Source organism: Lathyrus oleraceus, chromosome 1 (assembly GCF_024323335.1).
Source record: "Lathyrus oleraceus cultivar Zhongwan6 chromosome 1, CAAS_Psat_ZW6_1.0, whole genome shotgun sequence".
In the NCBI taxonomy this organism is placed as follows: Eukaryota; Viridiplantae; Streptophyta; class Magnoliopsida; order Fabales; family Fabaceae; genus Lathyrus; species Lathyrus oleraceus.
The window spans coordinates 210,029,200-210,101,288 of record NC_066579.1 but is presented as its reverse complement, the minus strand read 5'-3'; positions in this window follow the sequence as shown (position 1 = coordinate 210,101,288).

Genomic DNA, 72,089 nt, shown 5'->3' with positions numbered 1-72,089 from the left:
AATGCGGTAAATATACAAAGAAAGTAAAAATTTGTCTTAAAATGGTTATGTTATGATAGTTTTTTATGCATTTATATGAAATGTGGTAAATTTATAAAGTAGAAACCAATTTATCCGAGAATATAAGATTTCTATACATGTTTTACCCGCATTTATTAAGAATAAAGAAAAATTACAAAGAAGGTGGAACATTTGTCTTAAAATGGATGTGTTATAATTGTTTTTCATGCATTTATTATGAAATATTTAAAGTTTGTAAAGTAGGTACCATATTTATCCTAAAATATGGTATTTGTATACATGTCTTACCACCATTTATTAAGAAATGCGGTAAAATTACAAAGATGGTGCAACATTAGTCTTAAAATGGATGTGTTATAATTGTTTTCCATGCATTTATTATGAAATATGGTAAAGTTGTTAAGTAGGTACCATATTTATCCTAAAATATAGTATTTGTATACATGTTTTATCCACACTTATTAAGACATGCGATAAAATTACAAAGAAGGTGCAACATTTGTCTTAAAATGGATGTGTTATAATTGCTTTTCATGCATTCATATGAACTATGGTAAAGTTATAAAGTAGGTACCAAATTTATCCTAAAGTATGGTATTTGTATACATGTTTTACCCACATTTATTAAGAAATGCGGTAAAATTACAAAGAAAGTGCAACATTTGTCTTAAAATGGATGTATTATAATTGTTTTTCATGCATTTATTATGAATAATGGTAAAGTCGTAAAGTAGGTACCACATTTATCCTAAAATGGTATTTGCATTATGTGTTACCAGCATCTATTAAGAAATGTGGTAAAATTACAAAGATGGTGCAATATTTGTCTTAAAATGGAGGTGTTATAATTGTTTTTCATGCATTTTATTATGAAACGTGGTAAGTTGCAAAGTAGTACCACACATTTATCCTAAAATATTGTATTTATACATGTTTTACCCACATATATTAAGAAATGCGATAAATTACAAAGAAGGTGCAACATATGTCTCAAAATGGATGTGTTATAATTGATTTTCATGCATTATATGAAATATGGTAAAGTTACAAAGTAGATACCACATTTATCCTAAAATATGGTATTTGTATACATGTTTTTCATGCATTTACTAAGAAATACGGTAAAATTACAAATAAGGTTCAACGATCGTCTTAAAATGGATGTGTATTATTGTTTTTCATGCATTTATTACGAAATGTGGTAAAATTGTAAAGTAAGCACCACATTTATCCTAAAGTATGGTATTTGTATATGTTTTTTACCCGCATTTATTAAGAAATACGGTAAATTACAGCAAAATTCACCATTTGTCTTAAAATGGATGTGTTATAATTGTTTTTCATGCATTTATTACGAAATGTGGTAAGGTTGTAAAGTAGGTACCACATTTATCCTTAAATATGCTATTAGTATACATATTTTACCCGTATTTATTAAGAAATTACGTAAAATTATAAAGAAGGTGCAACATTTGTCTTAAAATGGAGGTGTTATAATTGTTTTTCATGCATTTTATTATGAAATATGGTAAAGTTGCAAAGTAGGTACCACATTTATCTAAAATATGGTATTTGTATACTTGTCTTACCCGCATTTATTAAGAAATGCGATAAAATTACAAAGAAGGTGAAACATATGTCTTAAAATGGATGTGTTATAATTGATTTTCATGCATTTTATTATGAAATGTGGTAAAGTTGCAAACTAGGTACCACATTTATCCTAAAATATGGTATTTGTATACATGTCTTAACCATATTTATAAGAAATGCGATAAATTTCAAAGAAGGTGTAACATATGTCTTAAAATGGATGTGTTATAATTGATTTGCATGCATTCATATGAAATATGGTAAAGTTACAAAGTAGATACCACATTTATCCTAAAATATGGTATTTGTATACATGTTTTTCCTGTATTTATTAAGAAATGCGGTAAAATTACAAATAAGGTGCACAGGTCGTCTTAAAATGGATGTGTTATAAATGTTTTTCATGCATTTGTTATGAAATGTGGTAAAATTGTAAAGTAGGTACGAGATTTATCCTAAAGTATGGTATTTGAATACATGTTTTACCCGCATTTTTATTAAGAAATGCAGTAAAATTACAATGAAAATTCACCATTTGTCTTAAGATGGACGTGTTATAATTGTTTTTCACGCATTTATTACGAAAAGTGGTAAGGTTGTAAGGTAGGTACCACATTTATCCTAAAATATGGTATTTGAATACGTGTTTTACCACCCTTTATTAAGAAATGCGGTAAATATACAAAGAAAGTGAAAAAATTTGTCTTAAAATGGTTATGTTATAATAGTTTTTAATGCATTTATATGAAATGTGGTAAATTTACAAAGTAGAAACCACATTTATCCGAGTATAAGATTTCTATACCTGTTTTACCCGCATTTTAAAGAAATATGGAAAAATTACAAAGAAGGTGGAACATTTGTCTTAAAATGGATGTGTTATAATTGTTTTCCATGCATTTATTATGAAATATGGTAAAGTTGTAAAGTAGGTACCATATTTATCCTAAAATATGGTATTTGTATACATGTCTTACCAGCATTTATTAAGAAATGCGGTAAAATTACAGAGAAGGTGCAACATTAGTCTTAAAATGGATGTGTTATAATTGATTTTCATGCATTTTATTATGAAATGTGGTAAAGTTGCAAAGTAGGTACCACATTTATCCTAAAATATGGTATTTGTATACATGTTTTACCCACATTTATTAAGAATGTGTTAAAATTACAAAGAAGTGCAACATATGTCTTAAAATGGATGTGTTATAATTGATTTTCGTGCATTCATATGAAATATGGTAAAGTTACAAAGTAGATACGACATTTATCCTAAAATATGGTATTTGTATACATGTTTTTCCTATATTTATTAAGAAATGCGATAAAATTACAAATAAGGTGCAACGATCATCTTAAATGGATGTGTTATAATAAAATTTCATTAATTTATTATGAATTTGGTAAATTGTAAAGTAGGTACCACATTTGTCCTAAAGTATGGTATTTGTATATATGTTTTACCCGCATTTCTTAAGAAATACGGTAAAGATACAATGAAAATTCACCATTTGTCTTAAATGGATGTGTTATAATTGTTTTTCATGCATTTATTACGAAATGTGGTAAGGTTGTAAAGTAGGTACCACATTTATCGTAAAATATGCTATTAGTATACATGTTTACCCGCATTTATTAAGAAATGCGGTAAAATTTCAAAGAAGGTGCAACATTTGTCTTAAAATGGAGGTGTTATAATTGTTGTTCATGCATTTTATTATGAAATATGGTAAAGTTGCAAAGTAGGTACCACATTTACCTAAAATATGGTATTTGTATACATGACTTACCCGCATTTATTAAGAAATGCGATAAATTACAAAGAAGGTGAAACATATGTCTTCAAATGGATGTGTTATAATTGATTTTCATGCATTTTATTATGAAATGTGGTAAAGTTGCAAAGTAGGTACCACATTTATCCTAAAATATGGTATTTGTATACATGTCTTACCCATATTTATTAAGAAATGCGATAAAATTTCAAAGAAGGTGCAACATATGTCTTAAAATGGATGTGTTATAATTGATTTTCATGCATTATTATGAAATGTGGTAAAATTGTAAAGTAGGTACCACATTTATCCTAAAGTATTTATTTGTATACATGTTTTACCCGCATTTTTATTAAGAATGCAGAAAATTACAATGAAAATTCACCATTTGTCTTAAGATGGATGTGTTATAATTGTTTTTTTTATGCATTTATTTCGAAATGTGGTAAGGTTATAAAGTAGGTACCACATTTATCCTAAAATATGGTATTTGAATACGTGTTTTTACCACCCTTTATTAAAAAATGCGGTAAATATACAAAGAAAGTAAAAATTTGTCTTAAAATGGTTATGTTATAATTTTTTATTGCATTTATATGAAATGTGGTAATTTACAAAGTAGAAACCAAATTTATCCGAGAATATAAGATTTCTATATACAGTTTTACCCGCATTTATTAAGAAATAAAGAAAAATTACAAAGAAGGTGGAACATTTGTCTTAAAATGGATGTGTTATAATTGTTTTTCATGCATTTATTATGAAATATGTTAAAGTTGTTAAGTAGGTACCACATTTATCCTAAAGTATGGTATTTGTATACATGTTTTACCCACATTTATTAAGAAATGCGGTAAAATTACAAAGAAAGTGCAACATTTGTCTTAAAATGGATGTATTATAATTGTTTTTCATGCATTTATTATGAATAATGGTAAAGTTGTAAAGTAGGTACCACATTTATCCTAAAATATGGTATTTGCATATATGTGTTACCAGCATCTATTAAGAAATGTGGTAAAATTACAAAGAAGGTGCAATATTTGTCTTAAAATGGAGGTGTTATAATTGTTTTTCATGCATTTTATTATGAAACGTGGTAAAGTTGCAAAGTAGTACCACATTTATCCTAAAATATTGTATTTGTATACATGTTTTACCCACATATTAAGAAATGCGATAATTACAAAGAAGGTGCAACATATGTCTCAAAATGGATGTGTTATAATTGATTTTCATGCATTTATATGAAATATGGTAAAGTTACAAAGTAGATACCACATTTATCCTAAAATATGGTATTTGTATACATGTTTTTCATGCATTTACTAAGAAATACGGTAAAATTACAAATAAGGTGCAACGATCGTCTTAAAATGGATGTGTATTTATTGTTTTTCATGCATTTATTACGAAATGTGGTAAAATTGTAAAGTAAGCACCACATTTATCCTAAAGTATGGTATTTGTATATATGTTTTACCCGCATTTCTTAAGAAATACGGTAAAGATACAATGAAAATTCACCATTTGTCTTAAAATGGATGTGTTATAATTGTTTTTCATGCATTTATTACGAAATGTGGTAAGGTTGTAAAGTAGGTACCACATTTATCCTTAAATATGCTATTAGTATTCATATTTTACCCCGTATTTATTAAGAAATTACGTAAAATTTAAAGAAGGTGCAACATTTGTCTTAAAATGGAGGTGTTATAATTGTTTTTCATGCATTTTATTATGAAATATGGTAAAGTTGCAAAGTAGGTACCACATTTATCTAAAATATGGTATTTGTATACTTGTCTTACCCGCATTTATTAAGAAATGCGATAAAATTACAAAGAAGGTGAACATATGTCTTAAAATGGATGTGTTATAATTGATTTTCATGCATTTTATTATGAAATGTGGTAAAGTTGCAAACTAGGTACCACATTTATCCTAAAATATGGTATTTGTATACATGTCTTAACCATATTTAATAAGAAATGCGATAAAATTTCAAAGAAGGTTAAACATATGTCTTAAAATGGATGTGTTATAATTGATTTGCATGCATTCATATGAAATATGGTAAAGTTACAAAGTAGATACCACATTTATCCTAAATATGGTATTTGTATACATGTTTTTCCTGTATTTATTAAGAAATGCGGTAAAATTACAAATAAGGTGCAACGGTCGTCTTAAAATGGATGTGTTATAAATGTTTTTCATGCATTTGTTATGAAATGTGGTAAAATTGTAAAGTAGGTACGAGATTTATCCTAAGTATGGTATTTGAATACATGTTTTTACCCCATTTTTATTAAGAAATGCAGTAAAATTACAATGAAAATTCACCATTTGTCTTAAGATGGACGTGTTATAATTGTTTTTCATGCATTTATTACGAAAGTGGTAAGGTTGTAAGGTAGGTACCACATTTATCCTAAAATATGGTATTTGAATACGTGTTTTACCACCCTTTATTAAGAAATGCGGTAATATACAAAGAAAGTGAAAATTTGTCTTAAATGGTTATGTTATAATAGTTTTAATGCATTTATATGAAATGTGGTAAATTTACAAAGTAGAAACCACATTTATCCGAGAAATAGATGTTTCTATACCTGTTTTATTTACCCGCATTTATTAAGAAATATGGAAAAATTACAAAGCGTGGAACATTTGTCTTAAAATGGATGTGTTATAATTGTTTTCCATGCATTTATTATGAAATATGGTAAAGTTGTAAAGTAGGTACCATATTTATCCTAAAATATGGTATTTGTATACATGTCTTACCAGCATTTATTAAGAAATGCGGTAAAATTACAGAGAAGGTGCAACATTAGTCTTAAAATGGATGTGTTATAATTGATTTTCATGCATTTTATTATGAAACGTGGTAAAGTTGCAAAGTAGGTACCACATTTATCCTAAAATATGGTATTTGTATACATGTTTTACCCACATTTTATAAGAAATGTGTTAAAATTACAAAGAAAGTGCAACATATGTCTGAAAATGGATGTGTTATAATTGATTTTCATGCATTCATATGAAATATGGTAAAGTTACAAAGTAGATACGACATTTATCCTAAAATATGGTATTTGTATACATGTTTTTCCTATATTTATTAAGAAATGCGATAATATTACAAATAAGGTGCAACGATCATCTTAAAATGGATGTGTTATAAAAAAAATTTCATGCATTTATTATGAAATTTGGTAAAATTGTAAAGTAGGTACCACATTTGTCCTATAGTATGGTATTTGTATATATGTTTTACCCGCATTTCTAGATAGTAAAGAAAAAGATACAATGAAAATTCACCATTTGTCTTAAAATGGATGTGTTTAAATTGTTTTTCATGCATTTATTACGAAATGTGGTAAGGTTGTAAAGTAGGTACCACATTTATCGTAAAATATGCTATTAGTATACATGTTTTACCCGCATTTATTAAGAAATGCGGTAAAATTTCAAAGAAGGTGCAACATTTGTCTTAAAATGGAGGTGTTATAATTGTTGTTCATGCATTTTATTATGAAATATGGTAAAGTTGCAAAGTAGGTACCACATTTACCTAAAATATGGTATTTGTATACATGACTTACCCGCATTTATTAAGAAATGCGGTAAAATTACAGAGAAGGTGCAACATTAGTCTTAAAATGGATGTGTTATAATTGAATTTCATGCATTTTATTATGAAATGTGGTAAAGTTGCAAAGTAGGTACCACATTTATCCTAAAATATGGTATTTGTATACATGTCTTACCCATATTTATTAAGAAATGCGATAAAATTTCAAAGAAGGTGCAACATATGTCTTAAAATGGATGTGTTATAATTGATTTTCATGCATTTTATTATGAAATGTGGTAAAGTTGCAAAGTAGGTACCACATTTATCCTAAAATATGGTATTTGTATACATGTCTTACCCATATTTGTTAAGAAATGCGATAAAATTTCAAAGAAGGTGCAACATATGTCTTAAAATGGATGTGTTATAATTGATTTTCATGCATTTATTATGAAATGTGGTAAAATTGTAAAGTAGGTACCACATTTATCCTAAAGTATGTTATTTGTATACATGTTTTACCCGCATTTTTATTAAGAAATGCAGTAAAATTACAATGAAAATTCACCATTTGTCTTAAGATGGATGTGTTATAATTGTTTTTTTTATGCATTTATTTCGAAATGTGGTAAGTTATAAAGTAGGTACCACATTTATCCTAAAATATGGTATTTGAATACGTGTTTTACCACCCTTTATTAAAAAATGCGGTAAATATACAAAGAAAGTAATAAATTTGTCTTAAAATGGTTATGTTATAATAGTTTTTATTGCATTTATATGAAATGTGGTAAATTTACAAAGTAAAACCAAATTTATCCGAGAATATAAGATTTCTATACATGTTTTACCCGCATTTATTAAGAAATAAAGAAAATTACAAAGAAGGTGGAACATTTGTCTTAAAATGGATGTGTTATAATTGTTTTTCATGCATTTATTATGAAATATGTTAAAGTTGTAAAGTAGGTACCATATTTATCCTAAAATATGGTATTTGTATACATGTCTTACCAGCATTTATTAAGAAATGCGGTAAAATTACAAAGAAGGTGCAACATTAGTCTTAAAATGGATGTGTTATAATTGTTTTCCATGCATTTATTATGAAATATGGTAAAGTTGTTAAGTAGGTACCATATTTATCCTAAAATATAGTATTTGTATACATGTTTTATCCACACTTACATGCGATAAAATTACAAAGAAGGTGCAACATTTGTCTTAAAATGGATGTGTTAAAATTGCTTTTCATGCATTCATATGAACTATGGTAAAGTTAAAAAGTAGATACCACATTTATCCTAAAATATGGTATTTGTATACATGTTTTTCCTATATTTATTAAGAAATGCGGTAAAATTACAAATAAGGTGCAACGATCGTTCTTAAATGGATGTGTTATACATGTTTTTCATGCATTTATTATGAAATGTGGTAAAATTATAAAGTAGGTACCACATTTATCCTAAAGTATGGTATTTGTATACATGTTTTACCCACATTTATTAAGAAATACGGTAAAATTACAAAGAAAGTGCAACATTTGTCTTAAAATGGATGTATTATAATTGTTTTTCATGCATTTATTATGAATAATGGTAAAGTTGTAAAGTAGGTACCATATTTATCCTAAAATATGGTATTTGCATATATGTGTTACCAGCATCTATTAAGAAATGTGGTAAAATTACAAAGAAGGTGCAATATTTGTCTTAAAATGGAGGTGTTATAATTGTTTTTCATGCATTTTATTATGAAACGTGGTAAAGTTGCAAAGTAGTACCACATTTATCCTAAAATATTGTATTTGTATACATGTTTTACCCACATATATTAAAAAATGCGATAAAATTACAAAGAAGGTGCAACATATGTCTCAAAATGGATGTGTTATAATTGATTTTCATGCATTTATATGAAATATGGTAAAGTTACAAAGTAGATACCACATTTATCCTAAAATATGGTATTTGTATACATGTTTTTCATGCATTTACTAAGAAATACGGTAAAATTACAAATAAGGTGCAACGATCGTCTTAAATGGATGTGTATTTATTGTTTTTCATGCATTTATTACGAAATGTGGTAAAATTGTAAAGTAAGCACCACATTTATCCTAAAGTATGGTATTTGTATATATGTTTTACCCGCATTTATTAAGAAATACGGTAAAATTACAGCAAAAATTCACCATTTGTCTTAAAATGGATGTGTTATAATTGTTTTTCATGCATTTATTACGAAATGTGGTAAGGTTGTAAAGTAGGTACCACATTTATGCTTAAATATGCTATTAGTATACATATTTTACCCGTATTTATTAAGAAATTACGTAAAATTATAAAGAAGGTGCAACATTTGTCTTAAAATGGAGGTGTTATAATTGTTTTTCATGCATTTTATTATGAAATATGGTAAAGTTGCAAAGTAGGTACCACATTTATCTAAAATATGGTATTTGTATACTTGTCTTACCCGCATTTATTAAGAAATGCGATAAAATTACAAAGAGGGTGAAACATATGTCTTAAAATGGATGTGTTATAATTGATTTTCATGCATTTTATTATGAAATGTGGTAAAGTTGCAAACTAGGTACCACATTTATCCTAAAATATGGTATTTGTATACATGTCTTAACCATATTTAATAAGAAATGCTATAAAATTTCAAAGAAGGTGTAACATATGTCTTAAAATGGATGTGTTATAATTGATTTGCATGCATTCATATGAAATATGGTAAAGTTACAAAGTAGATACCACATTTATCCTAAAATATGGTATTTGTATACATGTTTTTCCTGTATTTATTAAGAAATGCGGTAAAATTACAAATAAGGTGCAACGGTCGTCTTAAAATGGATGTGTTATAAATGTTTTTCATGCATTTGTTATGAAATGTGGTAAAATTGTAAAGTAGGTACGAGATTTATCCTAAAGTATGGTATTTGAATACATGTTTTACCCCCATTTTTATTAAGAAATGCAGTAAAATTACAATGAAAATTCACCATTTGTCTTAAGATGGACGTGTTATAATTGTTTTTCATGCATTTATTACGAAAAGTGGTAAGGTTGTAAGGTAGGTACCACATTTATCCTAAAATATGGTATTTGAATACGTGTTTTACCACCCTTTATTAAGAAATGCGGTAAATATACAAAGAAAGTGAAATTTTGTCTTAAATGGTTATGTTATAATAGTTTTTAATGCATTTATATGAAATGTGGTAAATTTACAAAGTAGAAACCACATTTATCCGAGAATATAAGATTTCTATACCTGTTTTACCCGCATTTATTAAGAAATATGGAAAAATTAGAAAGAAGGTGGAACATTTGTCTTAAAATGGATGTGTTATAATTGTTTTCCATGCATTTATTATGAAATATGGTAAAGTTGTAAAGTAGGTACCATATTTATCCTAAAATATGGTATTTGTATACATGTCTTACCAGCATTTATTAAGAAATTCGGTAAAATTACAGAGAAGGTGCAACATTAGTCTTAAAATGGATGTGTTATAATTGATTTTCATGCATTTTATTATGAAACGTGGTAAAGTTGCAAAGTAGGTACCACATTTATCCTAAAATATGGTATTTGTATACATGTTTTACCCACATTTTTTAAGAAATGTGTTAAAATTACAAAGAAAGTGCAACATATGTCTTAAAATGGATGTGTTATTATTGATTTTCATGCATTCATATGAAATATGGTAAAGTTACAAAGTAGATACCACATTTATCCTAAAATATGGTATTTGTATACATGTTTTTCCTATATTTATTAAGAAATGTGATAAAATTACAAATAAGGTGCAACGATCATCTTAAAATGGATGTGTTTTAAAAAAAATTTCATGCATTTATTATGAAATTTGGTAAAATTGTAAAGTAGGTACCACATTTGTCCTAAAGTATGGTATTTGTATATATGTTTTACCCGCATTTCTTAAGAAATACGGTAAAGATACAATGAAAATTCACCATTTGTCTTAAAATGGATGTGTTATAATTGTTTTTCATGCATTTATTACGAAATGTGTAAGGTTGTAAAGTAGGTACCACATTTATCGTAAAATATGCTATTAGTATACGTGTTTTACCCGCATTTATTAAGAAATGCGGTAAAATTTCAAAGAAGGTGCAACATTTGTCTTAAAATGGAGGTGTTATAATTGTTGTTCATGCATTTTATTATGAAATATGGTAAAGTTGCAAAGTAGGTACCACATTTACCTAAAATATGGTATTTGTATACATGACTTACCCGCATTTATTAAGAAATGCGATAAAATTACAAAGAAGGTGAAACATATGTCTTCAAATGGATGTGTTATAATTGATTTTCATGCATTTTATTATGAAATGTGGTAAAGTTGCAAAGTAGGTACCACATTTATCCTAAAATATGGTATTTGTATACATGTCTTACCCATATTTATTAAGAAATGCGATAAAATTTCAAAGAAGGTGCAACATATGTCTTAAAATGGATGTGTTATAATTGATTTTCATGCATTTTATTATGAAATGTGGTAAAGTTGCAAAGTAGGTACCACATTTATCCTAAAATATGGTATTTGTATACATGTCTTACCCATATTTATTAAGAAATGCGATAAAATTTCAAAGAAGGTGCAACATATGTCTTAAAATGGATGTGTTATAATTGATTTTCATGCATTTATTATGAAATGTGGTAAAATTGTAAAGTAGGTACCACATTTATCCTAAAGTATGTTATTTGTATACATGTTTTACCCGCATTTTTATTAAGAAATGCAGTAAAATTACAATGAAAATTCACCATTTGTCTTAAGATGGATGTGTTATAATTGTTTTTTTTATGCATTTATTTCGAAATGTGGTAAGGTTATAAAGTAGGTACCACATTTATCCTAAAATATGGTATTTGAATACGTGTTTTACCACCCTTTATTAAAAAATGCGGTAAATATACAAAGAAAGTAAAAATTTGTCTTAAAATGGTTATGTTATAATAGTTTTTATTGCATTTATATGAAATGTGGTAAATTTACAAAGTAGAAACCAAATTTATCCGAGAATATAAGATTTCTATACATGTTTTACCCGCATTTATTAAGAAATAAAGAAAAATTACAAAGAAGGTGGAACATTTGTCTTAAAATGGATGTGTTATAATTGTTTTTCATGCATTTATTATGAAATATGTTAAAGTTGTAAAGTAGGTACCATATTTATCCTAAAATATGGTATTTGTATACATGTCTTACCAACATTTATTAAGAAATGCGGTAAAATTACAAAGAAGGTGCAACATTAGTCTTAAAATGGATGTGTTATAATTGTTTTCCATGCATTTATTATGAAATATGGTAAAGTTGTTAAGTAGGTACCATATTTATCCTAAAATATAGTATTTGTATACATGTTTTATCCACACTTACATGCGATAAAATTACAAAGAAGGTGCAACATTTGTCTTAAAATGGATGTGTTAAAATTGCTTTTCATGCATTCATATGAACTATGGTAAAGTTAAAAAGTAGATACCACATTTATCCTAAAATATGGTATTTGTATACATGTTTTTCCTATATTTATTAAGAAATGCGGTAAAATTACAAATAAGGTGCAACGATCGTTCTTAATGGATGTGTTATACATGTTTTTCATGCATTTATTATGAAATGTGGTAAAATTATAAAGTAGGTACCACATTTATCCTAAAGTATGGTATTTGTATACATGTTTTACCCACATTTATTAAGAAATACGGTAAAATTACAAAGAAAGTGCAACATTTGTCTTAAAATGGATGTATTATAATTGTTTTTCATGCATTTATTATGAATAATGGTAAAGTTGTAAAGTAGGTACCACATTTATCCTAAAATATGGTATTTGCATATATGTGTTACCAGCATCTATTAAGAAATGTGGTAAAATTACAAAGAAGGTGCAATATTTGTCTTAAAATGGAGGTGTTATAATTGTTTTTCATGCATTTTATTATGAAACGTGGTAAAGTTGCAAAGTAGTACCACATTTATCCTAAAATATTGTATTTGTATACATGTTTTACCCACATATATTAAGAAATGCGATAAAATTACAAAGAAGGTGCAACATATGTCTCAAAATGGATGTGTTATAATTGATTTTCATGCATTTATATGAAATATGGTAAAGTTACAAAGTAGATACCACATTTATCCTAAAATATGGTATTTGTATACATGTTTTTCATGCATTTACTAAGAAATACGGTAAAATTACAAATAAGGTGCAACGATCGTCTTAAAATGGATGTGTATTTATTGTTTTTCATGCATTTATTACGAAATGTGGTAAAATTGTAAAGTAAGCACCACATTTATCCTAAAGTATGGTATTTGTATATATGTTTTACCCGCATTTATTAAGAAATACGGTAAAATTACAGCAAAAATTCACCATTTGTCTTAAAATGGATGTGTTATAATTGTTTTTCATGCATTTATTACGAAATGTGGTAAGGTTGTAAAGTAGGTACCACATTTATGCTTAAATATGCTATTAGTATACATATTTTACCCGTATTTATTAAGAAATTACGTAAAATTATAAAGAAGGTGCAACATTTGTCTTAAAATGGAGGTGTTATAATTGTTTTTCATGCATTTTATTATGAAATATGGTAAAGTTGCAAAGTAGGTACCACATTTATCTAAAATATGGTATTTGTATACTTGTCTTACCCGCATTTATTAAGAAATGCGATAAAATTACAAAGAGGGTGAAACATATGTCTTAAAATGGATGTGTTATAATTGATTTTCATGCATTTTATTATGAAATGTGGTAAAGTTGCAAACTAGGTACCACATTTATCCTAAAATATGGTATTTGTATACATGTCTTAACCATATTTAATAAGAAATGCTATAAAATTTCAAAAAAGGTGTAACATATGTCTTAAAATGGATGTGTTATAATTGATTTGCATGCATTCATATGAAATATGGTAAAGTTACAAAGTAGATACCACATTTATCCTAAAATATGGTATTTGTATACATGTTTTTCCTGTATTTATTAAGAAATGCGGTAAAATTACAAATAAGGTGCAACGGTCGTCTTAAAATGGATGTGTTATAAATGTTTTTCATGCATTTGTTATGAAATGTGGTAAAATTGTAAAGTAGGTACGAGATTTATCCTAAAGTATTGTATTTGAATACATGTTTTACCCCCATTTTTATTAAGAAATGCAGTAAAATTACAATGAAAATTCACCATTTGTCTTAAGATGGACGTGTTATAATTGTTTTTCATGCATTTATTACGAAAAGTGGTAAGGTTGTAAGGTAGGTACCACATTTATCCTAAAATATGGTATTTGAATACGTGTTTTACCACCCTTTATTAAGAAATGCGGTAAATATACAAAGAAAGTGAAAATTTTGTCTTAAAATGGTTATGTTATAATAGTTTTTAATGCATTTATATGAAATGTGGTAAATTTACAAAGTAGAAACCACATTTATCCGAGAATATAAGATTTCTATACCTGTTTTACCCGCATTTATTAAGAAATATGGAAAAATTAGAAAGAAGGTGGAACATTTGTCTTAAAATGGATGTGTTATAATTGTTTTCCATGCATTTATTATGAAATATGGTAAAGTTGTAAAGTAGGTACCATATTTATCCTAAAATATGGTATTTGTATACATGTCTTACCAGCATTTATTAAGAAATTCGGTAAAATTACAGAGAAGGTGCAACATTAGTCTTAAAATGGATGTGTTATAATTGATTTTCATGCATTTTATTATGAAACGTGGTAAAGTTGCAAAGTAGGTACCACATTTATCCTAAAATATGGTATTTGTATACATGTTTTACCCACATTTTTTAAGAAATGTGTTAAAATTACAAAGAAAGTGCAACATATGTCTTAAAATGGATGTGTTATTATTGATTTTCATGCATTCATATGAAATATGGTAAAGTTACAAAGTAGATACCACATTTATCCTAAAATATGGTATTTGTATACATGTTTTTCCTATATTTATTAAGAAATGTGATAAAATTACAAATAAGGTGCAACGATCATCTTAAAATGGATGTGTTTTAAAAAAAATTTCATGCATTTATTATGAAATTTGGTAAAATTGTAAAGTAGGTACCACATTTGTCCTAAAGTATGGTATTTGTATATATGTTTTACCCGCATTTCTTAAGAAATACGGTAAAGATACAATGAAAATTCACCATTTGTCTTAAAATGGATGTGTTATAATTGTTTTTCATGCATTTATTACGAAATGTGGTAAGGTTGTAAAGTAGGTACCACATTTATCGTAAAATATGCTATTAGTATACATGTTTTACCCGCATTTATTAAGAAATGCGGTAAAATTTCAAAGAAGGTGCAACATTTGTCTTAAAATGGAGGTGTTATAATTGTTGTTCATGCATTTTATTATGAAATATGGTAAAGTTGCAAAGTAGGTACCACATTTACCTAAAATATGGTATTTGTATACATGACTTACCCGCATTTATTAAGAAATGCGATAAAATTACAAAGAAGGTGAAACATATGTCTTCAAATGGATGTGTTATAATTGATTTTCATGCATTTTATTATGAAATGTGGTAAAGTTGCAAAGTAGGTACCACATTTATCCTAAAATATGGTATTTGTATACATGTCTTACCCATATTTATTAAGAAATGCGATAAAATTTCAAAGAAGGTGCAACATATGTCTTAAAATGGATGTGTTATAATTGATTTTCATGCATTTTATTATGAAATGTGGTAAAGTTGCAAAGTAGGTACCACATTTATCCTAAAATATGGTATTTGTATACATGTCTTACCCATATTTATTAAGAAATGCGATAAAATTTCAAAGAAGGTGCAACATATGTCTTAAAATGGATGTGTTATAATTGATTTTCATGCATTTATTATGAAATGTGGTAAAATTGTAAAGTAGGTACCACATTTATCCTAAAGTATGTTATTTGTATACATGTTTTACCCGCATTTTTATTAAGAAATGCAGTAAAATTACAATGAAAATTCACCATTTGTCTTAAGATGGATGTGTTATAATTGTTTTTTTTATGCATTTATTTCGAAATGTGGTAAGGTTATAAAGTAGGTACCACATTTATCCTAAAATATGGTATTTGAATACGTGTTTTACCACCCTTTATTAAAAAATGCGGTAAATATACAAAGAAAGTAAAAAATTTGTCTTAAAATGGTTATGTTATAATAGTTTTTATTGCATTTATATGAAATGTGGTAAATTTACAAAGTAGAAACCAAATTTATCCGAGAATATAAGATTTCTATACATGTTTTACCCGCATTTATTAAGAAATAAAGAAAAATTACAAAGAAGGTTGAACATTTGTCTTAAAATGGATGTGTTATAATTGTTTTTCATGCATTTATTATGAAATATGTTAAAGTTGTAAAGTAGGTACCATATTTATCCTAAAATATGGTATTTGTATACATGTCTTACCAGCATTTATTAAGAAATGCGGTAAAATTACAAAGAAGGTGCAACATTAGTCTTAAAATGGATGTGTTATAATTGTTTTCCATGCATTTATTATGAAATATGGTAAAGTTGTTAAGTAGGTACCATATTTATCCTAAAATATAGTATTTGTATACATGTTTTATCCACACTTATTAAGACATGCGATAAAATTACAAAGAAGGTGCAACATTTGTCTTAAAATGGATGTGTTAAAATTGCTTTTCATGCATTCATATGAACTATGGTAAAGTTACAAAGTAGATACCACATTTATCCTAAAATATGGTATTTGTATACATGTTTTTCCTATATTTATTAAGAAATGCGGTAAAATTACAAATAAGGTGCAACGATCGTTCTTAAATGGATGTGTTATACATGTTTTCATGCATTTATTATGAAATGTGGTAAAATTGTAAAGTAGGTACCACATTTATCCTAAAGTATGGTATTTGTATACATGTTTTACCCACATTTATTAAGAAATGCGGTAAAATTACAAAGAAAGTGCAACATTTGTCTTAAAATGGATGTATTATAATTGTTTTTCATGCATTTATTATGAATAATGGTAAAGTTGTAAAGTAGGTACCACATTTATCCAAAAATATGGTATTTGCATATATGTGTTACCAGCATCTATTAAGAAATGTGTTAAAATTAAAAAGAAGGTGCAATATTTGTCTTAAAATCGAGGTGTTATAATCGTTTTTCATGCATTTTATTATGAAACGTGGTAAAGTTGCAAAGTAGTACCACATTTATCCTAAAATATTGTATTTGTATACATGTTTTACCCACATATATTAAGAAATGCGATAAAATTACAAAGAAGGTGAAACATATGTCTCAAAATGGATGTGTTATAATTGATTTTCATGCATTTATATGAAATATGGTAAAGTTACAAAGTAGATACCACATTTATCCTAAAATATGGTATTTGTATACATGTTTTTCATGCATTTACTAAGAAATACGGTAAAATTACAAATAAGGTGCAACGATCGTCTTAAAATGGATGTGTAATTATTGTTTTTCATGCATTTATTACGAAATGTGGTAAAATTGTAAAGTAAGCACCACATTTATCCTAAAGTATGGTATTTGTATATATGTTTTACCCGCATTTATTAAGAAATACGGTAAAATTACAGCAAAAATTCACCATTTGTCTTAAAATGGATGTGTTATAATTGTTTTTCATGCATTTATTACGAAATGTGGTAAGGTTGTAAAGTAGGTACCACATTTATCCTTAAATATGCTATTAGTATACATATTTTACCCGTATTTATTAAGAAATTACGTAAAATTATAAAGAAGGTGCAACATTTGTCTTAAAATGGAGGTGTTATAATTGTTTTTCATGCATTTTATTATGAAATATGGTAAAGTTGCAAAGTAGGTACCACATTTATCTAAAATATGGTATTTGTATACTTGTCTTACCCGCATTTATTAAGAAATGCGATAAAATTACAAAGAAGGTGAAACATATGTCTTAAAATGGATGTGTTATAATTGATTTTCATGCATTTTATTATGAAATGTGGTAAAGTTGCAAACTAGGTACCACATTTATCCTAAAATATGGTATTTGTATACATGTCTTAACCATATTTAATAAGAAATGCGATAAAATTACAAAGAAGGTCTAACATATGTCTTAAAATGGATGTGTTATAATTGATTTGCATGCATTCATATGAAATATGGTAAAGTTACAAAGTAGATACCACATTTATCCTAAAATATGGTATTTGTATACATGTTTTTCCTGTATTTATTAAGAAATGCGGTAAAATTACAAATAAGGAGCAACGGTCGTCTTAAAATGGATGTGTTATAAATGTTATTCATGCATTTGTTATGAAATGTGGTAAAATTGTAAAGTAGGTACGAGATTTATCCTAAAGTATGGTATTTGAATACATGTTTTACCCGCATTTTTATTAAGAAATGCAGTAAAATTACAATGAAAATTCACCATTTGTCTTAAGATGGACGTGTTATAATTGTTTTTCATGCATTTATTACGAAAAGTGGTAAGGTTGTAAGGTAGGTACCACATTTATCCTAAAATATGGTATTTGAATACGTGTTTTACCACCCTTTATTAAGAAATGCGGTAAATATACAAAGAAAGTGAAAAATTTGTCTTAAAATGGTTATGTTATAATAGTTTTTAATGCATTTATATGAAATGTGGTAAATTTACAAAGTAGAAACCACATTTATTCGAGAATATAAGATTTCTATACCTGTTTTACCCGCATTTATTAAGAAATATGGAAAAATTACAAAGAAGGTGGAACATTTGTCTTAAAATGGATGTGTTATAATTGTTTTCCATGCATTTATTATGAAATTTGGTAAAGTTGTAAAGTAGGTACCATATTTATCCTAAAATATGGTATTTGTATACATGTCTTACCAGCATTTATTAAGAAATGCGGTAAAATTATAGAGAAGGTGCAACATTAGTCTTAAAATGGATGTGTTATAATTGATTTTCATGCATTTTATTATGAAACGTGGTAAAGTTGCAAAGTAGGTACCACATTTATCCTAAAATATGGTATTTGTATACATGTTTTACCCACATTTATTAAGAAATGTGTTAAAATTACAAAGAAAGTGCAACATATGTCTTAAAATGGATGTGTTATAATTGATTTTCATGCATTCATATGAAATATGGTAAAGTTACAAAGTAGATACCACATTTATCCTAAAATATGGTATTTGTATACATGTTTTTCCTATATTTATTAAGAAATGCGATAAAATTACAAATAAGGTGCAAAGATCATCTTAAAATGGATGTGTTATAAAAAAAAATTCATGCATTTATTATGAAATGTGGTAAAATTGTAAAGTAAGTACCACATTTGTCCTAAAGTATGGTATTTGTATATATGTTTTACCCGCATTTCTTAAGAAATACGGTAAAATTACAATGAAAATTCACCATTTGTCTTAAAATGGATGCGTTATAATTGTTTTTCATGCATTTATTACGAAATGTGGTAAGGTTGTAAAGTAGGTACCACATTTATCGTAAAATATGGTATTAGTATACATGTTTTACCCGCATTTATTAAGAAATGCGGTAAAATTACAAAGAAGGTGCAACATTTGTCTTAAAATGGAGGTGTTATAATTGTTGTTCATGCATTTTATTATGAAATATGGTAAAGTTGCAAAGTAGGTACCACATTTACCTAAAATATGGTATTTGTATACATGACTTACCCGCATTTATTAAGAAATGCGATAAAATTACAAAGAACGTGAAACATATGTCTTAAAATGGATGTGTTAAAATTGATTTTCATGCATTTTATTATGAAATGTGGTAAAGTTGCAAAGTAGGTACCACATTTATCCTAAAATATGGTATTTGTATACATGTCTTACCCATATTTATTAAGAAATGCGATAAAATTTTAAAGAAGGTGCAACATATGTCTTAAAATGGATGTGTTATAATTGATTTTCATGCATTTATATGAAATATGGTAAAGTTACAAAGTAGATACCACATTTATCCTAAAATATGGTATTTGTATACATGTTTTTCCTATATTTATTAAGAAATGCGGTAAAATTACAAATAAGGTGCAACAATCGTCTTAAAATGGATGTGTTATAAATGTTTTTCATGCATTTATTATGAAATGTGGTAAAATTGTAAAGTAGGTACCACATTTATCCTAAAGTATGTTATTTATATACATGTTTTACCCGCATTTTTATTAAGAAATGCAGTAAAATTACAATGAAAATTCACCATTTGTCTTAAGATGGATGTGTTATAATTGTTTTTCATGCATTTATTTCGAAATGTGGTAAGGTTATAAAGTAGGTACCACATTTATCCTAAAATATGGTATTTGAATACGTGTTTTACCACCCTTTATTAAGAAATGCGGTAAATATACAAAGAAAGTAAAAAATTTGTCTTAAAATGGGTATGTTATAATAGTTTTTATTGCATTTATATGAAATGTGGTAAATTTACAAAGTAGAAACCAAATTTATCCGTGAATATAAGATTTCTATACATGTTTTACCCGCATTTATTAAGAAATAAAGAAAAATTTCAAAGAAGGTGGAACATTTGTCTTAAAATGGATGTGTTATAATTGTTTTTCATGCATTTATTATGAAATATGTTAAAGTTATAAAGTAGGTACCATATTTATCCTAAAATATGGTATTTGTATACATGTCTTACCAGCATTTATTAAGAAATGCGGTAAAATTACAAAGAAGGTGCAACATTAGTCTTAAAATGGATGTGTTATAATTGTTTTCCATGCATTTATTGCGAAATATGGTAAAGTTGTTAAGTAGGTACCATATTTATCCTAAAATATAGTATTTGTATACATGTTTTATCCACACTTATTAAGACTTGCGATAAAATTACAAAGAAGGTGCAACATTTGTCTTAAAATGGATGTGTTAAAATTGCTTTTCATGCATTCATATGAACTATGGTAAAGTTACAAAGTAGATACCACATTTATCCTAAAATATGGTATTTGTATACATGTTTTTCCTATATTTATTAAGAAATGCGGTAAAATTACAAATAAGGTGCAACGATCGTTCTTAAATGGATGTGTTATACATGTTTTTCATGCATTTATTATGAAATGTGGTAAAATTATAAAGTAGGTACCACATTTAGCCTAAAGTATGGTATTTGTATACATGTTTTACCCACATTTATTAAGAAATGCGATAAAATTACAAAGAAAGTGCAACATTTGTCTTAAAATGGATGTATTATAATTGTTTTTCATGCATTTATTATGAATAATGGTAAAGTTGTAAAGTAGGTACCACATTTATCCTAAAATATGGTATTTGTATACATGTCTTAACCATATTTAATAAGAAATGCGATAAAATTTCAAAGAAGGTGTAACATATGTCTTAAAATGGATGTGTTATAATTGATTTGCATGCATTCATATGAAATATGGTAAAGTTACAAAGTAGATACCACATTTATTCTAAAATATGGTATTTGTATACATATTATTCCTGTATTTATTAAGAAATGCGGTAAAATTACAAATAAGGTGCAACGGTCGTCTTAAAATGGATGTGTTATAAATGTTTTTCATGCATTTTTTATGAAATGTGGTAAAATTGTAAAGTAGGTACGAGATTTATCCTAAAGTATGGTATTTTAATACATGATTTACCCGCATTTTTATTAAGAAATGCAGTAAAATTACAATGAAAATTCACCATTTGTCTTAAGATGGACGTGTTATAATTGTTTTTCATGCATTTATTACGAAAAGTGGTAAGGTTTTAAAGTAGGTACCACATTTATCCTAAAATACGGTATTTGAATACATGTTTTACCACCCTTTATTAAGAAATGCGGTAAATATACAAAGAAAGTGAAAAATTTGTCTTAAAATGGTTATGTTATAATAGTTTTTAATGCATTTATATGAAATGTGGTAAATTTACAAAGTAGAAACCACATTTATCCGAGAATATAAGATTTCTATACCTGTTTTACCCGCATTTATTAAGAAATATGGAAAAATTACAAAGAAGGTGGAACATTTGTCTTAAAATGGATGTGTTATAATTGTTTTCCATGCATTTATTATGAAATATGGTAAAGTTGTAAAGTAGGTACCATATTTATCCTAAAATATGGTATTTGTATACATGTCTTAGCAGCATTTATTAAGAAATGCGGTAAAATTACAGAGAAGGTGCAACATTAGTCTTAAAATGGATGTGTTATAATTGATTTTCATGCATTTTATTATGAAACGTGGTAAAGTTGCACAGTAGGTACCACATTTATCCTAAAATATGGTATTTGTATACATGTTTTACCCACATTTATTAAGAAATGTGTTAAAATTACAAAGAAAGTGCAACATATGTTTTAAAATGGATGTGTTATAATTGATTTTCATGCATTCATATGAAATATGGTAAAGTTACAAAGTAGATACCACATTTATCCTAAAATATGGTATTTGTATACATGTTTTTCCTATATTTATTAAGAAATGCGATAAAATTACAAATAAGGTGCAACGATCATCTTAAAATGGATGTGTTGTAAAAAAAATTTCATGCATTTATTATGAAATTTGGTAAAATTGTAAAGTAGGTACCACATTTGTCCTAAAGTATGGTATTTGTATATATGTTTTACCCGCATTTCTTAAGAAATACGGTAAAGATACAATGAAAATTCACCATTTGTCTTAAAATGGATGTGTTATAATTGTTTTTCATGCATTTATTACGAAATGTGGTAAGGTTGTAAAGTAGGTACCACATTTATCGTAAAATATGCTATTAGTATACATGTTTTACCTGCATTTATTAAGAAATGCGGTAAAATTTCAAAGAAGGTGCAACATTTGTCTTAAAATGGAGGTGTTATAATTGTTGTTCATGCATTTTATTATGAAATATGGTAAAGTTGCAAAGTAGGTACCACATTTACCTAAAATATGGTATTTGTATACATGACTTACCCGCATTTATTAAGAAATGCGATAAAATTACAAAGAAGGTGAAACATATGTCTTCAAATGGATGTGTTATAATTGATTTTCATGCATTTTATTATGAAATGTGGTAAAGTTGCAAAGTAGGTACCACATTTATCCTAAAATATGGTATTTGTATACATGTCTTACCCATATTTATTAAGAAATGCGATAAAATTTCAAAGAAGGTGCAACATATATCTTAAAATGGATGTGTTATAATTGATTTTCTTGCGTTTTATTATGAAATGTGGTAAAGTTGCAAAGTAGGTACCACATTTATCCTAAAATATGGTATTTGTATACATGTCTTACCCATATTTATTAAGAAATGCGATAAAATTTCAAAGAAGGTGCAACATTTGTCTTAAAATGGATGTGTTATAATTGATTTTCATGCATTTATTATGAAATGTGTTAAAATTGTAAAGTAGGTACCACATTTATCCTAAAGTATGTTATTTGTATACATGTTTTACCCGCATTTTTATTAAGAAATGCAGTAAAATTACAATGAAAATTCACCATTTGTTTTAAGATGGATGTGTTATAATTGTTTTTTTATGCATTTATTTCGAAATGTGGTAAGGTTATAAAGTAGGTACCACATTTATCCTAAAATATGGTATTTGAATACGTGTTTTACCACCCTTTATTAAGAAATGCGGTAAATATACAAAGAAAGTAAAAAATTTGTCTTAAAATGGTTATGTTATAATAGTTTTTATTGCATTTATATGAAATGTGGTAAATTTACAAAGTAGAAACCAAATTTATCCGAGAATATAAGATTTCTATACATGTTTTACCCGCATTTATTAAGAAATAAAGAAAAATTACAAAGAAGGTGGAACATTTGTCTTAAAATGGATGTGTTATAATTGTTTTTCATGCATTTATTATGAAATATGTTAAAGTTGTAAAGTAGGTACCATATTTATCCTAAAATATTATATTTGTACACATGTTTTACCCACATATATTAAGAAATGCGATAAAATTACAAAGAAGGTGCAACATATGTCTCAAAATGGATGTGTTATAATTGATTTTCATGCATTTATATGAAATACGGTAAAGTTACAAAGTAGATACCACATTTATCCTAAAATATGGTATTTGTATACATGTTTTTCATGCATTTACTAAGAAATACGCTAAAATTACAAATAAGGTGCAACGATCGTGTTAAAATGGATGTGTAATTATTGTTTTTCATGCATTTATTACGAAATGTGGTAAAATTGTAAAGTAAGCACCACATTTATCCTAAAGTATGGTATTTGTATATATGTTTTACCCGCATTTATTAAGAAATACGGTAAAATTACAACAAAAATTCACCATTTGTCTTAAAATGGATGTGTTATAATTGTTTTTCATGCATTTATTACGAAATGTGGTAAGGTTGTAAAGTAGGTACCACATTTATCCTTAAATATGCTATTAGTATACATATTTTACCCGTATTTATTAAGAAATGCGGTAAAATTACAAAGAAGGTGCAACATTTGTCTTAAAATGGAGGTGTTATAATTGTTTTTCATGCATTTTATTATGAAATATGGTAAAGTTGCAAAGTAGGTACCACATTTATCTAAAATATGGTATTTGTATACTTGTCTTACCCGCATTTATTAAGAAATGCGATAAAATTACAAAGAAGGTGAAACATATGTCTTAAAATGGATGTGTTATAATTGATTTTCATGCATTTTATTATGAAATGTGGTAAAGTTGCAAACTAGGTACCACATTTATCCTAAAATATGGTATTTGTATACATGTCTTAACCATATTTAATAAGAAATGCGATAAAATTTCAAAGAAGGTGTAACATATGTCTTAAAATGGATGTGTTATAATTGATTTGCATGCATTCATATGAAATATGGTAAAGTTACAAAGTAGATACCACATTTATCCTAAAATATGGTATTTGTATACATGTTTTTCCTGTATTTATTAAGAAATACGGTAAAATTACAAATAAGGTGCAACGGTCGTCTTAAAATGGATGTGTTATAAATGTTTTTCATGCATTTGTTATGAAATGTGGTAAAATTGTAAAGTAGGTACGAGATTTATCCTAAAGTATGGTATTTGAATACATGTTTTACCCGCATCTTTATTAAGAAATGCAGTAAAATTACAATGAAAATTCAGCATTTGTCTTAAGATGGACGTGTTATAATTGTTTTTGATGCATTTATTACGAAAAGTGGTAAGGTTGTAAGGTAGGTACCACATTTATCCTAAAATATGGTATTTGAATACGTGTTTTACCACCCTTTATTTAGAAATGCGGTAAATATACAAAGAAAGTGAAAAATTTGTCTTAAAATGGTTATGTTATAATAGTTTTTAATGCATTTATATGAAATGTGGTAAATTTACAAAGTAGAAACAACATTTATCCGAGAATATAAGATTTCTATACCTGTTTTACCCGCATTTATTAAGAAATATGGAAAAATTACAAAGAAGGTGGAACATTTGTCTTAAAATGGAGGTGTTATAATTGTTTTCCATGCATTTATTATGAAATATGGTAAAGTTGTAAAGTAGGTACCATATTTATCCTAAAATATGGTATTTGTATACATGTCTTACCAGCATTTATTAAGAAATGCGGTAAAATTACAAAGAAGGTGCAACATTAGTCTTAAAATGGATATGTTATAATTGATTTTCATGCATTTTATTATGAAACGTGGTAAAGTTGCAAAGTAGGTACCACATTTATCCTAAAATATGGTATTTGTATACATGTTTTACCCACATTTATTAAGAAATGTGTTAAAATTACAAAGAAAGTGCAACATATGTCTTAAAATGGATGTGTTATAATTGATTTTCATGCATTCATATGAAATATGGTAAAGTTACAAAGTAGATACCACATTTATCCTAAAATATGGTATTTGTATACATGTTTTTCCTATATTTATTAAGAAATGCGATAAAATTACAAATAAAGTGCAACGATCATCTTAAAATGGATGTGTTATAAAAAAAAATTCATGCATTTATTATGAAATGTGGTAAAATTGTAAAGTAGGTACCAGATTTGTCCTAAAGTATGGTATTTGTATACATGTTTTACCCGCATTTCTTAAGAAATACGGTAAAATTACAATGAAAATTCACTATTTGTCTTAAAATGGATGTGTTATAATTGTTTTTCATGCATTTATTACGAAATGTGGTAAGGTTGTAAAGTAGCACTACGCCAAAAACTGGAATAGACAGCGCCCCTTAGAGGGCGCTTTATTACAAAAGCGCACTCTAAAGTAAAGAGAAAAAATAAGGAGCATACTATTGGAATAGACAGCGCACTTTAGAGGGAGCTTTTGTAACAAAGCGCACTCTAAAGTGAAGCGAAAAAATAATGAGGAAATGGAGGGACACCAATAGAGGACGCTTTATTGAAAGCGCCCTCTAAGGGTAACCTTAGAGGGCGCTTCTAAAAAAGCGCTCTCTATGTCCATGTACATTTCCAGTTTATAAGGCGCTTTTGGAAAGCCTTAGAGAGCGCTTTTAGAAGCGCCCTCTTAGGCCCCCTTTAGAGGGCGCTTTTATAACTAAGCGCCCTCTAAAGTGAAGCCAAAAAAAAAATGGAGGGACAACAATAGAGGGCGCTTTTGTGAACGCGCCCTCTAAGGTTACCCTTAGAGGGCGCTTTTGAAAAAGCGCTCTCTAAGTCCATGTACATTTCCAGTTTAGAAGGCGCTTTTGGAAAGCCTTAGAGAGCGCTTTCAGAAGCGCCCTCTTAGGCCCCCTTTAGAGGGCGCTTTTTTTAAAAAAGCGCCCTCTAAGGTCCCCTTTAGTAAACATTAAAATTATAACATATACTGCATGTCTCTTTATTTTCCCTCTCTATAAGCTATTTCGTTTACGTAACTGGGTTTTCTCTCAACTGCGATTACTCTCTACTGCGATTACTCTCGTCCTCCGTTCGTTCTCCCTCCCTCACCGTCATCGTCGCCGTTCGTTCTCCCTCCCTCACCGTTCACGTTCACTGCGTTAACCTCTTCCACCGTCACTGTTCACTTTCTTCTCCATCGTTACCGTCACCTTTAAGGTATTTCTCTTCTCCATCGTTACCGTTCACTTTCTTCATGTGTTTGATTAGGGCATTTTCTAAACTTAGTTTTTCATTTTGTGCATTATGTTGATTAATGTTGTTTAGGGCAAACTGAGTTTTTTATTTCTGATTGAAAACTGATATATTTGAAGTGTGTTTGAGCTTGTGCTTGGAAGTTTGATGATTATGGATGCAAGTTTGTTCATGTTCCAAACACCATAAGTTTGCATTGGTCTTTTGCATGCAGTAGGTGTGTGTGAGTAAATGTGTATGCAGTAAGTTTGTGCATGCAGTAAATGTGTTCACGTATTGAATCATTGTCTTACTTGGGTCTTATTGAATCATTTCTATATTACAGATAAAATGGCTAACCAAGACGATACCCATGCCGCGAATGAATCACGTAATAATGTTGAAAAAGAAATCAAACGAGGATTGACTGTTATGAAGTCAATCATTCGTGCAAGAGACAAGGGTGTAAAATTTGAAGTACATTGGAGTGCTGAAGACCAACTAATTGAGCCTAACGGTTCAATGTTGGCAAGTTACATTGGTTTCCTTGTTCGCCAACATATTCCGATTACATGTGATAATTGGAGAAGTCCGGACTTGAAGGTTGGCAAGGAAAAAATATGGTCGGAGATACAGGTACTTACCATATATTGTTATATGTTTTTTTTGTTGACTATTTGTTAACCATATATTGTTATAATATTACTTTATAATAACACACTCCATTTGTATGTTTTTTAGAGATCCTTTCACATCGATGAAAGCCGGCAAAAATATTGTATTCAATTGGCCGGAAAAAGACTCCGAGGATTTCGATCCTTTTTGTGCAACAAATTTCTCAAGGATGAGGAAGGAAAATTTGTTGAAGGAGAACGGCCAATGAAGTATGCCGAGATTATTTCAGCCGATGAATGGGATAACTTTGTCGCCAAACGAAGAAACGAAAAATTCCATGTAATGTCTATTAATTATGGTATTATACAATTGTTAAGTTACTTGGTTCTAATATGCCTTAAACTTTTTTATCCAGGAAGTAAGCGACATAAATAGGAAAAGGGCATCAAAACCCGCGTATCCGTACAAAAAAGGGCGTACGGGTTATGCACGGTTACAACAAAGAATTGTGAGTATATTCAAATGCTATGAGCTTATACATTGTCACAATATGTTATAATTGATGATCTTATAATCTAATTCAATGTGTAGCTAGCCGAGGAGAAAAGTGACGCAACATCTCTTCCGGACCACGTATTATGGAAGGCTGCTCGGGTTGGGAAGGATGGGGCTGTCATTGAAGCGGTCCAAAATGTTTATGACGAATGTGTAAGTATATGTAACATTATTTCTTTAATTATATCGAAAATTTTGTTAGACATATAATTCATTTTTAATCTCCTCTAATAATATTTCAGGAGACTTTATCCCAAACCGTACCTTCAACCGAGGTCCAGGATTGCAGGAGCGTACTTAGTCGAGTACTAAATGTTCCTGAGTATTCCGGTCGTGTGAGGGGTAAGGGTTTTGGTGTGACTCCGTCGTCATTTTATAAAAAAACAAAAACAAAAAATCCTACCAACAAAGAGGTGATGTAGACCTTGGCGGAGTTAAGGGCACAAGTACTCCAACTGCAAAACGAGAATGCAAGGTATAGAGAGGAAAGGTGCGCTTCCGAGGCAAAAGATACTAGTGACCGAGCTAGTATCAATCATCAACCGAAATTTCCCGAGGTAATTATATATGTTATTATGAAATTAAAATAGCACTTTTTTACTTGACACATATACAAGTTAACAATAACATTTATTATTGGTTTAGGGCATTTCACCTTGTCAGCTGTATCTATCGTCACCAACTTATCGCATGGTTGGCAAGGGAAAAGTGCACAATACTTCGGGTGAATTACTTCACCATAATCCCCTCCCGGTGGGATTTATGAAAGTTTCGGTTGACCTCGTATTAGATACGGACGCCCGTCTACCATTACCCGACGTTGTTTCAGAGACAACGTTGATGCGAGATGCTGTCGGATCCTTTGTTGGTTGACCGTTAGATCTAATTTTCCCTGATGCCGAGGTATATATGTTCTAAATGATTATGAATATTTAGAATTCACATTTCAATTCAGCTACAATTATGATATTTAATCAATCCTTATTACATGGTAATGTTAGACTCCTACAAGACCCACCCCTAAAGCTGGTAAAGGGATTTCAAGACGCATCGAGTCGGTTGCATCTCAAAAAGAGGTACAAATATATATACCCATTGAATTATATACACAACGATTCTTTTGCATCACAAAAAGTAATGATTTATTTTATATGAATTTTTAGGTTCCCGGTCGAAAGTTGAAAAGCGATGGTAAGGATATTCCAACGAAGGATATTCCAACGAAGGATATTCCAACGAAGGATATTCCAACGAAGGATATTCCAACGACGGCCGGGACAAAATCTCAAATTATGATGCGTCTTGAGAAAATGGTGGAAGAGTCCGATATTATGGACGGGTCCATTCGTAGTATAGATTTTGATGAAGGTGTTTTCGGAAAAGCTCATTTCGAAATAATTGGAAAGGAGGACATGCAACAACTTTTTGAGCACGACGAATTGGGCATCGCTATCATTCATACATACATATGGTACTCCGATCAATCTATAATTTACTTAGTTGAACAATTTATTTACACATTTCAATGAGTAGTCTAATATTTATTATGTTTCTATTTAAGGTATATGTATGACAAATTGATGCGGGGAACTGAATTGTGTAACCGTTTCAATTTTATTGCTGCTTCCCGTGTCAACGCAACGTTAATATCGAAAAATCCAACATCCGTAAAGAATGATCTAGTCGATAGATTCATGGCGGCCGGCGATAATACTACACGCAGTTTGTATTTTTTACCGTTTAATTCTGGCAACGGGTTAGATTTTCTTTCTAATAATTTCATTCTAATCTATGTATATCTTTTACGTAGAAAATTTTCATTCATCTAAATTTTTGTTTTATTTTACAGTGGCCACTGGGTGTTGGTTGCTATGGATCTTTCGAGACTAATAGTGTATTATCTCGATTCGTTATCGGGTGATTGGAGTAAATATCCGGGTTTGAAGAAGACGGTTGACACGTAAGTGAAATTCCCCTAAATATTCGTGTGTATTTCTATATTTAATTATGTCTGTCAGATTGATCTCAATATACGTTTTTATTTTGTTAGGGCAATAATAAAATTTAGATCGAAAAAGAATTACCGCATTAGGAAGGACATTACCTGGGTCAGAGTTCAGGTATATATTAAGTATCTTATTTTTGCTTATAATAGTGTTTGTTTTTTTGCTTATAATAGTGTTTGTAAGAAATTAACTATATATATATTGTTTGTTTTTCTGTGTAGTGTCCTCAGCAAAATAACTCGGTCGATTGCGGATTTTTTGTATTGAGATTTATGAGAGATATCATTGCATTGAATCGTATAGACATCCCAAAAATGGTATGGAATAATAACTTAGGGTTTATTTTAATATTATCGGATAACTAATCTAATTTGTTACTAAATCATGAATATGTTTTATTCTCTTAATTGTAGTACTTTGAGGAATACAAATCTTACTCAAGAGCTCATTTGGATGAAATGAAGGATGAATTGTGTCAATTCATTGTTGATCAAAGAATCATATAGCTAGGTTGTATATTGTTGTACATATATGTATGGAATGTTGTTGTTGTATGCTGTTGTTGTATATATGTTGTATATTGTTGTTGTACTTTTACTAAATCATGAATATGTTGTTGTATATTGTTGATCAAAGAATCATATATTAATGTTGTATATATGGAGGATTAATGTTGTATATAAATGGATTCATGTTGTATATATCAATGGATTAATGGTGTATAACATTGGATTAAAGGATGAAATCAATATGAGTTTTACACTTTTGCAGCATGCGAACAGGTTACCAATTAAATATCCACTATTTTTCAAACAAATTTTTTTAAAATAACTAACACTTTAGAGGGCGCTTTCTGTAGGAAGCGCCCTCTAAACACTTTACATTGAGAACTTTAGAGGGCGCTTTGTCCAGAAAGCGCCCTCTAAACACTTTACATTGACAACTTTAGAGGGCGCTTTCTGCAGAAAGCGCCCTCTAAAGTGTTAGTTATTTTAAAAAAATAAGCGCCCTCTAAACACTTTACATTGACAACTTTAGAGGGCACTTTTTCCAGAAAGCGCCCTCTAAACACTTTACATTGACAACTTTAGAGGGCGCTTTTTCCAGAAAGCGCCCTCTAAGGTGTCCCTTTATGGACCACTCCAGAGGGCGCTTTTTTCATAAAGCGCACTATAATGTGGGCCTTTAGACAACGCTTTCTCCAGGAAAACAAAGCGCTGTCTTTACCTATGCCAGCGCCAGATTAGAGGGCGCTTAAAAGCGCTGTTATAAGCCAAAATAAGCGCCCTCTTTTCCCTTATTTGGCGTAGTGTAGGTACCACATTTATCGTAAAATATGGTATTAGTATACATGTTTTACCCGCATTTATCAAGAAATGCGGTAAAATTACAAAGAAGGTGCAACATTTGTCTTAAAATGGAGGTGTTATAATTGTTGTTCATGCATTTTATTATGAAATATGGTAAAGTTGCAAAGTAGGTACCACATTTACCTAAAATATGGTATTTGTATACATGACTTACCCGCATTTATTAAGAAATGCGATAAAATTACAAAGAAGGTGAAACATATGTCTTAAAATGGATGTGTTATAATTGATTTTCATGCATTTTATTATGAAATGTGGTAAAGTTGCAAAGTAGGTACCACATTTATCCTAAAATATGGTATTTGTATACATGTCTTACCCATATTTATTAAGAAATGCGATAAAATTTCAAAGAAGGTGCAACGTATGTCTTAAAATGGATGTGTTATAATTGATTTTCATGCATTTATATGAAATATGGTAAAGTTACAAAGTAGATACCACATTTATCCTAAAATATGGTATTTGTATACATGTTTTTCCTATATTTATTAAGAAATGCGGTAAAATTACAAATAAGGTGCAACAATCGTCTTAAAATGGATGTGTTATAAATGTTTTTCATGCATTTATTATGAAATGTGGTAAAATTGTAAAGTAGGTACCACATTTATCCTAAAGTATGTTATTTATATACATGTTTTACCCGCATTTTTATTAAGAAATGCAGTAAAATTACAGTGAAAATTCACCATTTGTCTTAAGATGGATGTGTTATAATTGTTTTTCATGCATTTATTTCGAAATGTGGTAAGGTTATAAAGTAGGTACCACATTTATCCTAAAATATGGTATTGGAATACGTGTTTTACCACCCTTTATTAAGAAATGCGGTAAATATACAAAGAAAGTAAAAAATTTGTCTTAAAATGGTTATGTTATAATAGTTTTTATTGCATTTATATGAAATGTGGTAAATTTACAATGTAGAAACCAAATTTATCCGAGAATATAAGATTTCTATACATGTTTTACCCGCATTTATTAAGAAATAAAGAAATATTACAAAGAAGGTGGAACATTTGTCTTAAAATGGATGTGTTATAATTGTTTTTCATGCATTTATTATGAAATATGTTAAAGTTGTAAAGTAGGTACCATATTTATCCTAAAATATGGTATTTGTATACATGTCTTACCAGCATTTATTAAGAAATGCGGTAAAATTACAAAGAAGGTGCAACATTAGTCTTAAAATGGATGTGTTATAATTGTTTTCCATGCATTTATTATGAAATATGGTAAAGTTGTTAAGTAGGTACCATATTTATCCTAAAATATAGTATTTGTATACATGTTTTATCCACACTTATTAAGACATGCGATAAAATTACAAAGAAGGTGCAACATTTGTCTTAAAATGGATGTGTTATAATTGCTTTTCATGCATTCATATGAACTATGGTAAAGTTACAAAGTAGATACCACATTTATCCTAAAATATGGTATTTGTATACATGTTTTTCCTATATTTATTAAGAAATGCGGTAAAATTACAAATAAGGTGCAACGATCGTTCTTAAATGGATGTGTTATACATGTTTTTCATGCATTTATTATGAAATGTTGTAAAATTATAAAGTAGGTACCACATTTATCCTAAAGTATGGTATTTGTATACATGTTTTACCCACATTTATTAAGAAATGCGGTAAAATTACAAAGAAAATGCAACATTTGTCTTAAAATGGATGTATTATAATTGTTTTTCATGCATTTATTATGAATAATGGTAAAGTTGTAAAGTAGGTACCACATTTATCCTAAAATATGGTATTTGCATATATGTGTTACCAGCATCTATTAAGAAATGTGGTAAAATTACAAAGAAGGTGCAATAATTGTCTTAAAATGGAGGTGTTATAATTGTTTTTCATGCATTTTATTATGAAACGTGGTAAAGTTGCAAAGTAGGTACCACATTTATCCTAAAATATTGTATTTGTATACATGTTTTACCCACATATATTAAGAAATGCGATAAAATTACAAAGAAGGTGCAACATATGTCTCAAAATGGATGTGTTATAATTGATTTTCATGCATTCATATGAAATATGGTAAAGTTACAAAGTAGATACCACATTTATCCTAAAATATGGTATTTGTATACATGTTTTTCATGCATTTACTAAGAAATACGGTAAAATTACAAATAAGGTGCAACGATCGTCTTAAAATGGATGTGTAATTATTGTTTTTCATGCATTTATTACGAAATGTGGTATTTGTATATATGTTTTACCCGCATTTGTTAAGAAATACGGTAAAATTACAACGAAAATTCACCATTTGTCTTAAAATGGATGTGTTATAATTGTTTTTCATGCATTTATTACGAAATGTGGTAAGGTTGTAAAGTAGGTACCACATTTATCCTTAAATATGCTATTAGTATACATATTTTACCCGTATTTATTAAGAAATGCGGTAAAATTACAAAGGAGGTGCAACATTTGTCTTAAAATGGAGGTGTTATAATTGTTTTTCATGCATTTTATTATGAAATATGGTAAAGTTGCAAAGTAGGTACCACATTTATCTAAAATATGTTATTTGTATACTTGTCTTACCCGCATTTATTAAGAAATGCGATAAAATTACAAAGAAGGTGAAACATATGTCTTAAAATGGATGTGTTATAATTGATTTTCATGCATTTTATTATGAAATGTGGTAAAGTTGCAAACTAGGTACCACATTTATCCTAAAATATGGTATTTGTATACATGTCTTAACCATATTTAATAAGAAATGCGATTAAATTTCAAAGAAGGTGTAACATATGTCTTAAAATGGATGTGTTATAATTGATTTTCATGCATTTATATGAAATATGGTAAAGTTACAAAGTAGATACCACATTTATCCTAAAATATGGTATTTGTATACATGTTTTTCCTTTATTTATTAAGAAATGCGGTAAAATTCCAAATAAGGTGCAACGGTCGTCTTAAAATGGATGTGTTATAAATGTTTTTCATGCATTTGTTATGAAATGTGGTAAAATTGTCAAGTAGGTACGAGATTTATCCTAAAGTATGGTATTTGAATACATGTTTTACCCGCATTTTTATTAAGAAATGCAGTAAAATTGCAACGAAAATTCACCATTTGTCTTAAGATGGACGTGTTATAATTTTTTTTCATGCATTTATTACGAAAAGTGGTAAGGTTGTAAAGTAGGTACCACATTTATCCTAAAATATGGTATTTGAATACGTGTTTTACCACCCTTTATTAAGAAATGCGGTAAATATACAAAGAAAGTGAAAATTTTGTCTTAAAATGGTTATGTTATAATAGTTTTTAATGCATTTATATGAAATGTGGTAAATTTACAAATTAGAAACCACATTTATCCGAGAATATAAGATTTCTATACCTGTTTTACCCGCATTTATTAAGAAATATGGAAAAATTACAAAGAAGGTGGAACATTTGTCTTAAAATGGATGTGTTATAATTGTTTTCCATGCATTTATTATGAAATATGGTAAAGTTGTAAAGTAGGTACCATATTTATCCTAAAATATGGTATTTGTATACATGTCTTACCAACATTTATTAAGAAATGCGGTAAAATTACAAAGAAGGTGCAACATTAGTCTTAAAATGGATGTGTTATAATTGATTTTCATGGATTTTATTATGAAATGTCGTAAAGTTGCAAAGTAGGTACCACATTTATCCTAAAATATGGTATTTGTATACATGTCTTACCCATATTTATTAAAAAATGCGATAAAATTTCAAAGAAGGTGCAACATATGTCTTAAAATGGTTGTGTTATAATTGTTTTTCATGCATTCATATGAAATATGGTAAAGTTATAAAGTAGGTACCACATTTATCCTAAAATATGGTATTTGTATACATGTTTTTCCTGCATTTATTAAGAAATACGGTAAAATTACAAATAAGGTGCAACGATCGTCTTAAAATGGATGTGTAATTACTGTTTTTCATGCATTTATTATGAAATGTGGTAAAATTGTAAAGTAAGTACCACATCTATCCTAAAGTATGGTATTTGTATATATGTTTTACCCACATTTATTAAGAAATACGGTAAAATTACAATGAAATTCACCATTTGTCTTAAAATGGATGTGTTATAATTGTTTTTCATGCATTTATTACGAAATGTGGTAAGGTTGTAAAGTATGTACCGCGTTGATCCTAAAATATGGTATTTGTATATACGTTTTACCCGCATGTATTAAGAAATGCGGTAAAATTACAAAGAAGGTGCAACATTTGTCTTAAAATGGATGTGTTATAATTGTTTTTCATGCATTTATTATGGAATGTGGTAATGTTGTAAAGTAGGTACCACATTTATCCTAAAATATAGTATTTGTATACAGGTTTTACCCGTAGTTATTAAGAAATGCGATAAAACTACAAAGAAGGTGCAACATTTGTCTTAAAATGGAGTTGTTTTAATTGTTTTTCATGCATTTTATTATGAAATGTGGTAAAGTTGCAAAGTAGGTACCACATTTATCCTAAAATATGGTATTTGTATATATGTCTTACCCACATTTATTAAGAAATGCGATAGAATCTCAAAGAAGGTGCAACATATGTCTTAAAATGGATGTGTTATAATCGATTTTCATGCATTCATATGAAATATGGTAAAGTTACAAAGTAGATACCACATTTATCCTAAAATATGGTATTTGTATACATGTTTTTCCTGCATTTATTAAGAAATACGGTAAAATTACAGATAAGGTGCAACGATCGTCTTAAAATGGATGTGTAATTATTGTTTTTCATGCATTTATTATGAAATGTGGTAAAATTGTAAAGTAAGTACCACATTTATCCTAAAGTATGGTATTTGTATATATGTTTTACCCGCATTTATTAAGAAATACGGTAAAATTACAATGAAAATTCACCGTTTGTCTTAAAATGGATGTGTTATAATTGTTTTTCTTGTATTTATTACGAAATGTGGTAAGGTTGTAAAGTAGGTACCACATTTATCCTAAAATATGCTATTAGTATACATGTTTTACCTGCATTTATTAAGAAATGCGGTAAAATTACAAAGAAGGTGCAACATTTGTCTTAAAATGGAGGTGTTATAATTGTTTTTCATGCATTTTATTATGAAATATGGTAAAGTTGCAAAGCAGGTACCACATTTATCTAAAATATGGTATTTGTATACATGTCTTACCCGCATTTATTAAGAAATGCGATAAAATTACAAAGAAGGTGAAACATATGTCTTAAAATGGATGTGTTATAATTGATTTTCATGCATTTTATTATGAAATATGGTAAAGTTGCAAAGTAGGTACCACATTTATCCTAAAATATGGTATTTGTATACATGTCTTACCCATATTTATTAAGAAATGCGATAAAATTTCAAAGAAGGTGCAACATTTGTCTTAAAATGAATGTGTTATAATTGATTTTCATGCATTCATATGAAATATGGTAAAGTTACAAAGTAGATAACACATTTATCCTAAAATATGGTATTTGTATACATGTTTTTCCTATATTTATTAAGAAATGCGGTAAAATTACAAATAAGGTGCAACGATCGTCTTAAAATGGATGTGTTATAAATTTTTTCATGCATTCATATGAAATGTGGTAAAATTGTAAAGTAGGTACCACATTTATCCTAAAGTATGGTATTTGTATACGTGTTTTACCCACATTTATTAAGAAATGCGGTAAAATTACAAAGAAAGTGCAACATTTGTCTTAAAATGGAGGTGTTATAATTGTTTTTCATGCATTTATTATGAATAATGGTAAAGTTGTAAAGTAGGTACCACGTTTATCCTAAAATATGGTATTTGCATATATGTGTTACCAGCATTTATTAAGAAATGTGGTAAAATTACTAAGAAGGTGCAACATTTGTCTTAAAATGGAGGTGTTATAATTGTTTTTCATGCATTTTATTATGAAACGTGGTAAAGTTGCAAAGTAGGTACCACATTTATCCTAAAATATGGTATTTGTATACATGTTTTACCCACATTTATTAAGAAATGTGTTAAAATTACAAAGAAAGTGCAACATATGTCTTAAAATGGATGTGTTATAATTGATTTTCATGCATTCATATGAAATATGGTAAAGTTACAAAGTAGATACCACATTTATCCTAAAATATGGTATTTGTATACATGTTTTTCCTATATTTATTAAGAAATGCGGTAAAATTACAAATAAGGTGCAACGATCGTCTTAAAATGGACGTGTTATAAAAAAAATTGCATGCATTTATTATGAAATGTGGTAAAATTGTAAAGTAGGTACCACATTTATCCTAAAGTATGGTATTTGTATACGTGTTTTACCCACGTTTATTAAGAAATGCGGTAAAATTACAAAGAAAGTGCAACATTTGTCTTAAAATGGATGTGTTATAATTGTTTTTCATGCATTTATTATGAATAATGGTAAAGTTGTAAAGTAGGTACCACGTTTATCCTAAAATATGGTATTTGCATATATGTGTTACCAGCATTTATTAAGAAATGTGGTAAAATTACTAAGAAGGTGCAACATTTGTCTTAAAATGGAGGTGTTATAATTGTTTTTCATGCATTTTATTATGAAACGTGGTAAAGTTGCAAAGTAGGTACCACATTTATCCTAAAATATGGTATTTGTATACATGTTTTACCCACATTTATTAAGAAATGTGTTAAAATTACAAAGAAAGTGCAACATATGTCTTAAAATGGATGTGTTATAATTGATTTTCATGCATTCATATGAAATATGGTAAAGTTACATGGTAGATACCACATTTATCCTAAAATATGGTATTTGTATACATGTTTTTCCTATATTTATTAAGAAATGCGATAAAATTACAAATAAGGTGCAACGATCATCTTAAAATGGATGTGTTATAAAAAAAAATTCATGCATTTATTATGAAATGTGGTAAAATTGTAAAGTAGGTACCACATTTGTCCTAAAGTATGGTATTTGTATATATGTTTTACCCGTATTTCTTAAGAAATACGGTAAAATTACAATGAAAATTCACCATTTGTCTTAAAATGGATGTGTTATAATTGTTTTTCATGCATTTATTACAAAATGTGGTAAGGTTGTAAAGTAGGTACCACATTTATCGTAAAATATGCTATTAGTATACATGTTTTACCCGCATTTATTAAGAAATGTGGTAAAATTACAAAGAAGGTGCAACATTTGTCTTAAAATGGAGGTGTTATAATTGTTGTTCATGCATTTTATTATGAAATATGGTAAAGTTGCAAAGTAGGTACCACATTTACCTAAAATATGGTATTTGTATACATGACTTACCCGCATTTATTAAGAAATGCGATAAAATTACAAAGAAGGTGAAACATATGTCTTAAAATGGATGTGTTATAATTGATTTTCATGCATTTTATTATGAAATGTGGTAAAGTTGCAAAGTAGGTACCACATTTATCCTAAAATATGGTATTTGTATACATGTCTTACCCATATTTATTAAGAAATGCGATAAAATTTCAAAGAAGGTGCAACATTTGTCTTAAAATGGATGTGTTATAATTGATTTTCATGCATTCATATGAAATATGGTAAAGTTACAAAGTAGATAACACATTTATCCTAAAATATGGTATTTGTATACATGTTTTTCCTATATTTATTAAGAAATGCGGTAAAATTACGAATAAGGTGCAACGATCGTCTTAAAATGGATGTGTTATAAATTTTTTCATGCATTCATATGAAATATGGTAAAGTTACAAAGTAGATACCACATTTATCCTAAAATATGGTATTTGTATACATGTTTTTCCTGTATTTATTAAGAAATGCGGTAAAATTACAAATAAGGTGCAACGGTCGTCTTAAAATGGATGTGTTATAATTGTTTTTAATGCATTTATTATGAATAATGGTAAAGTTGTAAAGTAGGTACCACGTTTATCCTAAAATATGGTATTTGCATATATGTGTTACCAGCATTTATTAAGAAATGTGGTAAAATTACTAAGAAGGTGCAACATTTGTCTTAAAATGGAGGTGTTATAATTGTTTTTCATGCATTTTATTATGAAACGTGGTAAAGTTGCAAAGTAGGTACCACATTTATCCTAAAATATGGTATTTGTATACATGTTTTACCCACATTTATTAAGAAATGTGTTAAAATTACAAAGAAAGTGCAACATATGTCTTAAAATGGATGTGTTATAATTGATTTTCATGCATTCATATGAAATATGGTAAAGTTACAAAGTAGATACCACATTTATCCTAAAATATGGTATTTGTATACATGTTTTTCCTATATTTATTAAGAAATGCGGTAAAATTACAAATAAGGTGCAACGATCGTCTTAAAATGGACGTGTTATAAAAAAATTTCATGCATTTATTATGAAATGTGGTAAAATTGTAAAGTAGGTACCACATTTATCCTAAAGTATGGTATTTGTATACGTGTTTTACCCACATTTATTAAGAAATGCGGTAAAATTACAAAGAAAGTGCAACATTTGTCTTAAAATGGATGTGTTATAATTGTTTTTCATGCATTTATTATGAATAATGGTAAAGTTGTAAAGTAGGTACCACGTTTATCCTAAAATATGGTATTTGCATATATGTGTTACCAGCATTTATTAAGAAATGTGGTAAAATTACTAAGAAGGTGCAACATTTGTCTTAAAATGGAGGTGTTATAATTGTTTTTCATGCATTTTATTATGAAACGTGGTAAAGTTGCAAAGTAGGTACCACATTTATCCTAAAATATGGTATTTGTATACATGTTTTACCCACATTTATTAAGAAATGTGTTAAAATTACAAAGAAAGTGCAACATATGTCTTAAAATGGATGTGTTATAATTGATTTTCATGCATTCATATGAAATATGGTAAAGTTACATGGTAGATACCACATTTATCCTAAAATATGGTATTTGTATACATGTTTTTCCTATATTTATTAAGAAATGCGATAAAATTACAAATAAGGTGCAACGATCATCTTAAAATGGATGTGTTATAAAAAAAAATTCATGCATTTATTATGAAATGTGGTAAAATTGTAAAGTAGGTACCACATTTGTCCTAAAGTATGGTATTTGTATATATGTTTTACCCGTATTTCTTAAGAAATACGGTAAAATTACAATGAAAATTCACCATTTGTCTTAAAATGGATGTGTTATAATTGTTTTTCATGCATTTATTACAAAATGTGGTAAGGTTGTAAAGTAGGTACCACATTTATCGTAAAATATGCTATTAGTATACATGTTTTACCCGCATTTATTAAGATATGTGGTAAAATTACAAAGAAGGTGCAACATTTGTCTTAAAATGGAGGTGTTATAATTGTTGTTCATGCATTTTATTATGAAATATGGTAAAGTTGCAAAGTAGGTACCACATTTACCTAAAATATGGTATTTGTATTCATGACTTACCCGCATTTATTAAGAAATGCGATAAAATTACAAAGAAGGTGAAACATATGTCTTAAAATGGATGTGTTATAATTGATTTTCATGCATTTTATTATGAAATGTGGTAAAGTTGCAAAGTAGGTACCACATTTATCCTAAAATATGGTATTTGTATACATGTCTTACCCATATTTATTACGAAATGCGATAAAATTTCAAAGAAGGTGCAACATATGTCTTAAAATGGATGTGTTATAATTGATTTTCATGCATTCATATGAAATATGGTAAAGTTACAAAGTAGATACCACATTTATCCTAAAATATGGTATTTGTATACATGTTTTTCCTATATTTATTAAGAAATGCGGTAAAATTATGAATAAGGTGCAACAATCGTCTTAAAATGGATGTGTTATAAATGTTTTTCATGCATTTATTATGAAATGTGGTAAAATTGTAAAGTAGGTACCACATTTATCCTAAAGTATGTTATTTGTATACATGTTTTACCCGCATTTTTATTAAGAAATGCAGTAAAATTACAATGAAAATTCACCATTTGTCTTAAGATGGATGTGTTATAATTGTTTTTCATGCATTTATTTCGAAATGTGGTAAGGTTATAAAGTAGGTACCACAGTTATCCTAAAATATGGTATTTGAATACGTGTTTTACCACCCTTTATTAAGAAATGCGGTAAATATACAAAGAAAGTAAAAAATTTGTCTTAAAATGGTTATGTTATAATAGTTTTTATTGCATTTATATGAAATGTGGTAAATTTACAATGTAGAAACCAAATTTATCCGAGAATATAAGATTTCTATACATGTTTTAGCCGCATTTATTAAGAAATAAAGAAAAATTACAAAGAAGGTGGAACATTTGTCTTAAAATGGATGTGTTATAATTGTTTTTCATGCATTTATTATGAAATATGGTAAAGTTGTAAAGTAGGTACCATATTTATCCTAAAATATGGTATTTGTATACATGTCTTACCAGCATTTATTAAGAAATGCGGTAAAATTACAAAGAAGGTGCAACATTAGTCTTAAAATGGATGTGTTATAATTGTTTTCCATGCATTTATTATGAAATATGGTAAAGTTGTTAAGTAGGTACCGAATTTATCCTAAAATATAGTATTTGTATACATGTTTTATCCACACTTATTAAGACATGCGATAAAATTACAAAGAAGGTGCAACATTTGTCTTAAAATGGAGGTGTTATAATTGTTTTTCATGCATTTTATTATGAAACGTGGTAAAGTTGCAAAGTAGATACCACATTTATCCTAAAATATGGTATTTGTATACATGTTTTACCCACATTTATTAAGAAATGTGTTAAAATTACAAAGAAAGTGCAACATATGTCTTAAAATGGATGTGTTATAATTGATTTTCATGCATTCATATGAAATATGGTAAAGTTACAAAGTAGATACCACATTTATCCTAAAATATGGTATTTGTATACATGTTTTTCCTATATTTATTAAGAAATGCGGTAAAATTACAAATAAGGTGCAACGATCGTCTTAAAATGGACGTGTTATAAAAAAATTTCATGCATTTATTATGAAATGTGGTAAAATTGTAAAGTAGGTACCACATTTATCCTAAAGTATGGTATTTGTATACGTGTTTTACCCACATTTATTAAGAAATGCGGTAAAATTACAAAGAAAGTGCAACATTTGTCTTAAAATGGATGTGTTATAATTGTTTTTCATGCATTTATTATGAATAATGGTAAAGTTGTAAAGTAGGTACCACGTTTATCCTAAAATATGGTATTTGCATATATGTGTTACCAGCATTTATTAAGAAATGTGGTAAAATTACTAAGAAGGTGCAACATTTGTCTTAAAATGGAGGTGTTATAATCGTTTTTCATGCATTTTATTATGAAACGTGGTAAAGTTGCAAAGTAGGTACCACATTTATCCTAAAATATGGTATTTGTATACATGTTTTACCCACATTTATTAAGAAATGTGTTAAAATTACAAAGAAAGTGCAACATATGTCTTAAAATGGATGTGTTATAATTGATTTTCATGCATTCATATGAAATATGGTAAAGTTACATGGTAGATACCACATTTATCCTAAAATATGGTATTTGATTACATGTTTTTCCTATATTTATTAAGAAATGCGATAAAATTACAAATAAGGTGCAACGATCATCTTAAAATGGATGTGTTATAAAAAAAAATTCATGCATTTATTATGAAATGTGGTAAAATTGTAAAGTAGGTACCACATTTGTCCTAAAGTATGGTATTTGTATATATGTTTTACCCGTATTTCTTAAGAAATACGGTAAAATTACAATGAAAATTCACCATTTGTCTTAAAATGGATGTGTTATAATTGTTTTTCATGCATTTATTACAAAATGTGGTAAGGTTGTAAAGTAGGTACCACATTTATCGTAAAATATGCTATTAGTATACATGTTTTACCCGCATTTATTAAGAAATGTGGTAAAATTACAAAGAAGGTGCAACATTTGTCTTAAAATGGAGGTGTTATAATTGTTTTTCATGCATTTTATTATGAAATATGGTAAAGTTGCAAAGTAGGTACCACATTTACCTAAAATATGGTATTTGTATACATGACTTACCCGCATTTATTAAGAAATGCGATAAAATTACAAAGAAGGTGAAACATATGTCTTAAAATGGATGTGTTATAATTGATTTTCATGCATTTTATTATGAAATGTGGTAAAGTTGCAAAGTAGGTACCACATTTATCCTAAAATATGGTATTTGTATACATGTCTTACCCATATTTATTACGAAATGCGATAAAATTTCAAAGAAGGTGCAACATATGTCTTAAAATGGATGTGTTATAATTGATTTTCATGCATTCATATGAAATATGGTAAAGTTACAAAGTAGATACCACATTTATCCTAAAATATGGTATTTGTATACATGTTTTTCCTATATTTATTAAGAAATGCGGTAAAATTATGAATAAGGTGCAACAATCGTCTTAAAATGGATGTGTTATAAATGTTTTTCATGCATTTATTATGAAATGTGGTAAAATTGTAAAGTAGGTACCACATTTATCCTAAAGTATGTTATTTGTATACATGTTTTACCCGCATTTTTATTAAGAAATGCAGTAAAATTACAATGAAAATTCACCATTTGTCTTAAGATGGATGTGTTATAATTGTTTTTCATGCATTTATTTCGAAATGTGGTAAGGTTATAAAGTAGGTACCACAGTTATCCTAAAATATGGTATTTGAATACGTGTTTTACCACCCTTTATTAAGAAATGCGGTAAATATACAAAGAAAGTAAAAAATTTGTCTTAAAATGGTTATGTTATAATAGTTTTTATTGCATTTATATGAAATGTGGTAAATTTACAATGTAGAAACCAAATTTATCCGAGAATATAAGATTTCTATACATGTTTTAGCCGCATTTATTAAGAAATAAAGAAAAATTACAAAGAAGGTGGAACATTTGTCTTAAAATGGATGTGTTATAATTGTTTTTCATGCATTTATTATGAAATATGGTAAAGTTGTAAAGTAGGTACCATATTTATCCTAAAATATGGTATTTGTATACATGTCTTACCAACATTTATTAAGAAATGCGGTAAAATTACAAAGAAGGTGCAACATTAGTCTTAAAATGGATGTGTTATAATTGTTTTCCATGCATTTATTATGAAATATGGTAAAGTTGTTAAGTAGGTACCAAATTTATCCTAAAATATAGTATTTGTATACATGTTTTATCCACACTTATTAAGACATGCGATAAAATTACAAAGAAGGTGCAACATTTGTCTTAAAATGGAGGTGTTATAATTGTTTTTCATGCATTTTATTATGAAACGTGGTAAAGTTGCAAAGTAGATACCACATTTATCCTAAAATATGGTATTTGTATACATGTTTTACCCACATTTATTAAGAAATGTGTTAAAATTACAAAGAAAGTGCAACATATGTCTTAAAATGGATGTGTTATAATTGATTTTCATGCATTCATATGAAATATGGTAAAGTTACAAAGTAGATACCACATTTATCCTAAAATATGGTATTTGTATACATGTTTTTCCTATATTTATTAAGAAATGCGGTAAAATTACAAATAAGGTGCAACGATCGTCTTAAAATGGACGTGTTATAAAAAAAATTTCATGCATTTATTATGAAATGTGGTAAAATTGTAAAGTAGGTACCACATTTATCCTAAAGTATGGTATTTGTATACGTGTTTTACCCACATTTATTAAGAAATGCGGTAAAATTACAAAGAAAGTGCAACATTTGTCTTAAAATGGATGTGTTATAATTGTTTTTCATGCATTTATTATGAATAATGGTAAAGTTGTAAAGTAGGTACCACGTTTATCCTAAAATATGGTATTTGCATATATGTGTTACCAGCATTTATTAAGAAATGTGGTAAAATTACTAAGAAGGTGCAACATTTGTCTTAAAATGGAGGTGTTATAATTGTTTTTCATGCATTTTATTATGAAACGTGGTAAAGTTGCAAAGTAGGTACCACATTTATCCTAAAATATGGTATTTGTATACATGTTTTACCCACATTTATTAAGAAATGTGTTAAAATTACAAAGAAAGTGCAACATATGTCTTAAAATGGATGTGTTATAATTGATTTTCATGCATTCATATGAAATATGGTAAAGTTACATGGTAGATACCACATTTATCCTAAAATATGGTATTTGTATACATGTTTTTCCTATATTTATTAAGAAATGCGATAAAATTACAAATAAGGTGCAACGATCATCTTAAAATGGATGTGTTATAAAAAAAAATTCATGCATTTATTATGAACTATGGTAAAATTGTAAAGTAGGTACCACATTTGTCCTAAAGTATGGTATTTGTATATATGTTTTACCCGTATTTCTTAAGAAATACGGTAAAATTACAATGAAAATTCACCATTTGTCTTAAAATGGATGTGTTATAATTGTTTTTCATGCATTTATTACAAAATGTGGTAAGGTTGTAAAGTAGGTACCACATTTATCGTAAAATATGCTATTAGTATACATGTTTTACCCGCATTTATTAAGAAATGTGGTAAAATTACAAAGAAGGTGCAACATTTGTCTTAAAATGGAGGTGTTATAATTGTTGTTCATGCATTTTATTATGAAATATGGTAAAGTTGCAAAGTAGGTACCACATTTACCTAAAATATGGTATTTGTATACATGACTTACCCGCATTTATTAAGAAATGCGATAAAATTACAAAGAAGGTGAAACATATGTCTTAAAATGGATGTGTTATAATTGATTTTCATGCATTTTATTATGAAATGTGGTAAAGTTGCAAAGTAGGTACCACATTTATCCTAAAATATGGTATTTGTATACATGTCTTACCCATATTTATTACGAAATGCGATAAAATTTCAAAGAAGGTGCAACATATGTCTTAAAATGGATGTGTTATAATTGATTTTCATGCATTCATATGAAATATGGTAAAGTTACAAAGTAGATACCACATTTATCCTAAAATATGGTATTTGTATACATGTTTTTCCTATATTTATTAAGAAATGCGGTAAAATTATGAATAAGGTGCAACAATCGTCTTAAAATGGATGTGTTATAAATGTTTTTCATGCATTTATTATGAAATGTGGTAAAATTGTAAAGTAGGTACCACATTTATCCTAAAGTATGTTATTTGTATACATGTTTTACCCGCATTTTTATTAAGAAATGCAGTAAAATTACAATGAAAATTCACCATTTGTCTTAAGATGGATGTGTTATAATTGTTTTTCATGCATTTATTTCGAAATGTGGTAAGGTTATAAAGTAGGTACCACAGTTATCCTAAAATATGGTATTTGAATACGTGTTTTACCACCCTTTATTAAGAAATGCGGTAAATATACAAAGAAAGTAAAAAATTTGTCTTAAAATGGTTATGTTATAATAGTTTTTATTGCATTTATATGAAATGTGGTAAATTTACAATATAGAAACCAAATTTATCCGAGAATATAAGATTTCTATACATGTTTTAGCCGCATTTATTAAGAAATAAAGAAAAATTACAAAGAAGGTGGAACATTTGTCTTAAAATGGATGTGTTATAATTGTTTTTCATGCATTTATTATGAAATATGGTAAAGTTGTAAAGTAGGTACCATATTTATCCTAAAATATGGTATTTGTATACATGTCTTACCAGCATTTATTAAGAAATGCGGTAAAATTACAAAGAAGGTGCAACATTAGTCTTAAAATGGATGTGTTATAATTGTTTTCCATGCATTTATTATGAAATATGGTAAAGTTGTTAAGTAGGTACCAAATTTATCCTAAAATATAGTATTTGTATACATGTTTTATCCACACTTATTAAGACATGCGATAAAATTACAAAGAAGGTGCAACATTTGTCTTAAAATGGATGTGTTATAATTGCTTTTCATGCATTCATATGAACTATGGTAAAGTTACAAAGTAGATACCACATTTATCCTAAAATATGGTATTTGTATACATGTTTTTCCTATATTTATTAAGAAATGCGGTAAAATTACAAATAAGGTGCAACGATCGTTCTTAAATGGATGTGTTATAATTGTTTTTCATGCATTTATTATGAAATGTGTTAAAATGGTAAAGTAGGTACCACATTTATCCTAAAGTATTGTATTTGTATATATGTTTTACCCACATTTATTAAGAAATTCGGTAAAATTACAAAGAAGGTGCAACATATGTTTTAAAATGGATGTGTTATAATTGATTTTATATGCTTTCATTATTTAATATGGTAAAGTTGTAAAGTAGGTACCACATTTATCCTAAAATATGGCATTTGTATATATGTTTTACCCGCATGTATTAAGAAATGCATTAAAATTACAAAGAAAATGCAACATTTGTCTTAAAATGGATATGTTATAATTGGTTTTCATGCATTTATATGAAATGTGGTAAGTTTACAAAGTAGAAACGACATTTATGATAAAATAAAATATTTGTATACATGTTTTGTAAAATTACAAAGAAGGTGAAACATTTGTCTTAAAATGGATGTGTTATACTTGTTTTTGATGCATTTATTATGAAATGTGGTAAAATTATAAAGTAGGTACCACATTTATCCTAAAGTATGGTATTTGTATACATGTTTTACCCTCATTTATTAAGAAATGCGGTAAAATTACAAAGAAAGTGCAACATTTGTCTTAAAATGGATGTGTTATAATTGTTTTTCATGCATTTATTATGAATAATGGTAAAGTTGTAAAGTAGGTACCACATTTATCCTAAAATATGGTATTTGAATACGTGTTTTACCACCCTTTATTAAGAAATGCGGTAAATATACAAAGAAAGTAAAAAATTTGTCTTAAAATGGTTATGTTATAATAGTTTTTATTGCATTTATATGAAATGTGGTAAATTTACAAAGTAGAAACCAAATTTATCCGAGAATATAAGATTTCTATACATGTTTTAGCCGCATTTATTCAGAAATAAAGAAAAATTACAAAGAAGGTGGAACATTTGTCTTAAAATGGATGTGTTATAATTGTTTTTCATGCATTTATTATGAAATATGGTAAAGTTGTAAAGTAGGTACCATATTTATCCTAAAATATGGTATTTGTATACATGTCTTACCAGCATTTATTAAGAAATGCGGTAAAATTACAAAGAAGGTGCAACATTAGTCTTAAAATGGATGTGTTATAATTGTTTTCCATGCATTTATTATGAAATATGGTAAAGTTGTTAAGTAGGTACCAAATTTATCCTAGAATATAGTATTTGTATACATGTTTTATCCACACTTATTAAGACATGCGATAAAATTACAAAGAAGGTGCAACATTTGTCTTAAAATGGATGTGTTATAATTGCTTTTCATGCATTCATATGAACTATGGTAAAGTTACAAAGTAGATACCACATTTATCCTAAAATATGGTATTTTGTATACATGTTTTTCCTATATTTATTAAGAAATGCGGTAAAATTACAAATAAGGTGCAACGATCGTTCTTAAATGGATGTGTTATACATGTTTTTCATGCATTTATTATGAAATGTGGTAAAATTATAAAGTAGGTACCACATTTATCCTAAAGTATGGTATTTGTATACATGTTTTACCCACATTTATTAAGAAATGCGGTAAAATTACAAAGAAAGTGCAACATTTGTCTTAAAATGGATGTGTTATAATTGTTTTTCATGCATTTATTATGAATAATGGTAAAGTTGTAAAGTAGGTACCACATTTATCCTAAAATATGGTATTTGCATATATGTGTTACCAGCATCTATTAAGAAATGTGGTAAAATTACAAAGAAGGTGCAATATTTGTTTTAAAATGGAGGTGTTATAATTGTTTTTCATGCATTTTATTATGAAACGTGGTAAAGTTGCAAAGTAGGTACCACATTTATCCTAAAATATTGTATTTGTATACATGTTTTACCCACATTTATTAAGAAATGCGATAAAATTACAAATAAGGTGCAACATATGTCTCAAAATGGATGTGTTATAATTGATTTTCATGCATTCATATGAAATATGGTAAAGTTACAAAGTAGATACGACATTTATCCTAAAATATGGTATTTGTATACATGTTTTTCATGCATTTACTAAGAAATACGGTAAAATTACAAATAAGGTGCAACGATCGTCTTAAAATGGATGTGTAATTATTGTTTTTCATGCATTTATTACGAAATATGGTAAAATTGTAAAGTAAGTACCACATTTATCCTAAAGTATGGTATTTGTATATATGTTTTACCCGCATTTATTAAGAAATACGGTAAAATTACAACGAAAATTCACCATTTGTTTTAAAATGGATGTGTTATAATTGTTTTTCATGCATTTATTACAAAATGTGGTAAGGTTGTAAAGTAGGTACCACATTTATCGTAAAATATGCTATTAGTATACATGTTTTACCCGCATTTATTAAGATATGTGGTAAAATTACAAAGTAGGTGCAACATTTGTCTTAAAATGGAGGTGTTATAATTGTTGTTCATGCATTTTATTATGAAATATGGTAAAGTTGCAAAGTAGGTACCACATTTACCTAAAATATGGTATTTGTATACATGACTTACCCGCATTTATTAAGAAATGCGATAAAATTACAAAGAAGGTGAAACATATGTCTTAAAATGGATGTGTTATAATTGATTTTCATGCATTTTATTATGAAATGTGGTAAGTTGCAAAGTAGGTACCACATTTATCCTAAAATATGGTATTTGTATACATGTCTTACCCATATTTATTAAGAAATGCGATAAAAATTCAAAGAAGGTGCAACATATGTCTTAAAATGGATGTGTTATAATTGATTTTCATGCATTTATATGAAATATGGTAAAGTTACAAAGTAGATACCACATTTATCCTAAAATATGGTATTTGTATACATGTTTTTCCTATATTTATTAAGAAATGCGGTAAAATTATGAATAAGGTGCAACAATCGTCTTAAAATGGATGTGTTATAAATGTTTTTCATGCATTTATTATGAAATGTGGTAAATTGTAAAGTAGGTACCACATTTATCCTAAAGTATGTTATTTGTATACATGTTTTACCGCATTTTTATTAAGAAATGCAGTAAAATTACAATGAAAATTCACCATTTGTCTTAAGATGGATGTGTTATAATTGTTTTTCATGCATTTATTTCGAAATGTGTTAAGGTTATAAAGTAGGTACCACAGTTATCCTAAAATATGGTATTTGAATACGTTTTACCACCCTTTATTAAGAAATGCGGTAATATACAAAGAAAGTAAAAAAGTTGTCTTAAAATGGTTATGTTATAATAGTTTTTATTGCATTTATATGAAATGTGGTAAATTTACAAAGTAGAAACAAAATTTATCCGAGAATATAAGATTTCTATACATGTTTTAGCCGCATTTATTAAGAAATATGGAAAAATTACAAAGAAGGTGGAACATTTGTCTTAAAATGGATGTGTTATAATTGTTTTCCATGCATTTATTATGAAATATGGTAATGTTGTAAAGTAGGTACCATATTTATCCTAAAATATGGTATTTGTATACATGTCTTACCAGCATTTATTAAGAAATGCGGTAAAATTACAAAGAAGGTGCAACATTAGTCTTAAAATGGATGTGTTATAATTGATTTTCATGCATTTTATTATGAAATGTGGTAAAGTTGCAAAGTAGGTACCACATTTATCCTAAAATATGGTATTTGTATACATGTCTTACCCATATTTATTAAGAAATGCGATAAAATTTCAAAGAAGGTGCAACATATGTCTTAAAATGGATGTGTTATAATTGTTTTCATGCATTCATATGAAATATGGTAAAGTTATAAAGTAGGTACCACATTTATCCTAAAATATGGTATTTGTATACATGTTTTTCCTGCATTTATTAAGAAATACGGTAAAATTACAGATAAGGTGCAACGATCGTCTTAAAATGGATGTGTAATTATTGTTTTTCATGCATTCATTATGAAATATGGTAAAATTGTAAAGTAAGTACCACATTTATCCTAAAGTATGGTATTTGTATATATGTTTTACCCGCATTTATTAAGAAATACGGTAAAATTACAATGAAAATTCACCATTTGTCTTAAAATGGATGTGTTATAATTGTTTTTCTTGCATTTATTACGAAATGCGGTAAGGTTGTAAAGTAGGTACCACATTTATCCTAAAATATGCTATTAGTATACATGTTTTACCTGCATTTATTAAGAAATGCGGTAAAATTACAAAGAAGGTGCAACATTTGTCATAAAATGGAGGTGTTATAATTGTTTTTCATGCATTTTATTATGAAATATGGTAAAGTTGCAAAGTAGGTACCACATTTATCTAAAATATGGTATTTGTATACATGTCTTACCACATTTATTAAGAAATGCGATAAAATTACAAAGAAGGTGAAACATATGTCTTAAAATGGATGTGTTATAATTGATTTTCATGCATTTTATTATGAAATATGGTAAAGTTGCAAAGTAGGTACCACATTTATCCTAAAATATGGTATTTGTATACATGTCTTACCCATATTTATTAAGAAATGCGATAAAATTTCAAAGAAGGTGCAACATATGTCTTAAAATGGATGTGTTATAATTAATTTTCATGCATTCATATGAAATATGGTAAAGTTACAAAGTAGATACCACATTTATCCTAAAATATGGTATTTGTATACATGTTTTTCCTATATTTATTAAGAAATGCGGTAAAATTACAAATAAGGTGCAACGATCGTCTTAAAATGGATGTGTTATAAATTTTTTCATGCATTTATTATGAAATATGGTAAAATTGTAAAGTAGGTACCACATTTATCCTAAAGTATGGTATTTGTATACATGTTTTACCCACATTTATTAAGAAATGCGGTAAAATTACAAAGAAAGTGCAACATTTGTCTTAAAATGGATGTATTATAATTGTTTTTCATGCATTTATTATGAATAACGGTAAAGTTGTAAAGTAGGTACCACGTTTATCCTAAAATATGGTATTTGCATATATGTGTTACCAGCATTTACTAAGAAATGTGGTAAAATTACTAAGAAGGTGCAACATTTGTCTTAAAATGGTGGTGTTATAATTGTTTTTCATGCATTTTATTATGAAACGTGGTAAAGTTGCAAAGTAGGTACCACATTTATCCTAAAATATGGTATTTATATACATGTTTTACCCATATTTATTAAGAAATGTGTTAAAATTACAAAGAAAGTGCAACATATGTCTTAAAATGGATGTGTTATAATTGATTTTCATGCATTCATATGAAATATGGTAAAGATACAAAGTAGATACCACATTTATCCTAAAATATGGTATTTGTATACATGTTTTTCCTATACTTATTAAGAAATGCGATAAAATTACAAATAAGGTGCAACGATCATCTTAAAATGGATGTGTTATAAAAAAAAATTCATGCATTTATTATGAAATGTGGTAAAATTGTAAAGTAGGTACCACATTTGTCCTAAAGTATGGTATTTGTATATATGGTTTACCCGCATTTCTTAAGAAATACGGTAAAATTACAATGAAAATTCACCATTTATCTTAAAATGGATGTGTTATAATTGTTTTTCATGCATTTATTACGAAATGTGGTAAGGTTGTAAAGTAGGTACCACATTTATCGTAAAATATGCTATTAGTATACATGTTTTACCCGCATTTATTAAGAAATGCGGTAAAATTACAAAGAAGGTGCAACATTTGTCTTAAATGGAGGTGTTATAATTGTTGTTCATGCATTTTATTATGAAATATGGTAAAGTTGCAAAGTAGGTACCACATTTACCTAAAATATGGTATTTGTATACATGACTTACCCGCATTTATTAAGAAATGCGATAAAATTACAAAGAAGGTGAAACATATATCTTTAAATGGATGTGTTATAATTGATTTTCTTACATTTTATTATGAAATGTGGTAAAGTTGCAAAGTAGGTACCACATTTATCCTAAAATATGGTATTTGTATACATGTCTTACCCATATTTATTAAGAAATGCGATAAAAATTCAAAGAAGGTGCAACATATGTCTTAAAATGGATGTGTTATAATTGATTTTCATGCATTCATATGAAATATGGTAAAGTTACAAAGTAGATACCACATTTATCCTAAAATATGGTATTTGTATACATGTCTTACCAATATTTATTAAGAAATGCGATAAAATTTCAAAGAAGGTGCAACATATGTCTTAAAATGGATGTGTTATAATTGATTTTCATGCATTTATATGAAATATGGTAAATTACAAAGTAGATACCACATTTATCATAAAATATGGTATTTGTATACATGTTTTTCCTATATTTATTAAGAAATGCGGTAAAATTATGAATAAGGTGCAACAATCGTCTTAAAATGGATGTGTTATAAATGTTTTTCATGCATTTATTATGAAATGTGGTAAAATTGTAAAGTAGGTACCACATTTATCCTAAAGTATGTTATTTGTATACATGTTTTACCCGCATTTTTATTAAGAAATGCAGTAAAATTACAAAGAAAATTCACCATTTGTCTTAAGATGGATGTGTTATAATTGTTTTTCATGCATTTATTTCGAAATGTGTTAAGGTTATAAAGTAGGTACCACAGTTATCCTAAAATATGGGATTTGAATACGTGTTTTACCACCCTTTATTAAGAAATGCGGTAAATATACAAAGAAAGTAAAAAAGTTGTCTTAAAATGGTTATGTTATAATAGTTTTTATTGCATTTATATGAAATGTGGTAAATTTACAAAGTAGAAACAAAATTTATCCGAGAATATAAGATTTCTATACATGTTTTAGCCGCATTTATTAAGAAATATGGAAAAATTACAAAGAAGGTGGAACATTTGTCTTAAAATGGATGTGTTATAATTGTTTTCCATGCATTTATTATGAAATATGGTAATGTTGTAAAGTAGGTACCATATTTATCCTAAAATATGGTATTTGTATACATGTCTTACCAGCATTTATTAAGAAATGCGGTAAAATTACAAAGAAGGTGCAACATTAGTCTTAAAATGGATGTGTTATAATTGATTTTCAAGCATTTTATTATGAAATGTGGTAAAGTTGCAAAGTAGGTACCACATTTATCCTAAAATATGGTATTTGTATACATGTCTTACCCATATTTATTAAGAAATGCGATAAAATTTCAAAGAAGGTGCAACATATGTCTTAAAATGGTTGTGTTATAATTGTTTTTCATGCATTCATATGAAATATGGTAAAGTTATAAAGTAGGTACCACATTTATCCTAAAATATGGTATTTGTATACATGTTTTTCCTGCATTTATTAAGAAATACGGTAAAATTACAAATAAGGTGCAACGATCGTCTTAAAATAGATGTGTAATTACTGTTTTTCATGCATTTATTATGAAATGTGGTAAAATTGTAAAGTAAGTACCACATTTATCCTAAAGTATGGTATTTGTATATATGTTTTACACACATTTATTAAAAAATACGGTAAAATTACAATTAAATTCACCATTTGTCTTAAAATGGATGTGTTATATTTGTTTTTCATGCATTTATTACGAAATGTGGTAAGGTTGTAAAGTACGTACCGTGTTGATCCTAAAATATGGTATTTGTATATATGTTTTACCCGCATGTATTAAGAAATGCGGTAAAATTACAAAGAAGGTGCAACATTTGTCTTAAAATGGATGTGTTATAATTGTTTTTCATGCATTTATTATGGAATGTGGTAATGTTGTAAAGTAGGTACCACATTTATCCTAAAATATAGTATTTGTTTACAGGTTTTACCCGTAGTTATTAAGAAATGCGATAAAACTACAAAGAAGGTGCAACATTTGTCTTAAAATGGAGGTGTTTTAATTGTTTTTTATGCATTTTATTATGAAATGTGGTAAAGTTGGAAAGTAGGTACCACATTTATCCTAAAATATGGTATTTGTATATATGTCTTACCCACATTTATTAAGAAATGCGATAGAATTTCAAAGAAGGTGCAACATATGTCTTAAAATGGATGTGTTATAATTGATTTTCATGCATTCATATGAAATATGGTAAAGTTACAAAGTAGATACCACATTTATCCTAAAATATGGTATTTGTATACATGTTTTTCCTGCATTTATTAAGAAATACGGTAAAATTACAGATAAGGTGCAACGATCGTCTTAAAATGGATGTGTAATTATTGTTTTTCATGCATTCATTATGAAATATGGTAAAATTGTAAAGTAAGTACCACATTTATCCTAAAGTATGGTATTTGTATATATGTTTTACCCGCATTTATTAAGAAATACGGTAAAATTACAATGAAAATTCACCATTTGTCTTAAAATGGATGTGTTATAATTGTTTTTCTTGCATTTATTACGAAATGCGGTAAGGTTGTAAAGTAGGTACCACATTTATCCTAAAATATGCTATTAGTATACATGTTTTACCTGCATTTATTAAGAAATGCGGTAAAATTACAAAGAAGGTGCAACATTTGTCATAAAATGGAGGTGTTATAATTGTTTTTCATGCATTTTATTATGAAATATGGTAAAGTTGCAAAGTAGGTACCACATTTATCTAAAATATGGTATTTGTATACATGTCTTACCCACATTTATTAAGAAATGCGATAAAATTACAAAGAAGGTGAAACATATGTCTTAAAATGGATGTGTTATAATTGATTTTCATGCATTTTATTATGAAATATGGTAAAGTTGCAAAGTAGGTACCACATTTATCCTAAAATATGGTATTTGTATACATGTCTTACCCATATTTATTAAGAAATGCGATAAAATTTCAAAGAAGGTGCAACATATGTCTTAAAATGGATGTGTTATAATTAATTTTCATGCATTCATATGAAATATGGTAAAGTTACAAAGTAGATACCACATTTATCCTAAAATATGGTATTTGTATACATGTTTTTCCTATATTTATTAAGAAATGCGGTAAAATTACAAATAAGGTGCAACGATCGTCTTAAAATGGATGTGTTATAAATTTTTTCATGCATTTATTATGAAATATGGTAAAATTGTAAAGTAGGTACCACATTTATCCTAAAGTATGGTATTTGTATACATGTTTTACCCACATTTATTAAGAAATGCGGTAAAATTACAAAGAAAGTGCAACATTTGTCTTAAAATGGATGTATTATAATTGTTTTTCATGCATTTATTATGAATAACGGTAAAGTTGTAAAGTAGGTACCACGTTTATCCTAAAATATGGTATTTGCATATATGTGTTACCAGCATTTACTAAGAAATGTGGTAAAATTACTAAGAAGGTGCAACATTTGTCTTAAAATGGTGGTGTTATAATTGTTTTTCATGCATTTTATTATGAAACGTGGTAAAGTTGCAAAGTAGGTACCACATTTATCCTAAAATATGGTATTTATATACATGTTTTACCCATATTTATTAAGAAATGTGTTAAAATTACAAAGAAAGTGCAACATATGTCTTAAAATGGATGTGTTATAATTGATTTTCATGCATTCATATGAAATATGGTAAAGATACAAAGTAGATACCACATTTATCCTAAAATATGGTATTTGTATACATGTTTTTCCTATACTTATTAAGAAATGCGATAAAATTACAAATAAGGTGCAACGATCATCTTAAAATGGATGTGTTATAAAAAAAAATTCATGCATTTATTATGAAATGTGGTAAAATTGTAAAGTAGGTACCACATTTGTCCTAAAGTATGGTATTTGTATATATGGTTTACCCGCATTTCTTAAGAAATACGGTAAAATTACAATGAAAATTCACCATTTATCTTAAAATGGATGTGTTATAATTGTTTTTCATGCATTTATTACGAAATGTGGTAAGGTTGTAAAGTAGGTACCACATTTATCGTAAAATATGCTATTAGTATACATGTTTTACTCGCATTTATTAAGAAATGCGGTAAAATTACAAAGAAGGTGCAACATTTGTCTTAAAATGGAGGTGTTATAATTGTTGTTCATGCATTTTATTATGAAATATGGTAAAGTTGCAAAGTAGGTACCACATTTACCTAAAATATGGTATTTGTATACATGACTTACCCGCATTTATTAAGAAATGCGATAAAATTACAAAGAAGGTGAAACATATATCTTTAAATGGATGTGTTATAATTGATTTTCTTACATTTTATTATGAAATGTGGTAAAGTTGCAAAGTAGGTACCACATTTATCCTAAAATATGGTATTTGTATACATGTCTTACCCATATTTATTAAGAAATGCGATAAAAATTCAAAGAAGGTGCAACATATGTCTTAAAATGGATGTGTTATAATTGATTTTCATGCATTCATATGAAATATGGTAAAGTTACAAAGTAGATACCACATTTATCCTAAAATATGGTATTTGTATACATGTCTTACCAATATTTATTAAGAAATGCGATAAAATTTCAAAGAAGGTGCAACATATGTCTTAAAATGGATGTGTTATAATTGATTTTCATGCATTCATATGAAATATGGTAAAGTTACAAAGTAGATACCACATTTATCCTAAAATATGGTATTTGTATACATGTCTTACCAACATTTATTAAGAAATGCGGTAAAATTACAAAGAAGGTGCAACATTAGTCTTAAAATGGATGTGTTATAATTGTTTTCCATGCATTTATTATGAAATATGGTAAAGTGTTTAAGTAGGTACCATATTTATCCTAAAATATAGTATTTGTATACATGTTTTATCCACACTTATTAAGACATGCGATAAAATTACAAAGAAGGTGCAACATATGTCTTAAAATGGATGTGTTATAATTGATTTTCATGCATTCATATGAAATATGGTAAAGTTACAAAGTAGATACCACATTTATCCTAAAATATGGTATTTGTATACATGTTTTTCCTATACTTATTAAGAAATGCGATAAAATTACAAATAAGGTGCAACGATCATCTTAAAATGGATGTGTTATAAAAAAAATTTCATGCATTTATTATGAAATGTGGTAAAATTGTAAAGTAGGTACCACATTTGTCCTAAAGTATGGTATTTGTATATATGTTTTACCCGCATTTCTTAAGAAATACGGTAAAATTACAATGAAAATTCACCATTTATCTTAAAATGGATGTGTTATAATTGTTTTTCATGCATTTATTACGAAATGTGGTAAGGTTGTAAAGTAGGTACCACATTTATCGTAAAATATGCTATTAGTATACATGTTTTACCCGCGTTTATTAAGTAATGCGGTAAAATTACAAAGAAGGTGCAACATTTGTCTTAAAATGGAGATTTTTTTTTTAAAATATCCAAAAATTTCAAAAAAATTTCAAAAATATACCATATTTCAAAATAATTACACAAATGGCCATTTTTGGCCATTTTTTACCCTTAGGCGCCACCCTAGTTGGCGCCTACCCTTAATGGGTAGGGCAAGTTGCCACTAGGAGTGGCGCCTATGCCCATTCCATTTTTTTTTTTTTTTTTATAAATGTTATTTTTTTTGTTTTTTTAATTTTTTTAATTTAAAAATTTATATTTTTTATTAGTTATATTAATTTATATTAACACATATATATAAATAAATTTTTTTACAAGATATATATATATATATATATATATATATATATATATATATATATATATATTAATTTATATATATATTAATTTATATATATATATATATATATTAATTTAATTTATAAGTAATTAATATTATTTGTAAATTTTTGGAAAAAAAGTTAATTTATATACGTGTAAATAAATATTTATACACATGTAAATTAATATATATATATATATATATATATATATATATATATATATATATATATATATATATATATATATATATATATATATATATATATATATATATATATATATATATATATATATATATATATATATATATATATATATATATATATATATATATATATAAAGATATGATAGACAATATTTTTAAAGATAAAGATAAAGATATAAAGATAATAAACAGAAAATATTTTTATTTAAATAATAGACAAGACAAATATTACAAAGATATGATTAATCACATATGATGCGGTCCCTGGTACGATCCGCACGGGGGAGGTCTAATTACTCGCCTAGACGGTTCACGTGGTGGTGGTGCTTCCCTATTACCACCCCTTGCCCTAACGCGTCCCCTTGCCGTTTGCCGTTGTGGTTGGGTCGAAGTCCCTTCAGTGCTGTAGGAAAGACGGGTCCCCTCTGCACCCTCAAAGCTTTGTCTGGGTGGGACAAACTGACTACTGCTGGGTGCGCCCTCGAATTGTGGTCTTTGGTAGTTTAGGGTTGAATCGGGTTGGCCAAAGTGCAGTGTTTGTTGTGGTGTGTAGTAGTCCTGTTGGTAGTCCTCTTGTATACCCGTGTCGGGGCTAGGTGGAGGACTGGAAGAGCTCGGGACATTGTCGTGATGGAAGTGTTGGGATTGGTGGAAGTGGGGGGATTGATATTGTGGTAGGTGTTGGGAGTGTTGATGGTGGTGGGAATGTTGAGTTTGTTGTTGGTAGTCTTCATGGTATTGGGGTTGAGTTTGTGGTATGTATTGTTGATTTGGTTGGGGGGTGGACATATGTTGTGGTGGTTGTTGTTGGTAATATGGTGGTGGTGGTTGTTGTTGGTAATAAGGTGGTGGTGGTTGTTGTTGGTAAAATGGTGGTGGTGGTTGTTGTTGGTAATAAGGTGGTGGTTGTTGTTGTTGGGAATACTGTGGTGGTTGTTGTTGTTGGGAATACTGTGGTGGTTGTTGTTGTTGGAAATATGGCTGTTGCATCCGGGGATCGTCCAAATAGAACGGGTCAGACACAATCATTTCTGGATTTGTATTTGCTCTATACCAATCCACATATTCCCTTGTCGGCTTCATTTCGTTGGGCGCCACCGGAAATTGTAGAACATAGTGGGCACGGTCTTTCCACATTTTACGAAACTCCTTAGCAAATTCCTTCCAATTTTGGGCATACCACTGGTGGCTGACTTTTTTTAGATACCAAGGTTCCATAGACATTGGGGGGCCTGGGATTTCTTGATGCATTCCGAATTGAAGCTTGACACGGTCACTTTGGTGCATCTCCATAGTGGTGAACCGCATTATGGCCGTTTTTGCTGTCCAAACAGCTGCATCTTCGGGGTTGGGTTGATGTTCCAATCCCAAATATGGCCTCCAAATAAACTGCAAAGAAAAAAGTAAAAATGTTATTTATCGAGAATGCATGATATTAATAAATCAGTTAGAAGCTGAGTGATTTAGTGGTAATACATCTTGTGCTCGGAGACGATCCAAGAGTTGACGATAAAATATAATTTTATTTTTGGGGGTAAGACTGTAATCCAGTCCGGTTGCAATGAACCTAAACAAAAAAAGATAAATAATATTAGTTACAAATATGTATAGAATAAATATACAAAATGAAATAACATCATAAATTTACCTAGTTGCGTAGGGGAAGGAGTAGACATTAGGATTTTCTGGGGCTAGCCTCGGCAATCTCCACCACCCCCATGTTTGGAGCAAGAAAGCACATCCAGAAAATGTACAGTGCTCATTTTGTGCATTTTTACACAAAGAGCTATATAGGAATGCTAATACTGCAGAACCCCAACTATATGTGCTTATTCTATCAATGTCCCCGAGCAAACTCAAGTACATAAAGTTTATGCTATTTCCCGTCCCTTCGGGAAATAGCAAGTTCCCAAACAATAGCATAATGTAAACCCGGGTTTTTATGACTTTTTCTTGTTCGGAGGATTCCTCAGTCAAAGTTATGGAGTCGTGGTACATTTGTAGGCTAGATAATTTAATACCCTGACCCCTTGCTTTGGCAGACCCCTCACCCTCGACCAGATCTACCCCCAACATTTGAACACATATTTGGTTAGGCTGTTGAACATTTCCGGTGACAGGCTTACCATCTATTCTAAGACCCAAAAGCATGTACACGTCCTCTAATGTGACGGTACATTCACCAGTTGGTAGGTGAAAAGTGTGTGTCTCAGGTCTCCAACGTTCACACAGAGCCAAAATGAATTTGACATCAATTGTGGCATTTACGACATGCATAACATGACCGAAACCCGCACGTTGTATGTAAGGTACACACCATGGGTCTGGATAAGGCATTGGGTGTGAACGTTGACGAAATTTCTTGGGATCCTTTAAAAACAAACAATATAAACAATCATTAGATTGGACTTTTAAAAAACTAATTACAAACATATGAAAGAGGCAATGTTCAAGAAAAACTTACGAATGAGGCAATGTTTGCCTTAGTGCCTCTGTGTTCTTGGCCCATGGTAAGAAGAGACATGACTGCAATGTAGAACGAAGTGGGGTGGATGAGAAGTTTCGCCGGAGTTCTCTGAATAAAAGTGTTAGTGGTTGATGAAAACTTGCAAGAATGACCCTCTATTTATACTCGTTTTCAAGTAGACTGAATATGCAAAAATGTGACAAGTGTAAGGCATGCGTGGTAGTGTTGGCATGCATTGGTAGTGTTGGCATGCATTGGTGCAGACTAGGTGGGAGTTGTCTTGTCTTGGGGAAGGCTTGGTGGAATCTGATGATGCAAAAATGTGACAAGTGGAAGGCATGCGTGGGAATCTTGCAGAATAGGTGCAGGCTAGGTGGTAGTGTTGGCATGCATTGGTGCAGACTAGGTGGGAGTTATCTTGTCTTGGGGAAGGCTTGGTGGAATCTGATGATGCAAAACTTGGACACGTGGAAGGCATGCGTGGGAATCTTGCAGAATAGGTGCGGGCTAGGTGGTAGTGTTGGCATGCATTGGTGCAGACTAGGTGGGAGTTGTCTTGTCTTGGGGAAGACTTGGTGGAATCTGATGATGCAAAACTTGGACACGTGGAAGGCATGCGTGGGAATCTTGCAGAATAGGTGCAGGCTAGGTGGTAGTGTTGGCATGCATTGTTGCAGACTAGGTGGGAGTTGTCTTGTCTTGGGGAAGACTTGGTGGAATCTGATGATGCAAAACTTGGACACGTGGAAGGCATGCGTGGGAATCTTGCAGAATAGGTGCAGGCTAGGTGGTAGTGTTGGCATGCATTGGTGCAGACTAGGTGGGAGTTGTCTTGTCTTGGGGAAGGCTTGGTGGAATCTGATGATGCAAAACTTGGACACGTGGAAGGCATGCGTGGGAATCTTGCAGAATAGGTGCAGGCTAGGTGGTAGTGTTGGCATGCATTGGTGCAGACTAGGTGGGAGTTGTCTTGTCTTGGGGAAGACTTGGTGGAATCTGATGATGCAAAACTTGGACACGTGGAAGGCATGCGTGGGAATCTTGCAGAATAGGTGCAGGCTAGGTGGTAGTGTTGGCATGCATTGGTGCAGACTAGGTGGGAGTTGTCTTGTCTTGGGGAAGGCTTGGTGGAATCTGATGATGCAAAACTTGGACACGTGGAAGGCATGCGTGGGAATCTTGCAGAATAGGTGCAGGCTAGGTGGTAGTGTTGGCATGCATTGGTGCAGACTAGGTGGGAGTTGTCTTGTCTTGGGGAAGGCTTGGTGGAATCTGATGATGCAAAACTTGGACACGTGGAAGGCATGCGTGGGAATCTTGCAGAATAGGTGCAGGCTAGGTGGTAGTGTTGGCATGCATTGGTGCAGACTAGGTGGGAGTTGTCTTGTCTTGGGGAAGGCTTGGTGGAATCTGATGATGCAAAACTTGGACACGTGGAAGGCATGCGTGGGAATCTTGCAGAATAGGTGCAGGCTACGTGGTAGTGTTGGCATGCATTGGTGCAGACTAGGTGGGAGTTGTCTTGTCTTGGGGAAGACTTGGTGGAATCTGATGATGCAAAACTTGGACACGTGGAAGGCATGCGTGGGAATCTTGCAGAATAGGTGCAGGCTAGGTGGTAGTGTTGGCATGCATTGGTGCAGACTAGGTGGGAGTTGTCTTGTCTTGGGGAAGGCTTGGTGGAATCTGATGATGAAAAACTTGGACACTTGGAAGGCATGCGTGGGAATCTTGCAGAATAGGTGCAGGCTAGGTGGTAGTGTTGGCATGCATTGGTGCAGACAAGGTGGGAATTGTCTTGTCTTGGGGAAGACTTGGTGGAATCTGATGATGCAAAACTTGGACACGTGGAAGGCATGCGTGGGAATCTTGCAGAATAGGTGCAGGCTAGGTGGTAGTGTTGGCATGCATTGGTGCAGACTAGGTGGGAGTTGTCTTGTCTTGGGGAAGACTTGGTGGAATCTGATGATGCAAAACTTGGACACGTGGAAGGCATGCGTGGGAATCTTGCAGAATAGGTGCAGGCTAGGTGGTAGTGTTGGCATGCATTGGTGCAGACTAGGTGGGAGTTGTCTTGTCTTGGGGAAGGCTTGGTGGAATTTGATGATGCAAAACTTGGACACGTGGAAGGCATGCGTGGGAATCTTGCAGAATAGGTGCAGGCTAGGTGGTAGTGTTGGCATGCATTGGTGCAGACTAGGTGGGAGTTGTCTTGTCTTGGGGAAGACTTGGTGGAATCTGATGATGCAAAACTTGGACACGTGGAAGGCATGCGTGGGAATCTTGCAGAATAGGTGCAGGCTAGGTGGTAGTGTTGGCATGCATTGGTGCAGACTAGGTGGGAGTTATCTTGTCTTGGGGAAGGCTTGGTGGAATCTGATGATGCAAAACATGGACACGTGGAAGGCATGCGTGGGAATCTTGCAGAATAGGTGCAGGCTAGGTGGTAGTGTTGGCATGCAATGGTGCAGACTAGGTGGGAGTTGTCTTGTCTTGGGGAAGACTTGGTGGAATCTGATGATGCAAAACTTGGACACGTGGAAGGCATGCGTGGGAATCTTGCAGAATAGGTGCAGGCTAGGTGGTAGTGTTGGCATACATTGGTGCAGACTAGGTGGGAGTTGTCTTGTCTTGGGGAAGGCTTGGTGGAATCTGATGATGCAAAACTTGGACACGTGGAAGGCATGCGTGGGAATCTTGCAGAATAGGTGCAGGCTAGGTGGTAGTGTTGGCATGCATTGGTGCAGACTAGGTGGGAGTTGTCTTGTCTTGGGGAAGGCTTGGTGGAATCTGATGATGCAAAACTTGGACACGTGGAAGGCATGCGTGGGAATCTTGCAGAATAGGTGCAGGCTAGGTGGTAGTGTTGGCATGCATTGGTGCAGACTAGGTGGGAGTTGTCTTGTCTTGGGGAAGGCTTGGTGGAATCTGATGATGCAAAACTTGGACACGTGGAAGGCATGCGTGGGAATCTTGCAGAATAGGTGCAGGCTAGGTGGTAGTGTTGGCATGCATTGGTGCAGACTAGGTGGGAGTTGTCTTGTCTTGGGGAAGGCTTGGTGGAATCTGATGATGCAAAACTTGGACACGTGGAAGGCATGCGTGGGAATCTTGCAGAATAGGTGCAGGCTACGTGGTAGTGTTGGCATGCATTGGTGCAGACTAGGTGGGAGTTGTCTTGTCTTGGGGAAGACTTGGTGGAATCTGATGATGCAAAACTTGGACACGTGGAAGGCATGCGTGGGAATCTTGCAGAATAGGTGCAGGCTAGGTGGTAGTGTTGGCATGCATTGGTGCAGACTAGGTGGGAGTTGTCTTGTCTTGGGGAAGGCTTGGTGGAATCTGATGATGAAAAACTTGGACACTTGGAAGGCATGCGTGGGAATCTTGCAGAATAGGTGCAGGCTAGGTGGTAGTGTTGGCATGCATTGGTGCAGACAAGGTGGGAATTGTCTTGTCTTGGGGAAGACTTGGTGGAATCTGATGATGCAAAACTTGGACACGTGGAAGGCATGCGTGGGAATCTTGCAGAATAGGTGCAGGCTAGGTGGTAGTGTTGGCATGCATTGGTGCAGACTAGGTGGGAGTTGTCTTGTCTTGGGGAAGACTTGGTGGAATCTGATGATGCAAAACTTGGACACGTGGAAGGCATGCGTGGGAATCTTGCAGAATAGGTGCAGGCTAGGTGGTAGTGTTGGCATGCATTGGTGCAGACTAGGTGGGAGTTGTCTTGTCTTGGGGAAGGCTTGGTGGAATTTGATGATGCAAAACTTGGACACGTGGAAGGCATGCGTGGGAATCTTGCAGAATAGGTGCAGGCTAGGTGGTAGTGTTGGCATGCATTGGTGCAGACTAGGTGGGAGTTGTCTTGTCTTGGGGAAGACTTGGTGGAATCTGATGATGCAAAACTTGGACACGTGGAAGGCATGCGTGGGAATCTTGCAGAATAGGTGCAGGCTAGGTGGTAGTGTTGGCATGCATTGGTGCAGACTAGGTGGGAGTTATCTTGTCTTGGGGAAGGCTTGGTGGAATCTGATGATGCAAAACATGGACACGTGGAAGGCATGCGTGGGAATCTTGCAGAATAGGTGCAGGCTAGGTGGTAGTGTTGGCATGCAATGGTGCAGACTAGGTGGGAGTTGTCTTGTCTTGGGGAAGACTTGGTGGAATCTGATGATGCAAAACTTGGACACGTGGAAGGCATGCGTGGGAATCTTGCAGAATAGGTGCAGGCTAGGTGGTAGTGTTGGCATACATTGGTGCAGACTAGGTGGGAGTTGTCTTGTCTTGGGGAAGGCTTGGTGGAATCTGATGATGCAAAACTTGGACACGTGGAAGGCATGCGTGGGAATCTTGCAGAATAGGTGCAGGCTAGGTGGTAGTGTTGGCATGCATTGGTGCAGACTAGGTGGGAGTTGTCTTGTCTTGGGGAAGGCTTGGTGGAATCTGATGATGCAAAACTTGGACACGTGGAAGGCATGCGTGGGAATCTTGCAGAATAGGTGCAGGCTAGGTGGTAGTGTTGGCATGCATTGGTGCAGACTAGGTGGGAGTTGTCTTGTCTTGGGGAAGACTTGGTGGAATCTGATGATGCAAAACTTGGACACGTGGAAGGCATGCGTGGGAATCTTGCAGAATAGGTGCAGGCTAGGTGGTAGTGTTGGCATGCATTGGTGCAGACTAGGTGGGAGTTGTCTTGTCTTGGGGAAGGCTTGGTGGAATCTGATGATGCAAAACTTGGACACGTGGAAGGCATGCGTGGGAATCTTGCAGAATAGGTGCAGGCTAGGTGGTAGTGTTGGCATGCATTGGTGCAGACTAGGTGGGAGTTGTCTTGTCTTGGGGAAGACTTGGTGGAATCTGATGATGCAAAACTTGGACACGTGGAAGGCATGCGTGGGAATCTTGCAGAATAGGTGCAGGCTAGGTGGTAGTGTTGGCATGCATTGGTGCAGACTAGGTGGGAGTTGTCTTGTCTTGGGGAAGGCTTGGTGGAATCTGATGATGCAAAACTTGGACACTTGGAAGGCATGCGTGGGAATCTTGCAGAATAGGTGCAGGCTAGGTGGTAGTGTTGGCATGCATTGGTGCAGACTAGGTGGGAATTGTCTTGGCTTGGGGAAGACTTGGTGGAATCTGATGATGCAAAACTTGGACACGTGGAAGGCATGCGTGGGAATCTTGCAGAATAGGTGCAGGCTAGGTGGTAGTGTTGGCATGCATTGGTGCAGACTAGGTGGGAGTTGTCTTGTCTTGGGGAAGACTTGGTGGAATCTGATGATGCAAAACTTGGACACGTGGAAGGCATGCGTGGGAATCTTGCAGAATAGGTGCAGGCTAGGTGGTAGTGTTGGCATGCATTGGTGCAGACTAGGTGGGAGTTGTCTTGTCTTGGGGAAGACTTGGTGGAATCTGATGATGCAAAACTTGGACACGTGGAAGGCATGCGTGGGAATCTTGCAGAATAGGTGCAGGCTAGGTGGTAGTGTTGGCATGCATTGGTGCAGACTAGGTGGGAGTTATCTTGTCTTGGGGAAGGCTTGGTGGAATCTGATGATGCAAAACATGGACACGTGGAAGGCATGCGTGGGAATCTTGCAGAATAGGTGCAGGCTAGGTGGTAGTGTTGGCATGCAATGGTGCAGACTAGGTGGGAGTTGTCTTGTCTTGGGGAAGACTTGGTGGAATCTGATGATGCAAAACTTGGACACGTGGAAGGCATGCGTGGGAATCTTGCAGAATAGGTGCAGGCTAGGTGGTAGTGTTGGCATACATTGGTGCAGACTAGGTGGGAGTTGTCTTGTCTTGGGGAAGGCTTGGTGGAATCTGATGATGCAAAACTTGGACACGTGGAAGGCATGCGTGGGAATCTTGCAGAATAGGTGCAGGCTAGGTGGTAGTGTTGGCATGCATTGGTGCAGACTAGGTGGGAGTTGTCTTGTCTTGGGGAAGGCTTGGTGGAATCTGATGATGCAAAACTTGGACACGTGGAAGGCATGCGTGGGAATCTTGCAGAATAGGTGCAGGCTAGGTGGTAGTGTTGGCATGCATTGGTGCAGACTAGGTGGGAGTTGTCTTGTCTTGGGGAAGACTTGGTGGAATCTGATGATGCAAAACTTGGACACGTGGAAGGCATGCGTGGGAATCTTGCAGAATAGGTGCAGGCTAGGTGGTAGTGTTGGCATGCATTGGTGCAGACTAGGTGGGAGTTGTCTTGTCTTGGGGAAGGCTTGGTGGAATCTGATGATGCAAAACTTGGACACGTGGAAGGCATGCGTGGGAATCTTGCAGAATAGGTGCAGGCTAGGTGGTAGTGTTGGCATGCATTGGTGCAGACTAGGTGGGAGTTGTCTTGTCTTGGGGAAGACTTGGTGGAATCTGATGATGCAAAACTTGGACACGTGGAAGGCATGCGTGGGAATCTTGCAGAATAGGTGCAGGCTAGGTGGTAGTGTTGGCATGCATTGGTGCAGACTAGGTGGGAGTTGTCTTGTCTTGGGGAAGGCTTGGTGGAATCTGATGATGCAAAACTTGGACACTTGGAAGGCATGCGTGGGAATCTTGCAGAATAGGTGCAGGCTAGGTGGTAGTGTTGGCATGCATTGGTGCAGACTAGGTGGGAATTGTCTTGGCTTGGGGAAGACTTGGTGGAATCTGATGATGCAAAACTTGGACACGTGGAAGGCATGCGTGGGAATCTTGCAGAATAGGTGCAGGCTAGGTGGTAGTGTTGGCATGCATTGGTGCAGACTAGGTGGGAGTTGTCTTGTCTTGGGGAAGACTTGGTGGAATCTGATGATGCAAAACTTGGACACGTGGAAGGCATGCGTGGGAATCTTGCAGAATAGGTGCAGGCTAGGTGGTAGTGTTGGCATGCATTGGTGCAGACTAGGTGGGAGTTGTCTTGTCTTGGGGAAGGCTTGGTGGAATCTGATGATGCAAAACTTGGACACGTGGAAGGCATGCGTGGGAATCTTGCAGAATAGGTGCAGGCTAGGTGGTAGTGTTGGCATGCATTGGTGCAGACTAGGTGGGAGTTGTCTTGTCTTGGGGAAGACTTGGTGGAATCTGATGATGCAAAACTTGGACACGTGGAAGGCATGCGTGGGAATCTTACAGAATAGGTGCAGGCTAGGTGGTAGTGTTGGCATGCATTGGTGCAGACTAGGTGGGAGTTGTCTTGTCTTGGGGAAGGCTTGGTGGAATCTGATGATGCAAAACTTGGACACGTGGAAGGCATGCGTGGGAATCTTGCAGAATAGGTGCAGGCTAGGTGGTAGTGTTGGCATGCATTGGTGCAGACTAGGTGGGAGTTGTCTTGTCTTGGGGAAGACTAGGTGGAATATGATGATGCAAAACTTGGACACGTGGAAGGCATGCGTGGGAATCTTGCAGAATAGGTGCAGGCTAGGTGGTAGTGTTGGCATGCATTGGTGCAGACTAGGTGGGAGTTGTCTTGTCTTGGAGAAGGCTTGGTGGAATCTGATGATGCAAAACTTGGACACGTGGAAGGCATGCGTGGGAATCTTGCAGAATAGGTGCAGGCTAGGTGGTAGTGTTGGCATGCATTGATGCAGACTAGGTGGGAGTTGTCTTGTCTTGGGGAAGACTTGGTGGAATCTGATGATGCAAAACTTGGACACGTGGAAGGCATGCGTGGGAATCTTGCAGAATAGGTGCAGGCGAGGTGGTAGTGTTGGCATGCATTGGTGCAGACTAGGTGGGAGTTGTCTTGTCTTGGGGAAGACTTGATGGAATCTGATGATGCAAAACTTGGACACGTGGAAGGCATGCGTGGGAATCTTGCAGAATAGGTGCAGGCTAGGTGGTAGTGTTGGCATGCATTGGTGCAGACTAGGTGGGAGTTGTCTTGTCTTGGGGAAGGCTTGGTGGAATCTGATGATGCAAAACTTGGACACGTGGAAGGCATGCGTGGGAATCTTGCAGAATAGGTGCAGGCTAGGTGGTAGTGTTGGCATGCATTGGTGCAGACTAGGTGGGAGTTGTCTTGTCTTGGGGAAGACTTGGTGGAATCTGATGATGCAAAACTTGGACACGTGGAAGGCATGCGTGGGAATCTTGCAGAATAGGTGCAGGCTAGGTGGTAGTGTTGGCATGCATTGGTGCAGACTAGGTGGGAGTTGTCTTGTCTTGGGGAAGGCTTGGTGGAATCTGATGATGCAAAACTTGGACACGTGGAAGGCATGCGTGGGAATCTTGCAGAATAGGTGCAGGCTAGGTGGTAGTGTTGGCATGCATTGGTGCAGACTAGGTGGGAGTTGTCTTGTCTTGGGGAAGACTTGGTGGAATCTGATGATGCAAAACTTGGACACGTGGAAGGCATGCGTGGGAATCTTACAGAATAGGTGCAGGCTAGGTGGTAGTGTTGGCATGCATTGGTGCAGACTAGGTGGGAGTTGTCTTGTCTTGGGGAAGGCTTGGTGGAATCTGATGATGCAAAACTTGGACACGTGGAAGGCATGCGTGGGAATCTTGCAGAATAGGTGCAGGCTAGGTGGTAGTGTTGGCATGCATTGGTGCAGACTAGGTGGGAGTTGTCTTGTCTTGGGGAAGACTAGGTGGAATATGATGATGCAAAACTTGGACACGTGGAAGGCATGCGTGGGAATCTTGCAGAATAGGTGCAGGCTAGGTGGTAGTGTTGGCATGCATTGGTGCAGACTAGGTGGGAGTTGTCTTGTCTTGGAGAAGGCTTGGTGGAATCTGATGATGCAAAACTTGGACACGTGGAAGGCATGCGTGGGAATCTTGCAGAATAGGTGCAGGCTAGGTGGTAGTGTTGGCATGCATTGATGCAGACTAGGTGGGAGTTGTCTTGTCTTGGGGAAGACTTGGTGGAATCTGATGATGCAAAACTTGGACACGTGGAAGGCATGCGTGGGAATCTTGCAGAATAGGTGCAGGCGAGGTGGTAGTGTTGGCATGCATTGGTGCAGACTAGGTGGGAGTTGTCTTGTCTTGGGGAAGACTTGATGGAATCTGATGATGCAAAACTTGGACACGTGGAAGGCATGCGTGGGAATCTTGCAGAATAGGTGCAGGCTAGGTGGTAGTGTTGGCATGCATTGGTGCAGACTAGGTGGGAGTTGTCTTGTCTTGGGGAAGGCTTGGTGGAATCTGATGATGCAAAACTTGGACACGTGGAAGGCATGCGTGGGAATCTTGCAGAATAGGTGCAGGCTAGGTGGTAGTGTTGGCATGCATTGGTGCAGACTAGGTGGGAGTTGTCTTGTCTTGGGGAAGACTTGGTGGAATCTGATGATGCAAAACTTGGACACGTGGAAGGCATGCGTGGGAATCTTGCAGAATAGGTGCAGGCTAGGTGGTAGTGTTGGCATGCATTGGTGCAGACTAGGTGGGAGTTGTCTTGTCTTGGGGAAGACTTGGTGGAATCTGATGATACAAAACTTGGACACGTGGAAGGCATGCGTGGGAATCTTGCAGAATAGGTGCAACCTAGGTGGTAGTGTTGGCATGCATTGGTGCAGACTAGGTGGGAGTTGTCTTGTCTTGGGGAAGGCTTGGTGGAATCTGATGATGCAAAACTTGGACACGTGGAAGGCATGCGTGGGAATCTTGCAGAATAGGTGCAGGCTAGGTGGTAGTGTTGGCATGCATTGGTGCAGACTAGGTGGGAGTTGTCTTGTCTTGGAGAAGGCTTGGTGGAATCTGATGATGCAAAACTTGGACACGTGGAAGGCATGCGTGGGAATCTTGCAGAATAGGTGCAGGCTAGGTGGTAGTGTTGGCATGCATTGATGCAGACTAGGTGGGAGTTGTCTTGTCTTGGAGAAGACTTGGTGGAATCTGATGATGCAAAACTTGGACACGTGGAAGGCATGCGTGGGAATCTTGCAGAATAGGTGCAGGCTAGGTGGTAGTGTTGGCATGCATTGATGCAGACTAGGTGGGAGTTGTCTTGTCTTGGGGAAGACTTGATGGAATCTGATGATGCAAAACTTGGACACGTGGAAGGCATGCGTGGGAA